Raw genomic sequence first — 64,333 nt, 5'->3', positions numbered from 1 at the left:
TTCTGTCCCTCGTTGGGGGTCTTCAGCGACCAGAGCTCTGTTCTGCTGCCTTCCTTGTGAATATTCCCTTCCTGAGTGATATAGAGAAGGAAAACTGAAAAGTGCCTGTGATGGTGCCGCTCCTTCAGTTGGAAATAGCACAGAGGGAGAGGGAGAGGCAATGGGGGGTGGAGGAGATGTGCAGGGATGAGGTCTGGGGTACTGAGGCAGCGTAGTGTAAATGCAGATGTACCCTGTGAAGTGTAAATTACAGAATGGAATGATCCAGAAGTCCAAAGGACTGCGCCAGGGAAGGGAGGGGAACCTTTACATGACTTCTGTTCCACTGCACTGCTGGTAAATGGCAGCTGAAGAATAAGCGAGGAGGAAATAAATCAGCATAAGTCTCCTGTTAGGTCTGCGCTGAGGTTGGCTGTGGTGTAGAGGGAGAAGAAACAAAGAATCGTTGAGGTTGGAAAAGACCTCTGGGGCCCTTAAGTCCAATCCCAACTCATCCCCACTGCATCGTGTCCCTCAGTGCTGTGCTGAGAGCACATGGAAATGCCCTAAAATCCATCCCAAGGATCTTCTGACCAAGTCTGGATGATGAAGATAAGGAAGAAGGAAGATCTGGCAGTAGATGAATCCATGGGACCACAGATCTAGCTCCAAGACTTGCCTGCAGAGAGGTGTAGCAAGTTCAAGGAATTGTTAAGGCTGGAAAAGACCTCCAGGATCCCCAGGCTCAACCCCAACCCACCCCCAGCATGCCCACTGACCCCATATAACCTGGACAGTGGTACGGTGAGGGAACCAGACATCATGGGTGACTTCAGTGCATCTGCGGACAAGGGAAGAGGCTGAGCAGTGGGACCAGGAGAACCTCATGAGGTTCAGCAAAGCCAACTGCAAGGTCTGCACCTTTGTCGTGGCAACTGCCCCTATCAGGACAAGCTATCAGCACAGTGCATGTGTCAGGCTTGGGAATATGAGAAAGGTATTTTTTCTGGGCAGAAAAAAACCGGATGAGGTTTAACAAAAGCAAGTGTAGAGTCTTGCATATGGGGAGGAATAATTGCATGAACCGGTACAGGTTGGGGGATGAGAGGGACATGGGTGTCCTGGTGGACGACAGGTCGGCCATGAGCCAGCAGTGTGCCCTCGTGGCCAAGAGGGCCAATGGCAGCCTGGGATGCATTAAAAAGAGCGTGGCCAGCAGGTCGAAGGAGGTGGTCCTCCCCCTCTGCTCTGCCCTGCTGAGGCCTCATCTGGAGCACTGCGTCCAGTTCTGGGCTCCCCAGCACAAAACAGACGGGGATCTCTTGGGAAGAGTCCAGCAGAGGGCCACCAAGATGTGAGGGGCCTGGAGCATCTCTGCTATGAGGAAAGGCTGAGTGAGCTGGGTCTGTTCAGCCTGGAGAAAAGAAGGCTGAGAGGGGACCTGATCCAGGTCTATCAGTATCTGAGGTGTAGGGGGCAGAATGGTGAGGATGGACTCTGTTCAGTGGGGAGTGGAGACAGGACAAGGGGAAATGGACAGAAATTGCAGCATAGGAAGTTGTGCAGCAATGTGCGAAGGAACGGCTGTGCAGTGAGGTGAGGAGCACTGGAACAGGCTGCCCAGGGAGGTGGTGGAGTCTCCTGCTCTGGAGATGTTGAAGACCTGCCTGGATGCCGACCTGTGCGACCTGCTGTAGGGAACCTGCTTTGGCAGGGGGTTGGACTCCATGAGCTCTGGAGGTCCCTTTCAAACCCTACGATTCTGTGATTCTGTGATTCTGTATGCAGTGTCCACTCAGGGGTCCCAGGGCAGTTTGGCTGCCAGTCCTCAAAAGAATTTTCCCCTCATCATAGAATCATAGAATGCCTGGGTTGCAGAGGAGCACAGCGCTCATCCAGCTCCAAGCCCTGCTGTGTGCAGGTCGCCAAGCAGCAGCCCAGGCTGCCCAGAGCCACATCCAGCCTGGCCTTGAATGCCTGCAGGGATGGGGCATCCACAGCCTCCTTGGGCAACCCGTTCCAGTGTGTCACCAATTTGTGGTTGTGATTTGTGGTTGGCTAGAAAAACTAGTCAGCTTTCTGTAATGTTTTGCTGTATTTAAAAATCCTTTTAGGTTGCTTTTCCTTAATTGCATAACTTGTGATTATTGCTAGAAGGAAGAGGTTCCCTGGTAACCAGCAATGGGGTGAGAGGCGATGGCCTCGAGTTGCACCAGGGGAGGTTAAGGTCGAGTGTTAGAACTTCCTTCTGTGAAAGAGCAGTCAGACACTGGCACAGCTACCCAGAGAATGCTGGGGTCACTATCCTGGATGAACAGAGCCATGGAGATGTGGCACTGAGAGACACAGTGGGTGGGTTGGCTGTGGGGAACTTAGAGATCTTTTCCAACCTTCACGTTTCTGTTGTTCTTTGACAGGGGCCTGCAACCAGAGCTGCCAGAGGTGACTGCAGCCCAACAGAGGGCAAACCACGCAGCACTACACTTCCCATCACCTCCAGCTTCACCCCGGAGGCTTGTGGACCCAATGCCAGCCACTTCCTCGTGTCATTCTTATTTTTTCCTGTCCTTCTCACGTGCCTCCACATAAGGATGTGTCGTCCGTAGCAACGTGATGTAATCTCGAGCCCAACAGGGCTCAAGTTAAAGCAATGCCCCATCAGCCTGATGCCAGCACGTTTTTCCAGATCTCACAGTAGCTGATGAGGGAATTTACACCCTCAGGGAATTTGCACCTGACAGTCAGTGTGAGGCACAGCCGCTGCTCTTCGTACCTTTGCTCTTTCCTGCTCTTTTGTGTTTTGTTTACAAGGGAGAGCCAAGGCTCAGCATAACAGGAGCTTCAGCCTCTGCAAGCTTCATTTGCCACCAAAACAAAAAAAGGACAATGCCTACATTAAATACCTTTTCAAGGCCTGCCAAACAGGAATGCTTCTTACTAGAACTCTGTACCTCTTTGGAAAGGCAATAAGAGGGACTGTTAAAATTCAGCTGTGTATTTCAAATGCTTCAATTCTTGGCCATTTTGTTTTGTTTTTTCTTTATGTGTTTACTGAGAGCTTCAAGTTATTCTGAAGAGGGATTTTGTGCCATCAGAGCAAGCAGGCTGTAACTTTGTGAGACCTTCATGTAGGAATGTGCCAGCCATGCTCACACTGTGTTATCACTGCTCACCTTCCTGGATGCAATTAACAGCAGGATTTGACCATCATTACTGATACTTAGATAAGAAAATTACCAATCCATCAATTTATCTCTGCTGCTCCCTGAAGAACAAATAAAACAGAAGATAAAAGCTTTCACCTGTTCTTTCTTTCATGGGAATAACTGCAGTGTGAAGGGGTTAAAAGCTCTCTGTGGGATCTCCTAATGCATCCCAAGTCAGTGTGATCTGCCTTCCTATGTGTGCTCAGCTAGCCCCTAAGGAGAGCAGTGAAGAAGCAGCCATAGTGATGCTGATATTGGACCAAGGCACGTTGCTTCTCTCCCAGCAATCCACAGAGGACAGTGTGCCACACACAGAGCAGCATCAAACACTCTGGGGCCTAAAAACTGAGCCAAAAAAACCTGAGCCAAAAAAACCTGAGCCCCATGGCTGGAGAGAAATACAAGGTGAGCAGTGGGACACAGCTTGCTGCAATGGAAGAGAATGGTGAGAGCCTGCAGGCAGACCGTGGCAGTGCTCAGCTGGAAGGGATGACTTCATCCTTGCCAAAATGCATGTATACATGGTTCTGTGTGCTGTGCTGCTGCCCTGAAACTCAGGGCATCCTCGTGGAGCATAACTGCAGCTGTGGAATGGTCAATAACTCTCTTCCCCTCCCCCCCAGAATGAGCACTTTTGTGTAACGTGGACAAAATAACGTAAGTTAATAGACTTGTTCATCGCACACAGCTTCTGTTTGGGATTTGCATTTGTGCAGGGAGGAAGAGCATTCCCTTTGGCACAGCTGAATGCCCCAGGGCTGAGTTTGCAGCATCCTAACCCTGAACAATGGCGTGCAAATTTTGTTCCTGAGCAACGCCTTCGATGTTTTCCTGCAGAAGAATGGCTGAGCTCACAACGATGTCACTGCACATCAGAAGGAAAAACCATCTGCACAGTCGTGATAGCATCCCCAGGGACCTGGCACTGCAGAGCAAACCCTCACCCGTGACAAACAGGATTAGCCCTGCACCGGAGAGCCTCAGCACCGGGTAGGCACGGTGTTTCCATGGCAATTTCATGGCATGCAGTTGGTTCCAGATACCCTGCACAGGGCTTGGGGCTCCCTCCCATGGCGTTCCCATTGGTTTCCTCCCCCCCAGTTCCTGCAGAGGGATGGGTCATGCAGCATGAACCCAGCTGCATTCTGCATGCCCTCGCTCTGCAGCACAGCTTTTGTTTTATTATTTATGGATCACGAACACGCCGTGCCTCTTGGGTTACCTGGTAGTTGCACAGCAGCTCCCATTGCTTTACTTGCCTCTCTCAGAGTACCATATTTCCAGGCAGACATCGCAGCCCTAAAGCCAGGCAGTAGCACCACCCATGCCAGGGGATTGCGTGCTGCTCGGGGAGGTGTCTCTGGAGGTTGAATGCCATCTTTAAGCTGATCTAAAGCAGCCAAAATGCAGGCAGAGCACAGAGAATGGAAGCAGGGAGGACACAGCAGGGGACCACTGATAATAGGAATCGCTGGCTGTCCTGGCTTCATGCTTTGTGTCAGCCTTCGGGAAGCCTGACCCTGAACTCTCCTGCATGGAAATGTGCTCTTTAGTTTGCTGAAGACTTGAATCCCTAAACAACCATAGCTGTACAACTCAGAGCTGCTTGAAAACCCCAAAGCAAGAGCCAGGAGCTGCTCTCCTGCTTCTTGCTGCAAACAAAGCACCCTGAAAACACAGCACAGGTCCAGTTCTGCCTGTGGACACATATCTGAGGCAGCACCCTTGAGCTAGCAAGCGCAGAGAAACTCAGGCTCATCTTGCCCTATCCTGTATAGTGCATTTTAACTCAGGCTCTGCCAACTCAGCCTCAGGTGCAGCAGTTCTCATTGAGAAGCACAGGGCAGGAAAGCCATAGCCAGCATCCCCACTCCTCCTGGTGCCTCCAGCTCTGCTCTGGGACAAGCTCTGTCCCAGCTCTCCACCTCCTTCCTATGATTTCACTGCAGGGAACTTCAGCACGCCAGGGAAGCTGGCTTGGGTCACTGACCCCCCTCATATATCAAAGTTTGTCCTTTCCAAGCCAGAGCTGGTTATTTTTAAGCCTCCCTGCTAGGTATTAATAGCTCAGATGCGTGCTATGCTGAGCAGCTCCTTTGGTACCCAGATGGGAATCGAGCCGAACTGCCCTGACCTATGATCACAGTCCCAATGGCTGGTTTTACAATTGCACTTCTGATAAGTTCACTGCAGCTTATCACCAGCACATACCTACAGCTGCATTGACCCTGGCTCCTCAGCAGGAGGGGGCAAAGGCAAAAAGGAGCAGAGAAAGGGGAAACAGACCTGCAGGGTGCAAAGAGAGCTGGGGCTGCATAGAGAGGGTCCAATATCACCCCAAATCTGGACTCTGCCTTCTGAGGGCTCAGCTGCTAATTAATTGGGCAGCTTTCAGCACCAGTTTGGGATTGCCAGGTCTTTATCTAAAGCATCTGATTGCTTCCAGGTGTGAGAGAGGCTGTGTCTGGAGTGAGATGAACTGTTATTCAACAGAAATGGATGTTTGGGTCACCAAGGGCTTCTGAGCTGAAGGGGAAGCCCACCATCACCTCATCACCCACATCAGCCACAGCTGGGTACCTCACAGGAGGACATCACCTCTTCTATCTTGCTTCAGAGGAAGGTGGGCAGTAATGAATAATTAAAGTCACTGCTTGAAACCACATTTGCTATAGGACTCTGCCTCCTTGTGCTGCAGCATCTGCCCCTGATCTCAGTGTGTTATTGGAACAGCCAAGAGAGAGGCTCTGGAGAAGTTACCCTGGAAAGGAACAGGGGACCCCCATGCTGCAGTGCAGGGGGAGCATATCAGACACACAAGCTGCATTACTGCAAGATCAGCCTCAGCTTCATATGCACACAGTTTTGCCAATTTCTTTCCCAAGGCCCAGGCAAACTGGTTACAGCCGTTGTCTCACCTCTTATTCATTGCTGTGTGCTGAAAAAACAAACAAACAAAACACCACAACCAGGACTGAATCAATTGGCCTCACATGAGCTCTATATTATATCCCTCTGGCTGCATTGTTTAAAATCCTAATGCAGCCAGCTGCAATGTGCATGCTTTGATTTAGTGATTCAGCCAAGGACAGTGCTGCCTTAGCTCTGTGCTCTTAAAACCCAAGATGGGCTGAGCACAAGGAGCAAGGGCATTGGCTGGCTTCAATGAGGAGCTTCTCAGCTGCAGGATGAGCCCCTAATTAGCCCCTGGAAGCAGAATCGAGCCCATTTTGGGGATGTCCCATGTGTCCCCATGTTTCCATACCCCTCCAAGCATCACCTGGAGCTCAGCACAGTGCAGTTGCGTGAGGACACCCACGGAGATATGACCAGCTGCCACCAGATGGCACTGGAACCTTTGTCACCCAGCATGGTGGGGTCTGTCCCCAAGGTGGGGGCACCCGAGTTGCTCTGTTGCACGCAGGCTATGGGCCCTCACTTGAATTTAATGGCAGGGGCAGGTGGGTGAAGGAGCTGCCAACGGTGGACGGTGACCTCTTGCACGAGGGCTTTTTTTCCTTGAAAGATTTCAGATTTAGGGGAAAGCAGTGTTGGTTTTTGGTTTTTTTCTTTTCAATTCTGTCAACACATCTTGTGACACAGCTGTTCTCCCCTCCAGCTGTACACTGTAGCAGCATAAGGGACTCAGGGGTCACCAGCTCTGTCCCAGTATCTCCCAGAAGTGCCAATGGCCATTGGGATGGCCACACCTCCTGGGTTATGGGTGGGATGTTCACCATGCTGCACCCACTGACCCATCCCATCATGGGGAACCCCATCCAGCCCCAGCACAGGGGGTACTAGAGGAGGATCAGTGCCACACAAGGGGAGAAGACCGGAGCACAAACCCACTCAGGGAAGGAGGATGTTCTCTGGCTGTCCCTGCCTACTGTACGTCCCCTGCTTTATTTGCAGAGAGCAGGTTTGTTTGCTTTTCCCAACGTTGTAACTGCAATGCAAACACAACAAACCCTCCTGAGCCCCCTCCCAGGGGTTGTGCATGACAGTGGCATTTGCACCGCTCGCCTGGCATAGAAACCAGAGCTGACCCCAAAACAGAGACCCCCCAGGGCTCCCCCCAGATCTCTGTGTCAGTTTCTATGCCCAGAGCATGGCTGAAAGCAAAGCAAATCCTAAATCTGCTGGGTGAGTCAGTGCCACCATTGTGCCCAGGTTGCCAGCCCTCTCTCTGACATCCCATGTTTTGGGTCAGGGCTTGGTGAATGCTCTAAAGGCAGCCATTCTGGCTGCAATTACAGATATTAATTATGCCATTATGAGAAGATTAAGACATCCCAGGGACCACGATGGACACTGTGGCCAACTCACCGTGTTGTCTCCAGCAGGCAGCCTGATCTCAAGGACAGGAACAAGGGCATTCATCCTCCTGGCCGCTGGCCAAGCCATAACCAAACCCCAACTGAGCTGCTTTCACAGCAGGGACAAAGCAAGCCAAAGAGCCCAGGAGGACCTGAGCATGTCCCCGTCCCATTTGCCACTGGAAAACACATTTGGCAGCTAAGGTACAAAAGGGCAAAGCTACAGCCAGCAGCACCCTGTAGGAAGGAAGCAGGAAAATCTCTGCAACCCCCTGGGTCCAACCAGGCTTGTATGGTTCACCCAACTCTGGCAGAATGGAGATGTCATCCCAGGCCATGGAATGGGGCTACGATGCCCAAACTGTGGCTCTTTGACCGGCCCGGAGCCAGGTGGAGAAAAAGCAGATGCAACTCATCTCAAGAACCACCACCTCCTTTAATTTCCTACCAGTGAAGCTCGGGGCTCAGCCTGGCTCTGCAATCACAGCTTTTAGCCACAGAAAAACCCACGCTAAGCAGTGCAGAGTGTGCTTTGGACGTGATGCTGGTGGTCTGAGCAGGGAATTTTCCTCCTTTACAGCCTGTGCCAGCCTCAGTAAGTCATGAGAACAGTGGGAAAGCAACCATCTCCACCACCCCCACGTCCCCAGCTGTGATGGTTCCGTAGCACCGGGACCTGCCTGCAGGTGACACCGGTGCTCCTGCCTCACACCAGGGCTCGGCACCGGGGGGTTCTTTCCGCAGGAGGCACCGGGCTCAGATCATGGAGACCCTATTCTTGATGTAGACGTGGTACGGATCGCTGCGCTTGTCCACCTTTCGGGATCGGGTGTAGCCCAGGATGAGGCTGCCCACGGTGGCTGCGAAGAGCGTCATGACGAAGAGGATGTACAGGTAGGAATTGTCATCCCGGCTGGCACGGGTGCTGGCATTGTGAGGGGTGCTGGGGCGGAGGATGGCCCCGTGTATGGTTTGGTTCAAGGCATCCAGCATTGCTTGGAGGCTGCGGTGCCACTGCTCCGTCCTGTTGTCCTCCTCCATCTCCTCGCCAAGCCTGTGTGGGGCAGCAGCAGCAGCAGCGTCAGCCCCACGGACGGGGTGCCCCGGGTGATGCTGGGGCTGAGGATGAGCCCCCAAACGGTCTTCAAGGCATGGTTTGATGGAGGAAAAAAACCCCACATCCAGCCCCAACCCCATTGGCAGAGTGCAGAGCCACGGCACCCACCTTGCTGTTCCCTTCATTAAATCCCTTCCTCCCCCTTAAACCCAATTAGGAGCGTTGAATTCTTTTTGAATGAAGGCACTTTAAGAGAATCCGGATGAAGCCGCTTGGTGCTCAGGCACAGATGACTGTCGGACATCCTCTGATGGACAGACAGACGGATGCAACCCCGCCAAGCACTTCCCATATAGAAACAGACCCCAGAGATCCCTCTGTGTTCCCCATCCCGACAACATCAGCTCCAAATGACCCCACTGGGATCAATGTTACCCCTTGGCTAGCATGGGGGGTCCCCCCAGACCCCAACTGATGGGCATCCTAAATAACAGCTCCAGAACTGATTGTGCCACGCACAGACCCCATTCACCCATTCAGAACCCTGGTAAGGGAGGCACTGACCTCACATGCCCCCATGGACCCCCACCAAGGGGTCACTGCCCCAAATCTTCCCAGAATTTCCAACCCTGTGGGCAAGACTGATCCCAAAGCCCCTCAGACCCCCAACCTGCGCCCCTGTGCTCCCCCCAAAATCATTCCTCAAATGCAAAATGCATTCAGCAAGGGAAAAAAAAGGTTCCGGGGGGGGGGAGTGGAGAGGGTTGGGAGAATTCACCCTTGGACCCTCACTCTCTTTCCAAACACCATTAATCAGAGGGAAGCCAGGGGACTTGGAGCAAAAAATCAGCATTTCCCACCTGCAGAGCCCCGCAGCAGTTTGTAGTTTGCTGCAATTTGGGATTGGGGTGGACAAGGTAAGGGGGAAGGGGTCGGTTGCACTCACCGGTTGCCCTCACTGCCTGCACGGCCGCCGGGTTGAACTGGGACTGGAGCATCGCGGCCGCCAACCGGGCTGGGAGTGCCGCAGCCTCCTCCCCTTCCTGGGGCAGAGCCACCTGCCAAAGCCACCCAGCCCCGATGGTGGCTACCAGTGTGTCCCCAAAGCCTGCAGTCCCGTTGTGTGATCTCCTCGGCCAGGATGCAGGAGGTTTTTATGGGGCTGTCCGGGTGGATCCTGCCTTTCCCTTCTCGCACGCTGCCGGTCACACTTTCCTGTCCCTCCTCCGGATGTCCATGCTGTCCCCAAGCCCTGCAGCGGGCACTGAGCCTGCTGGGGACTAAATGGGATATTGCTTCCCATTGGGACCCTCCCTGTCCCAATGCAGCCCCAGCAATATCATTGTGTCACAAACCATCGGGGCCCTGGGATACATGCTGTGACCTTGGAAGAGGTGACGATGCCCAAACCCTGCTGGTACCCCAATCCCTTTCCTCCCTCCTTCCCACCATATCAGCACTATCTTGGTGGCTTTAGCCCCTCTTTGGTGGCTTTTAGTCTCTTATTGGTGGCTTTCAGTCCCTTGCTGGTGGCTTTCAGTCCCCCCCCCAGTGGCCTTTGGTTCTTTTGGTGGCCTTTAGCTCCCCTTTGGCCTCCGTCTGTTGACTTTAGTCCTCTTTTGGTGGCCTTTTATCCCCCTTTGGTGGTCTTTAGCCTCTCTCTGGTGACTTCAGTTGCCTTTTGGTGGCATTTAGTCCCCCTTTGGTGTCCTTCAGACTCTCTTTGGTGGCCTTCAGTCCCCCTCTGATGGTCTTTTGTACTTTTTTGGTAGCCTTTAGCCTCTATGGTGACTTCAGACCCCCCCCCTTTGGTAAATTTTAGTCCCTCTTTGGCGGCTTTTAATCACCCCCCCCCCCCCTTTGGTGGCCTTTAGCCTCTTTGGTAGCCTCTAGTCCCCTTTTGGTGGTCTTTAGTGCCTCTTTGGTGGCCTTCTGTTCCACTCTGATGGCTTCTAGTCCCTCTTTGGTGGTCTTTAGTCCCCCTTTTTCACCTTTATTTCCCCTTCAGTGGCCTTTAGCCTCTCTGGTGGCCTTTAGTCTCCCTTGGTGGCCTTTAATCCCTCTCTGATGGCCTTTAGTCCCTCTTTGGTGGCCTTCAGCCTCTCCTTGGTGGCTTTTAGTCCCTCTTAACTCACTCACAGTTCCAGAGGAACCTAGGGGACAGTGACAGCATTCACAGAGCACACAGCAAAGCACCAGCAGCCAACGTTCCCACCAACTCTCTTTATATAAAACCAACACTGACTTTTGCACAGCAGCAAGGAGATAAGAGCACTTCACCAAGCAACACCTCTCCCTTTTTGCTCAAAGCATTCACTCCAAGGTCAGACTTTTTGAGGAGAGAGGAATTCAAACCACTAAAGTGCTTGCTGAGGACATGACCTGAGTTCTGCAGGTCCACCCCTGGTCCTAACAAGGGCCTTTTTTTCCCCACAGCATCTCAGCAGCGAGACGTGGCATGGTGACAACGTGGCATTGGGGACAGCCTCCAACCATCCCACACCATCTGTGTGCTCCGGCACTGGCGGGATGGGACTCTTTCCATCACCCTGCACCTTCTCAGTCCCTGGGCTCCTCAGAAAACACCACAGTGCAGTCAAAGACCTCCTGGAAGGACTCAAGGAAAGGCTCAAGGATGTCCTCAACGGTGACGTGGCGGCCCAATTCGTGGCTCAGTGAAGTGGCCGTCGTCCCCTCCAGCCCACAGGGCACGATGTGCTCGAACCAGGAGAGGTCAGTGCAGCAATTCAGTGCCAGCCCGTGGGAGGTGATGTGGTTCCCACAGTGCACCCCTAAGGGATGAGGCACCCATCAGCACAGCCCTCCCCAGGGCAGCACCCACCTGCATGTGTCGTCCACCCCCCAAGCGCTGCACCCCTCATGCATCCCTCCAAGCAAACCTCCCTGCACACACAGCACCTTTGTGCACAGCCACATCTGCATGCCCCATCCTGCTGCATTCCTTGTTCCATGCACATGGCAGCCCTGAGCACGCCTCCTTTATGCACCCTCCCCATGGTGTTCCCCCTCCCATGCACCATCCCATCAGTCCATAACCCCCCCCCCTCCATCCCACCCTTGCACATACATCCCAATGCACAAAGCCCCGTGCAAACTCCCCACTGCACACAATCCTCTGCATCCCCACTGCCATGCACATCCCCTCGTGCATGCATCCCAACGCATACCTCCCCCATGCACTCACCCTTGTGTATGCCCCCCCCCCTCCTCTCCCACCATGCACACACATCCCCTGGTGCACAACCCCTCACTCAACTCATCCTCCAACGCAAACTTCTCCCACTGCATCCCCCCTTGTGCACACCTCCCAGTGCACACACCCCTCTGCATTCTCCCCCCCCCACCAATGCATGCACCCTCAGCACACCCCCACATTGCACACACGCTCTTTGCAAACCCCCCCCACCCCAAAACCCTGTGCATGTGCAACCCCCGTGCAAAACTCCTTCTGCACACAATGCTATGCATCCCCCCACCCATGCACACCTCTCAACGCATGCTCCCCCCACCATGCATGCACCCTCAGTGTACCCCCACATTTACAATCCCCCCATGCCCCAAAACCCCATGCATGTGCACCCCCCCCGTGCAAAACTCCTTCTGCACCCTCCCACACAAGACCCCTGGTACACACATCCCTGTGCATCCCTACCCCACTGCACATCTCCTAATGATGCATCCCCCCCAACCACGCATGCACCCTCAGTGCCACCCCACATTGCACACACCCCCTTTGCAATCCCCCCACCTTCCCAAGCCCCATGCGCGCCCATTCCCTGATGCACCACCGTGCAAAACCCTTGCTGCACACACCCCATGCATCTCCCACCTCACCTCACCAAGCATGCACTCTCAGCGCCACCCCACATTGCACACACGCCCTTTGCAACCCCCCCACTTCCCCAAAACCCCTCCAGTCCACTCTCCCTCCCTTCCCCCCCCCCCCACATCGCTCACCGACGGCGCACACTTTGCCTTCCCCCACCCACACTCCGGTGTAAGGCGGCGGTCGCCCGGCGGCACTCATCGCCCCGACCCTCCGGCACAGCCGCACCGCCACGTCCTGCAACCTCTCCACGAAGCCTCGCAGCTGAATTCCCCGCGCCTTCAGATCCAACACGGGGAAAGCCAACAGCTGCCCCGGCCCGTGGAACGTCACGCTGCCGCCCCTCCGCACCGCCGCCAACCCCGCGCCGGCCGCCCGCAGCCGCTCCGCCTCTCTCTCAGTCGGGGCACCTCGCAGCCCCCACGCGTATACGGGCCTTGCGGGTTCGCTCAGCACCACGCATTCGAATGGAGGACGTGGAGGAGGGCCCCGAGCCGCCCGCGCAGCCGCCACGCAGCGCTGCTGAACCCGCAACGCTTCTTCGTAAGGCCGCAAACCCAACGAGACCGCCCGCACGGCCGGAGCCGGCATGGCGGGGGAGGGGGCGTGGCCTGAGGGTATGGGCGTGGTCTGATGAACGTAGGCGTGGTCTGATGGATGTGAGCGTGGCCTGCCGAGTGTGGGCGGGGCTTGGGAAAATGGGGCGTGGCCTGAAGGTTGGGTTATAGACCGGAGGTGGGGCGGGGCCTGAAGGTGTGGGCGTGGCCTGAGGGTGTGGTCTGGTTTGCGATGGTGCTTGGGAAATGGGGCGTGGTCTGTAGGTGGAGGCGTGGCCTGTAGGATGGGAAATGAGAGCTGGGAGTGGGATGTAGGGCTGGAGATGTGGGATAGGGAATAGGGCCTGGGAATGGGATATAGGGGATAGGGGTATGTGAGTTGGGAGTAGGTGTGGGGGCAGGGGACTGAGAATAGGGCCTGGGGTTAGAATAGAGGGCCCACGTGGGTGTAGAAAGGGGATAGGGTTCTTAGAATGGAATATAGGAGAAGGGGTGTGTGGGTAGGGGACAGGTTATAGGGCTTGGGATTAAGATATAGAACCCAGGTATATGTAGGGGACAGGAAATGAGGCTTAGGAATGGGATATAGGGGGAAGGGATCATGTGTGTATGGCTAGGAAACAGATAAGGGGACAGGGAATATGCTCTGGGATTAGGGACAGGGTCTGGTAATGGGATATAGGGGACAGGGGATGGGTGTATGAGAGTAGGGGGCAAGCTTGGGGACAGGGGACTGGGAATAGGGCCTAGGATTAGGATATAGGGCCCTGGTATGTGTAGGAAGGGGTTAGGAAACAAGGCCTGAGAATGGGATATAAGGGGCAGGGGTAGGTGTAGGTGTGTATGGGTAAGGAACAGGAATGGGGACAGGGAGAATGGTCTGGGATTAGGATCTAAGGCCCAGTTGTGTGTGGGGAGGGGGCAGAGTTCTTAGAATGGAATATAGGGGAAGTGGGGTGGGTGTATGTGGGTATGGGGCAGGTAGGATAAAGATATATGGCCCAGGTATATGTTTGTAGGGGGCAGGAAATAAGGCTATAGGGATATAAGGATATAGGGGACTAGGGAACAAATATGGGGCAGGGGATTGGGGACAGGGAATATGGTCTGGGATTAGGATTTAGGGCCCATGTGGGTGTGGGAAAGGGACAGGGCTTGGGAATGGAATGTATGGGACAAGGGTCAAAGTATATGGGGGTTGGGAGCAGGTGTGGGAACAGGAGACTGGGAATAGGGCCCTGATATATGTAGGAAGGGGACAGGAAACGAGACCTAGGAAAGGGATATAGGAGGTAGGGGACAAGTGTATGTGGGTTGGAAGCAGGTGTAGGGACAGGACTGGGAATAGGGCCTGGGATTAGGATATGGGGCCAAGGTGTGTGTATGTAGGGGGCAGGAAACGAGGCCTGAGAATAGGATATAGGGGGCAGGGGACAAGTGTATGTGGGTAGGGAAGAGGCATGGGGACAGTTTATAGGGCCCAGGATTAGGACTCAGCTGTGAGACCCAGGGGATTAGGGATGGGAAACAAGGCCTAGGAACGGGTTATTGGGGTCAGGGGACAAGTGTACATGGGGAGGGGGAATTGGAGGCAAGGAATAGGATCTTGGGGAAAGGACCCAGGTGTATATGGGCAGAGGGAAGTCATGGTGTTAAGAGAGCAGCAATAAGGGACAGGGTGGTTGTGGGGATAGGAATCAGCCTGGGAATGGGGTCTAGGGTGCAAGGGACAGGTATGTGTGGGTATGGGGTAGGCACAGGGCCAGGGGATGAGAGAGCAGGAATAGGGGACAGGCATGAGAACAGAGGACTGGGAGCAGGGGATAGGGCCTGGGATTAGGATATAGGGGCCAAGGCCCAAGTATTTGTGGGAAGAGGACAGACACAAGGAAAGGAGACCAGAAATAGTAGACAAGGACAGGGGACAAGCGTGGGGACAGGGATTCGAGGACAGGAAACGGGGTCTGGAAATAGAATATAGGGAACAGAATTAAGACAGCGGAGAATAAAAGACCAGGAATAGAGAGCAGAAGAAGGCAGAAGCATGGGGGCAGGGTATGGAATTGGGATATTGAATTAGGAACTGAGATTAGAATACAGGGGATGAGGATGATGGACCAGGAATGGAGGACAGGGGATCGAGAATAGGAAGCAGTGCTTGGGAATGGATATAGGGGACAGGTGTGTGTGGGGAGGGGGCAGGGGTAGGAGATAAGGAGAAATGGGGAATGGGAGTGGTGACAGAGAATTGAGGACGGGGTATGGGGCCAGGGATTAGGATATAGGGCCTGGGGTCCACGTAGGTGTGGGTGGGAAACAGGGGAATGAGGTCATGGAATAGGGGACAGAATCTGCATATATGTGGGTAGGGGACTGGCACAGGGACAGAGATAGGGGACTGGGAAGGGGGGACAAGAGCAGGGATGGGATCAAAGACAGGGAGCAGGGTGTGGGAATAGAGTGTAGGAAAAGGGCACAGGTATGTGTGGATAAGGGAAAGGCAGAGGGATAGGAGACATGGAATAAGGGACAGCGACAGGACAGACATGGGGACAGGAGATGAAAGACAGATGACAAAGCTTGGGAATATGATGTTGGGGATGGGACCCAGGTGGATGTCAACAGTGGGCTGGCACTGGTGCAGGAAGCAGGGAACCAGGAACAGGGGACAGGATGGGGTCGACGGCCTGGGAGCAGGATACAGGGGACAGATATTTGTGGGTAGGAGATGGGTACAAGGCATATGGGACATGGGCAGGGGTCGTGAGTGGGAAAAGGAGGTCAAGGACAGGGGTAGGAGTCAAGGCCCAGGTGTATGTGGATGGGAGATGAGCTTGGGGACAGGGGAAATGGGGCTGGGGTTAATGGACGGGGCCCATGTGGATGGGGGACCAGGGGCAGAGCACGTGGACAGGGATAGGGGACAGAGGTGGAGGATGGTGGTGGATGGTGATGGATACGCTGGGGATGTGGAACATGGTCTTAGACTAGATAGGGAGTGGAGTCTGCAGTGGGAGATAGGGAATGAGGGATGGGAGCCAGGGATGGGGAAGTCAGAGATAGGCACAAGGGACAGGGGGAAGGCAGGAGGGATGGGAGTGGGGTGGGGAGCAGGATGTTGGGGTCTGGTTCTGGAGCCCACGGACGGACAGGGACAGGGGCTGAGAATGTGAACGACTGAAAGAGTCCAAAGACAAGGGAGAGCAGTTAGGAGATAGGAGCAGGGCCTGGAGGTGGGGGTTAAGTCACAGGGACAGGAGATTGGGGCATGGGGGTGGCTGATAGAGCCCAAGGCTCCGGGCTGGTGTCCCAAGGTCGCAGATCTTGAGGTTATTGTACAAAAGCTCTCATACATAAAGCTTGCTGTACTGCGCTGCGTTGATGTGCACTGCAATTAATCACACTGTGACTTCAAGAGTGATAACGTGTTCCTGGTGTAACTTTTTATTGCAGACGGAGAAAATAGGTCGGTCTGGTCGGGGTGCAATGAGTCAACCATTAAAGGCAGAGCTGTTCCCAGCTCCCAGCTCAGCGTTCCGCGTTATCGACGAGATTAAGGTATGAAAGTCTTGAGATATGCATTTGATTTTATAGCACAATCAAATGTTAATAAATGTGTTTTTATTGGAAATAGGCTGTGCTGGCCAGCCACCCTTTGTAGTGCCTGGTAATTCGGCTGTCACCTGAGCGCCACGTGGGCTGCAGCTCTTCTCTGCGTGTGTCTGCAGGGAAGGAAAGGCGCTTTCTTTGTTTGCCTACATTCCTGATGAAAAGGGAACGGTTGTTGCAGTGGGTTATAAAACTGATACAGCCTGGGAAACAACACTGTGAATGTCACTGTATCGCTGTGCCAGCTCGTCACAGAGTGTGTTTCCTCCAGCAGCCCCAGTTGTAGAGCTGTCGAGGTTGGAAAGACCTCTAAGGTCATCAAGGCCAACCCCAACCCACCTACACCATAATGACTCATAGAATCATAGAGTCGTTGAGGTTGGAAAGACCTCTAAGGTCATCAAGGCCAACCCAACCCACCCCTACCGCAACAACTCATAGAATCATAGAATGGTTGAGGTTGGAAAGACCTCTAAGGTCATCAAAGCCAATCCCAACCCACCCCTACCACAACAACTCATAGAATCATAGAATGGTTGAGGTTGGAAAAGACCTCTAAGGTCATCAAAGCCAATCCCAACCCACCCCTACCACAACAACTCATAGAATCATAGAATGATTGAGGTTGGAAAAGACCTCTAAGGTCATCAAAGCCAATCCCAACCCACTCCCACCAAAAGGACTCATAAAATCGTAGAAATGGCTGAGGTAGGAAAGACCTCTAAGGTCACCAAGGGTGACCCATCTCCACCACGTCCCCAGGGGCCACATCTATCCTGTTCTTGAACACCTCCAGGGATAGTGAATCCCCTGCCTCCCTCTGCAGCCCATTCCAATGCATTACCACTCTTTCAAAGAATCATTTTTCCCTAACATCCAACCTGACCCTGGTGCAACTTGAAGCCATTACCTCTTGTCCTATCAATGGAGGCTCACAGCCATCAACCCCCACCTGAATTTTGGGTCTCTGCTGGTGCAGCGGGGCCAAGGCCAGCTGGCAGCGCCTGCCCTTGGCAGGAGACGCTTGTATTTTGCACCCACATTGTGTCTGTATTGAGTTATTTCCTTCTTTATGATTAAGCTACAAGCTCTTGCTGGACATCAAAGCCAAGTGCTCTTCCTTTTTGGCGTGCAGCAGCAGTGCCTGCGTAAGATGGGGGGAACTGTGTGCAGTAGGTCTGGGATCCTTGTAAATAAGGCAGCAGAAGTGAACATGGATGAATAAGTAGGGTATTTACTGTCAGTATCCTGCTTTTGAGGCAGGGAGGATATGGAGAAATTTGCATGGGAGGGAGCCACGGATGGTTCACATTCTGTCCTTATTTTTGAGCATTGTTAAGGGTTTTTCCTTCATGATGTGATCATTTACTGTTCTGCATTACCTTTTCCTTTGAGCACTAGCTGAGTTTCTTGAATCCTCACCAACTCCTCTGATTGTAGTAGCAGGCAGGGCCCATTCTTCTGGCAGGAGGCAGCAGGCAGAAGGACATTACCCCCTCGGGGAGCTTTAGGGCTGAGGCAAGCCAGGGTTTAATAGCAGGAAAGGGCTGGGAGGACAAAGGTGTGAGGCAGGTGCCTGCAGGAGGGGGGCTGCTGGGTCAGCATCTTGGCTCTGGTGCCATTGGTGACAAAATTCCTGTTGACTTTGGCAGGACCAGGATGTCATGGAGAGGTGACAAAGGTCCTGGTGTTGTGGGCAGAGCTGGGAGTGGGCTGCTCAGTCTGGGTGCCCCTCACAGCACCAGGTATGGACGTCCCCTCCCTGAGCCTTTGAGCAAAATCCCATCTTTCTTCAAGCAAAGGGTAATTGGCAAACCATCTCCTTTTACAGAGGGCCACGCCAGCACCAGCACTGACTGCTCCCTGTGTTTAGAAATTAGAGGAAGGATTTGAAGTGTGCAAGAGTTTGGCACGTGGAATAGAGCCCAGCTCTGCTATGGGCTAAACAATCTCAGAAGAAAAATCTTGCCCTGAGGAAACTGGAACACTCTAGGTTGTGTTTCTGGGACCTTCACCAAGAGCCTCTTCTCACCCGTTGCACTGGATGAAGCTCAGAGGTCATCTCCTCCATCGCTCTCATCATGGGGGATCAACCACTGCCATCCAGTTGGGTTCCTGGGACCTCAGTGATGGAGAGGTCTTTTGGGTTGGTGTGTAGTGGAAGTACTTCCTTAATCAAGCAGAATGACATCTCTAAGATGATCTGATGATGTCTCTTCATGTCAGATTGAGTTGTGTCTTCTACTCTCTTGCATTTTGTAGCACTGCTTCCTCATGTCAAGCACTGGCACAGGGAGGTGGTGCATTCCCCATCCCTGGAGATGTTCAAGAGCCACGGGGATGTGGCACTGAGGAACACGGTCAGCTGGCACGGTGGGAGTGGATTGAGGTTGGACCTCGTGATCTTAGAGGTCTTCTCCAACCTCAATGATTGTATGATAAAGAGTTGGCTCTGGGAAGCTTTAAGCCATGAGTTCGTTTTTCCTTTATGCCCGTTACAGGTTCCCATATGGTAGCTCAGAAGGGTCAGCCAAATCCTGGCACCACACACCGTTACCAGACTCAGTGATGTGAGCCTGGCCTGACAGTCCTGCGGTTCTCTTAGAAGGATGAGCAGTGTCACTATGGTTTACTCCACAACAAACCTTCCACCAAGGTTGCTGGGAGGGAATCGCTCGGGCAGAGCTCTCCAGTTCATTCAGGCACAATCTTGGTGGATGTGGCCCACAGCCAGAACAGCTCTGACCTCCATTATGTATTCAGTGACTCAAAGAAACGTTCCTGAGGCTGTGACAAAAGAGAAGAAAAACAAGGAAATGTACGTGTGAGGCTGTGCTGCAGGCTGCACGCACCGGGGGTGCATTTAGGAAGTAGTTAAGGAAGCTCCTCGCTGCGCCTGGGGAGCTGGGTCAGAGCTGGGGCGAGTTTCTGTGTCACTTTGGCTTCTCTCCATTGTCCTTTGAGCCATCTCAGGTCAGCGTGGCTTCTCCAAGCTCCCCATGCTGCCAGGAGGTGGGGATTCTGCTCACGAAGCAAAGGTCCGTGCACACACTTCTCTTCTCTCAATGACGTTGGTGAGGTAAATCCTGTCTCTGCTTTGTCCCCAGTAACTGTAGGTCAGCATCCTCTCGGGGCAGCCAGTCCTGCTGGAACCATCCCACCTGGGTTAAGCACTCGTCAGAACATCTCTGATAAGGAGGATCCTCTGGAAGAGCTGAACTGGGAGAGTGGGCTGGCATGCATTTATGTTGGCAGGTCTTTGGAGACCCAGGAAGCGCACCAAGGACTGGGAGAACTCATTGATAGCAGCCCTGCAGTGAAGAACTTGGAGATCCTGGTGGATGAAAAGCTGGATGTGAGCCTGCAGTGTGCTCTTGCAGCCTGGAAGGCCAGTAGCACCCTGGGCTGCATCAATAGAGAGGTGGCAGCAGGCAGGGTGGGTTGTTACACACCTCAGGACCCAGGAGTCAGACCAGCTCCTCATCCGGTGTCACTTAGAAGCTTGGCTCCTTTGTTGCTTTGTTGACTTTAGTTTCCATACCTGCAGGAAGCTGACAACCGTTGGATTTAGCATAACAAAAAAAAGTGGGGCAAGTACATGGCACTGCTTACTGATTGATCTTGAGCTGTTTTACTGAGGCATTATACCAGTAGGGAAGCAGACAAATCGTGCTGCAGTCAGTATCATGCAATAAGAGCCATTGATTCATAGAGTCATTGAGATTGGAGAAGACCTTTAAGATCATCCAATCCAACCTTCAAGCTATCCCCACCATGCCCACTCATAGAATCATTAAGGTTGGAAAAGATCTCTAGGATCATCAAGTCCAATCCTATGGTAGAATAACAGAGCGGGAGGTGAGGAAATGGAAATTTGGGAAGGAATTTAGCTTTGTGATGTGGGAATGATTGTGCTTGCCTTTGTTTATCAAAAGCTCTGAGATTCTGAATGTAAAAAGCTTTACAATCTTGAAAATGCAGTTTAGCAATGCTCAGTGTCTTTTTAACCTCAACAGCATCAGTCTTCAGGCATTAATGAAGTTCCCACCCTTCCTTCTCTGTTCTTCTGTATTAGAGACCTGCTGCTTCTCTCCTGTACGTGGGACAAAGAAGGACCATGGAGGTTTGTAGCACCAAGACTCACATAGGAAGGATTTGGAAAACTCTCTGCTCCTACCTGCTGCTCAAAGCAGGGTCTGCTCTCAGGTTGGGTCAGGTTGTGAAGGGTTTTATCCAGTCATAGAATCGTTAAGGTTGGAGAAGAACCTCCAAGATTTACCAAGCTCAACCCCAACCCACCCCATCGTGCCCATTGACCTCAGTGCCACCTCTCCACGATTCAGGAACACCTCCAGGAATGAATGGTGACTCCACAGCCCCCTGAGCAGCCTTTACCACTGCATGACCTTTGGAGAAGAGGTTTTTCTCTTCTGTCCAACCTGAACCTTCCCTGGTGCAACGTGAGCCTGCTTAAACATAAGTGAGACCAGGACCAGACTTCGTTCCAAAAAAGAAATCCTTCGGTGGAAGAGCTTCAGTAAACTAACTGTAAACCTGAGGGAGGTCTGCAATACCCCAACATACACTGTGCTCTGAAGGTGAAAAGTTTAATACTACAGTTACTAGGTCAGGAAAACATCCCAGATGTAGAAGGCAGGAAACTTAAAGGAGGAAAAAACAGAAGATGAAAAGACACTGAAAAAAAAACACAAATGATGATTAATGTCTTCAGAGCAACGCTGAACATCAGTGTCAAGCCAGGAGCAAAATGACAGAGAAGCAGAATAGCTGCAGTGACACGAAGGAACAGAGAGAAACGGAATGAGAGAGAAAGTTCATGGGACCGCGGGAGGAAGAGGATGTCTGGATTTTATTACCAGCAAAGCAGACGTGATGCCAGCCGAGTAACGTGGTTGTTGTGAGTGCTGGAGGGCTCTGCAGGGGCACATGCGTCACATGAGCTGATTTTAACACTTACTGAGTGTGTAATTTCCTTCCCTGCCCTTTGCCAGGTAAAAAATTGACGCATTCAAGTGAAGATCTGTATCCGCTCAGAGCTCTCATGAAGCTGGGGGATTCAGCCTACAGCAAGGGGCTCTTCTGCTCAGTGCACAGCAGCACATCTCTGGGGCTCTACAATTTGGAGCTGTGTGGGGCTCTGAGCAATGATGCTTTGGGATAATGAGCATCCCTGCCTTAAAACCCATGGAGTAATGGGTTGGTCTTGTAGAATCAAAGAAGGCTTTGAGTGGGGAGGACCCTTAAAGCCCAGTTGGTCCAAATCCCTGCAGTGCACAGGGAGACCCGCAGCTCCATCCTTGTGGTCCTTTTCAACCCAAGCCATTCTGTGATCATCTCTGGGCAACCTGTTCCAGAGCTCCACAGGTCTTCAGCTCATTCCACTCTGGGAGCCATTGCAGTGGGTGATTTCAGAAGTGCAGTGGGATGAAGGAGAATGGCCTCACTTCAGCTACAGTTTGCACAAGATGAAGTGCAATGCAGCTCAGCTCTTTCTATTCCCAGCAAGAGCAGCAGAGCCTGCAGCAAGCAGGAGCTTCCAGCAAGCGTGGTGTGCAGCTGTCTCCTGCTGACCGAGGGAGGGAACTGCATGAGATGAGGTGATGTGACAGCAAATCTGACTGAAAAAAAAAAAATTAATTAATTAAAGACATTGACTAATGATGAGTTTATTAAGCCACGTATGGAAAGAGTGGCAGATATCATTTGTCCTGATTAAAAAAAAAAAAAAAAACAAAAAAAAAAACCATGGATTTTTCTCAAACCATTTTGTCTCACAGAATTGTAGGGGTTGGAAGGGACCTCCAGAGATCATCGAGTCCAACCCCCTGCCAAAGCAGGTTCCCTACAGCAGGTCGCACAGGTCGGCATCCAGGCAGGTCTTGAACCAGACTAGAGCCAGGTGAACTGAAGAAAAAGGAAAATCTACAGAAAGAAATTTGGAGAGCGGAGCTGCCAATTTCAAATGTGATGCTTTGGCAAGAAATAGAAGTAGTGATGCTACAGATAGGGCTCAACAGAGTTCTCAGAGAGACGTCCCATCCCTGGGGACATTTGAGGTGAGGCTGGGCAGGACTCTGAACACCTGATGGAGCTGTGGGTGTCTCTGTGCATTGCAGAGTGGGACTTGATGGCCTTTAAGCGTTCCTTCCAACTCAAAGCACTCCATGATTCAACTTGCTGTGTTTATTAGGAGTATTGATAACAGATGAATGTCATTGAAGGAATGGCTGCTTCGGCGTTGCTGAAGGACACAACTCAAGTCTCTCCGTCTGTATGAAGCAGTAAAAACTACAATGAAGCAGTTTTCTTTATCCTTTGTCAACGTATCTGATATATCCCATATCTGATGGCACTCCAGCAATTTTTGGTAAAAAGAGGAACTCATAAAATTAACAGAAGGTAAGGCAATAGAAGATGATGTAAATTTTGCCAGCAGCTCATGTTTGATGAAGTCGCACTGCATCATACATCAAGCTACGGCAGGGGAGATTCAGGCTGGGCATGAGGAAGTATTACTTGTCAGAAAGGGTGGTCAGGCACTGCAATGGATGCACAGGGAGGTGGTGGAGGCACCGAGCCTGGGGGTGTTCAAGGAAAGGCTGGATGTTGTGTTGAGGGACGTGGTTTAGTGGGAGCTGTTGGGAATAGGTGAACGGTTGGACTGGATGAGCTTTTAGGTCTTTTCCAACCTTGGTGATTCTATGATTCTAAGAACATTTCTATGCACAAAAGCTTGGAAAATGGATAATGTTGTGCAAATCATCATCAAAGCTGTGAATTTCATAATGTCAAGGGACCAAATCTTGGCCAGTTCCAGGAGTTCCTTAAAAGTACAGGTGTTGATGATGGGGTGATCATTTGCTTTTCTGAAGTCAGGTGGGTCATTTATGATGAAGTGCTAAAAAGAAGTCATCATTTACAAAATGACATCAAGTTGTTGATGGGAACAAAAGGAAAACTGGTCCCAAAACTTGAAGATGAAAATTGCTCACAGAGATAGCACTTCTGGTGGATTGGACTGCTTGTTTGAATGAGTTAAACACACATCCTCAAGATGAAAATCAACTTGTTGGGGCTGTGTTTCAGACCATAACAGTGTTCAAAATGAAACTTAAATTCTGGCAAGCTGAAGGCATGGCAAATAATTTTATGCACGTTGAGACATTGGATAAACACAGTCATCATAGAATGACAGAATGGCCTGGGTTGCACAGGAGCACAGCGCTCATCCAGCTCCAAGCCCTGCTGTGTGCAGGTCGCCAAGCAGCAGCCCAGGCTGCCCAGAGCCACATCCAGCCTGGCCTTGAATGCCTGCAGGGATGGGGCATCCAGTCCTGTAAACAGTGAAAAATAAGCAGCCTTGCTTTATGTTTTGATAAACGAATTTGAGAATGGGTTTCAATATCACTGAAAAAGTCATCAATTTTTGATATGTTTGTGAATCCGTTTTGAGTCGGCTTCAATAGATGACCCGTGAATTTCCAAATGGAATGCACAGATGCAGTTGGACAATCTGCACAAGGAAAACGTGGATCACATCTCTACCAGACTTCTAAAAGACCTGTCTTACCAGAGAAGAATATCCCCCTCAACGTGGCCCAGCCAAGCCAATAGCTGGACACCCGCAGGGTATATAACACAGGAGGAGGCAAGGAGCTTTCTTGGCCTGGACACAGAACACTGAGTTGACTTTGCTCCCATATCCCTTCCCTATGACACAGGAGGAGTGCACCATGCTGGATTTGAGAAGATGCTTTTCTATTCTGTTCTTTCTTGGAAGATTTGCATTATTTCCTAGCTGTTGCTCTTGTTTGTCTTCTTTAATTGCACACCTGCTGGGGAAAATGATGTGCAGGGCTGCTAGAAAACACACTGCTCTGCCACAGCTCCTCCTGTGCCCATCCTCCTATTGAGTAAATGTCAGATACTCCATGCTGAGGCACACTAATTGCCTTGAAATAAAAGACGTCAAGAACAAGAGTCCGTTAGGGATCCATCCTGTCCATCTCTTCATGCAGCCCTGAGAACAGGCGCGGAATGAGATGGAATCAGAAATGCCAGCTACCAGTGTGACTCAAACTGGGAAATTCTCATGATGGTTTTGAAGCCATTCATGTCAGTCATCTTTCTTAAGATGTGACAGCTTATGCTTTTTTTGGGTGATGCTGTGTGGAGCCAGGAGCTGGACTCGATGATCCTTATGGGTCCCTTCCAACTCAGGATATTCTGTGATTCTATGATCCTACTTGGTGGGAGACATTATATTCTTTTTCCTGATATATTCCCAGATGCTTTTTTGTCCTATAGTGCTTAAACCTTGTGCTTTTATTTCTTTAGAAGGGCAACAAAGCTGGTGAGGGGTCTGGAACACAGGGCTGATGAGGAGAGGCTGAAGGAGCTGGGAATGTTCAGCCTGGAGAAGAGGAGCTCAGGGGAGACCTCATTGCTCTCTATAACTTCCTGAAGGGAGGCTGCAGGGAGCTGGGGGTCGGCCTCTGCTCTCGTGCCATCAGTGATGGGAGCAGAGGGAATGGCTTCAAGCTACGGCAGGGGAGATTCAGGCAGGACATGAGGAAGTATTACTTTTCAGAAAGGGTGGTCAGGCACTGCAATGGATGCCCAGGGAGGTGGTGGAGGCACCGAGCCTGGGGGTGTCCAAGGAAAGGCTGGATGCTGTGTTGAGGGACGTGGTTTAGTAGGAGCCATTGGGAATAGGTGAACGGTTGGACTGGGTGATCTTTTAGGTCTTTTCCAACCTTGGTGATTCTATGATTCTATGATTCTATGACTCTTCCTACAAAAGTACAAAAAATCCTGGCACAAAAGACAGCACAAATTACAAAAGTCAAAGAACTCTGTTTGTGTGAGTGGTACAACATCTCTCTCCAGGAAGACGTCATACCATGATGCACCATCAAGCATGTGAGTGGGAACCAGCACCTTTAATGTAGGTGTCCCGCAAACGCTGGGTGTCTACAGCTTGGTCTCTGGTGGAGATAACAGCTATCTGACTGACAAAGATAGCAGTCACGCTACGCTGATTGTCAGAGGGGAGATATGTTCCTGTTCCTTTATTTTTCACCCACCCAAAACTTATTTGAGTAATTTCTTAGATCCCTGTCCCTTGTTGGTATTGCTGCCTCGCTTTTTGGAGCGCGTCAAGATTTTTTTTAGCTGTGCTTCTGTATTTTGTATGGTGAAGAAGGAGGCTGAAGGTCTGACTCATCCATTGCACAGGATTCCTAGCAACGAGGCCTTTTTAATTCTACCTTATTTTTAATTCATCTCAGGGTAAGAAAAGAGGAACATCATACTTTATATCTCCTTACGTGTCTGTCTGACAAGCGTTCGTAGGATCATAGAACAGCTTGGGTTGGAAGGGAGCCCAAAAATCTCCATTTCCAACCCCCTGCTGCGGGCTGGGATGCCAACCACTAAACCAGGCACCAGATCAGGTTGTCCAGGGCCCCATCCAACCTGGCTTTGAGCCCCTCCAGGAATGGAGCACCCACACCTCTCTGGGCACCCTGTGCCAGCACTTCACCCCTCTCTCAGTGAGAATTTCCCCCCTGACATCCAAATCTCCCATCTTTTATTTTGGAACTGCTCTCCCTTGCCCTGTTACTATCTGCTCATGAAAAAAAAGTTGATTTCCCCCCTTTCCGCATCCTTATCTCTAAATTGGTGAGATATGTATTCAAGGGCTGGCGAATTCAGTGGATAAGGAATGGGTTGGATGGCCGCAACCAGAGGTTTGTGGTCACTGGCTCTATGTCCAGGTGGAGGTCAGTGATGAATGCTGTCCCCCAGGGATCCATCTTGAGACCAATGTCCTTCAGCATCTTTATCAATGACGTAGATGATGGAAATTTGCTGATGATGCCAAGCTGAGTGGTGCAGTTGACAGAAGAGAAGGATAGGATGACATCTAGAGGACCTGGACACACTCGAAAAATGGGCACACAAGCATCTAATGAGGTTCAACAAGGCCAAGTGCAAGGCATTGGGTCAGGACAATCCCAGATACGTTTACAGACCAGGAGAAGGACTTGGGGAATCTGGTTGATGAAAAACTTATTTTGTAACTGAAAGTCTGTACTTATCTTTAGATGGGATGCTCCTCCTGAGCACTGGACCTTCAGGAGCCTCTGATCAGACTGCTTTGATAAGCTCCAAAAGGAAAAGGATGCCTGCACCTGGGTGAGTTTTGAACAGATTCACTTACCAGTGCTTTGACACTCAGATCTGGAGGCACCCAAGGCTGGACGGGCTCTGAGCGCTGATGGAGCTGTGGGTGTCCCTGTTCATTGAGAGTGGAATGGCTTTTAGAGGTCCCTCCCAACTCAAACCATTCTGTGGTCCTATGATTCAATCTCTGTGTCTTTGCTCACCATTCAGCATTGCTGTTCACTCCAGTTCCCCCTCATATGATATTAATTAGAACACCAACAGAACTCCTTTCACTCAAACTCATTCAGGTGCTTGCCAGCCCCTATATTCAATAAATTTCCAGAGACTCTGCCCATTCTTTGTCATTTTTTTGGAAAGCTTTTGCAAACCAACCATTATGACGAGTCCTTGGGCTGGGTTCCTGCTGGTGCTGGAGGCTTTGGCTGTGGGCAGCTGTAAGTACGAGACATTTTGTTATGAACAAGCAGTGTCTGAAAGAATCTTTTATGGTGCTTTGAGGGGAAAAAAAAAAAAGAACTCTGACAGTCAGGATACTTGGGCTTTGCACCTGGGAGCACTGAAAGATTCTTGGACAAAACACATAACCTCTCTGTGGCTCATCATCATTTTGAAATGGGGCTCAAACACATCGACTTCTTGGAAGAGGAACTTGGGTTTGTCAGAGGGCACTGAGAATCCAATGTGAAAGAGCATGATCAGATCTTCTAATGGAATACTCCCAAAGTATGTTCAGATCCAATTAGCATCGATACGCCCTGCCTTAAGCAAGTGCAAATGGAGATGTCTGAAATCCGAGACAGTTGCACTTGATTCATTATCTGAGCACTGAGGAAAAACAGACCCCATGGGCGAATACGAAAGGAGGTGACCTGGAAAGGGTCACAGAAGTGCTCCTGGAAACACTTCAAAAATCTCCAGTTAGGGAAGAGGAATCCCAGAGACCTTCAACATCTGTCAGTTTGCTGCATTATGGTGAGATTGTTTTTCCCGTTTGTTTTTCTTTCATATTAATTTTGTGTGCTTCACCTGTGAACGATCATTACCATCGGGGCAAAGAGATGAGGTATGTTGTAGTCTTTAGCCCCTTGTTCAAGTCTGTGGGCTGTCCTGTAGTGACTGCTGCTCCAGGAGGGCACCCAGCTCTGCTTCAGTGGATGAAGAGATGCGGGAAGGATCCCTCAGCTCCCATGCCAGCCAGTCCTTGCTCTTCCCAAGACCAGTGTAGCATTCAGTGGGTTAATGATGCCTCTTCCAAGTGTTCCTAGTCTGCCTTTTTTATTAAAAACTAAAAAGAGCGAGAAGGAAAGACAGAGAGGATAAATGCATAAACACCAGGACCTTGGGCACCCGAAGGGAGATCACTCCTCAGCACTACAGCAAGTGTTGTCATCTCTGCTTTCAAACCCTCTGAGACAACCTCCCTCCTCCTCCCTTTCAGCACTGGGTACCAATAAACGAACACGTTGAAGTTACGGCTCGCTTGTACCCGAATCTCATCGCACCGTCCCTGCTTGCGGAGCTGGGCTGATATCACCCTGCTAGGACCTGAGGGAGGGGCGGGGCCAGCAGACCGGAAGGCGGGGTCCACAAATCGGAAGGCGGGGCCATCAGAGAGGAGGGGCGGGGCCAGCACACCGGAAGACGGAGTCCACAGACCGGAAGGCGGGGTAAGCTCAGTTTTCGTGAAGTGCCGCCGCCATCTTTTTGTCCCCGCGCGGCTCCCGTCGCGCCCCGTTCGTTGCTATGGCGGCGGCGCGGTGGCCTTGGCACTGAGGTGCGCGGGAACTCTGTGGGGCCCTTCCCGCCCCCTGGCCCGCCCCATTCCGGCCGCCATGGAGGACGAGCTGTACCTCGAAAACATCGATGAGTTCGTCACCGATCAGAACCGCATTGTGAGTGCCGACGGAGCGCGGAGACCGAACCGGGGTTGTCGAGGAGGAGAAAGCCACAGCGGGGCCTCCCCGCCCTTCCTTTCCTCCCTTCAGCAGCACTGCACGAGGGAGCGGTGTCTGTGTGTCCCTCAGGGGGTGGGTTTGGGCCCCAAACCCCGCGGGCTGTGAGGGCTGCAGGGCCAGGCCTGGGCTGGCAGCCCTTGAAGGGCCCCCTTCTTTTATCGCTACGAGCAGCTCCAACCCAGCTCGTTTCAGAAAGCACCAACCCTGCGAGCAGCTGCGTCCCGTTGGCGGTTGGGTGGTGAGGCGGGGGTTCTGTGCTCACCTGCACTCTTGGACACGCATGGGCGGCCTTTGGGCAGCAACAGGAACTGTGAGGGCCTCCCCTTCCCCCCCTGTCCCGATGCTGCTGAATCAGAGCTGCTCACCCACAGACTGAACGTTGCCTCTTCGTGTGGCTGTGGGGTGTGAAGGTGGGGCTGATGGCTGATCCCATCTTTCCCAGCGGAGTTGATGAGGGTTTATCACTCAAACTGGATCAAAAATGCCTTTTTTTTGGGGGGGGGGTCAGGATTTTCCTCCGTTGTGTTCTGTGTTTGATTTAGTGCCTCTAAAGAGGATGGATGTTGGTGTTGTTTATACTGCAGAACGGTTTGGGTTGGAAGAGACCTTAAAGCCTCTCACAGCCCCACCCCCCTCCATGGGCAGTGACACCTCCCACAGCCCAGGTACCCACAGCCCCATCATGGCCTTGGGCACTGCCAGGAATGGCCACCCCAGTCCTTTGGGCAGCAGTGCCAGAGCCTCAGCACTCTCTTAGGGAAAAATTCTTCTTGACATTTAATTTAAAACCATGCCCCTTTGTCCTAACGCTGTCAGCCCGTGCCAGAATCCAGTCCCCCTTGTGCTTATAAGCTCCTCTCAAATACCAGAAGGTTGTAATGAGGGGTCTCCCCTCAGTCTTCTCTGGGCTGAACATCCCCATCTCCCTCAGCCTGTCTTCATAGGACGGGTACTGTATCCTCACGGCCCTCATCTGCACCTACTCCAAAAGCTCCATGTCTTTCCTGAGGTGGGGGCAAAGCATCTCTCCCTGAATTCCTTTTGCTCCCTAATAGCTGAGCCCACAGTGTAGGGACAGCAGTATTTTATTTTACCCAAGGCATAAAATTCAGATGTGAACGAAGCAGTGTTTTTTCCTTGAAATATTGAGGCAATCACAGAACGGTTTGAGTTGGAAAAGACCATTAAAAACCATCCAGTCCCACTGCCTGGTGTGGGGACACCCACAGTTCCATCAGGTGCTCAGAGCCCTGTCCAGCCTGACCTCGAATGGGGCATCCTCACCTCTCTGTGCAACCCATGCCAGTGCTTCACCACCCTTATTGTAAAAAATCATTCATCTTGCATCCACTTTCTCTTCTTTTAGTTTGAAACCGTTTCCCCTTGTCCTATCACACCAGATCCTGCTAATGAGTCTGTCCCCTTCTTTCTTACAGCCCCTTTAGACATTGGAAGGCTGCTCTCAGCTCTCACCAGAGCCTTCTCTTCCCCAGGCTGTGCCGTCCCAGCCCTCTCAGCCTGTACTCCTGACCACTATTTGGGCTTCTGCTTGATCAGAGAAAAGTGAAATTATTATCAGTAGCATCTTGAAGCCCTGTTACTTTTGTGAAGATTGGGATGCACAGTAACCATGTGCCTGTTTTTTCCTTCTGTGTAAAATCTTTGTTTTGAAACTGAACCGGTGAAATCATTGCAGCTCTCGGGCCACAAGAGGAGTCGTATTAACATGAACTGCCTGTGTCATTATCATTTATTTCCATAAGCTGCTAGATTAATGACAATTTAATCGTTGTGGTTGAAGCAGGAGAGAGACCTTAGCCTGAGGTGTTAAAAAAGGCAGAGTGGGAGGGGAAGCAGGTTTGGGGATGCGGCTCATCTTAATGGTGCAGTTACGTGCCTGTCATCTCCTGAGATCTGGCACACAGTGCTGTCAGGCTGCAGATGCAGCCAGGGATCCACCTGTTCCTTCTGACAGCATCATCTGATCAGTCCTCAGTAAATGGGAGGGCAATGGCTGCTTCTCACAGCCAGGGATTGTGCTGTTCCTGATGTGAAGTTGAGCGCTGTGGGCGTTCTCATAGAATCACTCAGGTTGGAAATGACTTCTCAGATCCTCGAGCCCAGTTGAGGGGGTTTAGAATGGCTTCAGTTACGTAGTAGCATTTCCAAAAGGCATTCATGCAAACACACCTTTTGGGGTCAGAAATTTGTCCGTATCTTGGGAATTGAATCCCTTCGGTGTGGCACGGTGTCGAAGGTGTGGGGGTGACAATGCACTCTTACTTCTGCCAGGTTTTCCTGTGTTGTTTCTTTCTGGGGGAAGGGGGCCATAAAGCGTTTGACTTCCCCACGAGAGAATGTGTGGTTTAACAGCCTGAGGTTTTCTTAAACTTCCTGATTTTTAATCTTTTGCAGGTGACATACAAATGGCTGAGCTATACTTTAGGAGTCCACGTCAACCAGGCTAAACAGTGAGTATCAACACAGCCTGCACGCCTCTGCTTTTGTGGCAGAGGATTGTTAATTGCTGTTTTCAGGTTGTGGTTAACATACTAAAATGCTCCCTCTGGGCACATGTGAAAATTCAGCATGCTGTCTCAGGTGCAGTTGGTTATGTTATTTAACACACCTTCACCCAGAGGGTGGTGAGGTACTGGCACAGGTTGCCCAAGGAGGCTGTGGATGCCCCATCCCTGCAGGCATTCAAGGCCAGGCTGGATGTGGCTCTGGGCAGCCTGGGCTGCTGGTTGGTGACCTGCACACAGCAGGGCTTGGAGCTGGATGAGCGCTGTGCTCCTTTGCAATCCAGGCCATGCTGTGGTTCACTGCTCCTCCCTTAGGCAAGTCTTGCCTTGACTTGGATGGGTGTCATGCTTTCAATTAAGCAGTGCTTAGTGCTCTGTTATGAACCTGAATACTTGGGCCAGGACAGATGTTTTAGCACTGTTATTACTCCAGGAATGTGTGTGACTCCTTTCATCCTGAAGCACAAAACTGAGTGTTGCCTGCATTTGCTGCCAGCCCCACCAACAGAGCTGTGCCTCTGTGAGCCTGCATTGCACATCCCAAGTCAGGATACATCTGTGGGTACTGCTGGGAGCAGAGTCAGGAAAAAGGAAAAAAGCTCTGATGGTAACTGCAGCTCTCATGTGCACCTAATGCTCATCCACTCTGTTTGCCCTGCAGCACAGCACACGCATTGTGTTGAATACCTGCTTATCTGGCTCCTTGGGATGATGATTATGAGTATCCTCTCAAGGATTCTGAGGTTGTTTATACACAGCAAGGTCAAGTTAAGCATAAGATTATGTAAGCATGTCTAGTCCCATATTGTAAATACTTTCTGTCCTTGTTCCCAGCTGTCGTTGGGACCTGAAGACACGTTTGCTGTGTACTGAGCCCATCTTCACCTGTCTTGTCCAAAGTACTCAAATAGCAGCGTGGGCATCTAATGTGCTGAAAACCTTGATCTCTTTGCTCTGTGAACATTTGAGCAATTAAATGATGAAAAGTGTTTCAGTGATGGTGTAGACCTGACTGGAGAGCTTTGCTGGGAATACTTCTGGTCGTGCAGTAAACTAGAAAGAGCCAGAGAACTTAGTGCTGTGGAGGAGGTGGCCCAGGTGCTGTGGAAACACCTTCTCCTTCCTTTGAGAGCAATGTGGAGGTGGAGAACTGACAACTTTGTGCTTAAAGCTCTCCAAGGAACTTGAAAAGCACCTGATGGCAACAGTGAATTGTTTGAGTGAGTTTGGCCAGTGTGGTCATTGCCATCTTCAAGTATCTCTGTCATGGGATGCTCACCATGAATCACTGGGATGCTCACTATGATGGCATGGGCAGAAACTGCAAACTCAGTTCCTTTCTGTAGTCACAGTTTCCTCATGTTTCTGATCACAGTGTCAGTGGTTGTAGCTGGGGACTGTACAGAAGCACCTGGCAATGTCCTTGTGTGCAAAACCCCCAGTTCTTTGGTCAGGAGTTTCACTGTGGGGTTGTAACAGCATTTCTGAAGGGGAAAACTTCACAACAAAGCAGCCCAAGGATCTGAAACAATCTGCAGCCAGCCATTCAAGCACTGAGAGCTTGAGTTGGTTTCTCCTTTGCTGAATGTTGGGCTGTGAGATCCTTGGAGGCAGAGGAGGAAGGCAGATCAACAGGGTTAAATTAATCCCAGTGTTGATGTAAAAGTGTTTTCACATCAGGCAGGCTTTGCTCTTTTGATGGAAGCTGCACTGTGTGCTCTTTGCTTTCGGGGTGATTGACACTGGTTTCTTTGTGCAGGATGCTGTATGATTATGTGGAGAGGAAACGAAAGGAGAACTCAGGAGCTCAGCTTCACGTCACCTACCTGGTAGCAGGAAACCTCATCCAGAATGGACATACAGTGAGTTTTCTTTCTCCAGGGTTTCTATAAACTGTTTGTTCTCATCTTCTCCCTTGTTTTGTAACCTTTGGGTCAGAAGCTCAACTTGTTCTGTTTGTTCCAGCACCAAGCACAAGATGCTGGCTCTTCTGTACCTGTACAGTTATTCAGGGTTAGGGTTATTTCTCAATCTCATCATTACTTTTGGACAGCAAATTTTATTAAAAAGAATATATATATAGCCTGGAGGGGCCCTTGTGAGAGCAGTTAATGTGTTCACCAGGATCTGCTGTGGAGTAGAAGTGTGTGAAATAGCACTGGAGAGAGCTTGGAATTCACTTCCAGTTGTCCTGTAGTTAATGTATGAAGTGTATTAACTTCTGCATGAATGCATAACTGTGTGTTTCTCTTTACTGCTCGTCAGGTTTTCAGAAATGCCATCTGAAAGTTGGCACCTCAGGGCTTGTTGAAAGAAAAGAAGCAAATTGGTCACCTGCTCCCCTTTGCTCCCAGAAGAGTTGAATGGGCCAAGCTCTGAAGGCCTTTGACACCACTAAGTGTCTGTGTGTATCTTCTGAATACTCAAATATTTTCTGAAACACAAACCCTGGTCTTTGTTTAGAGGTTTTGTCATCCCTATAGCCTGAGTTTAATGGGCTTTCATGGAATCATGGAATGGTTTGGGTTGGAAGGAGCCTCTAAGATCACCTGTTTCCAACCCCCTGCTGCAGGCAGGGATGCCTCCCTCTCAACCAGGTTGCTCACAGTCCCATCCATTTCTTTGGCTTCTTTTGGAAATAATAAGGCAGCAGTTCTTGGCTCCCTAGAATCAGCAAGAATTTTATCCACACATCATTTTTAATACATCAGGGCAAATTTAAAGGTCATGCAAGTAAGTGAATTCTGGCATAGGGTACGTAGGATATAGGGAGATGTGTGTTTAACTCAGTAGTATCTTTAAAACAAGAAAGATCTGCAAAGGGCAGTGCATAAAGATCACTTATTTTCCCCTTCCCTATTTTATTTTTTTTTAAAATTATCATGGTTTTGAGCACTGCCATCCCAGTGGCTGCTGAGAGATGACCTGCAGCCACAGTGGGTCATTGGGACAGAAGTGAATGGCACACAAAAGGTGCTGGGTGCTCCCCAGCCTGAATGCTTAAGGACTGGCCAGAGAAGGCAGGACAGGAGCTCGCACCTGGAGATGTGCAGGCATCAGAGCTGCTTGTGGGCAGGATCTGGCACAGCTGCTGGGAGGAAATGGATGAGTGCTTCAGGTCCTGCCCCTGCTGGTGAGCCTGCACTCCTGCCTGCTGTCAGTAGGTGTAGCCACGAGGCTGTGGATGCAGTTGCAGGGCTACAGCCCCAGATCTGTCACTGATATTTCTCGCTTTCAGCGCTGCACGCTGTTTGCTTACAGCCCCAGTGTGGCACAGAGACTCTCGATCTTTCTTTACCTTTTCAGGTTAGTTATGCTTTCTTGCCTCTTGTTCATTTTCTGGATGGTGTGTTGGTATGTGCCAGACACAAAAGTAATGGATGGATTTTGTCCAGCCTGTCTGTTTGGATACTGCCTGTACTAACTGCAGCCTGTTGAATGTCACAGAGCAGGTGTGATACTTGAAGCCTGGAAAGAATACATGCTGTAGGAGTGCATTTCTGGGAGCACTCATTTCTGGCTGTTTAATTAATGCTGAGTTTCTCATTGTGGCTTGCTTCTCTGGTGCCACATCTTTGCTAAATATTGCAACTTTGAGTTTGCAGGCATTGTAGAGATACATGGGCCAGTGCATCAGCTTTGGAGCAGTTGGTCAACAGCTGCATCTCTTTGCTTTTCTCAGCTGTGCTGCATTGTTTTGTTCTCATTTTCTTCTGCATCTCATCTCCTGATGTCAGGAATGGAGGACTGAGCATTTCTTCTGAGTTCTGAAATAGTGTATGAGAAAAATGGGAAGCTGTAGCTTTAGAAATCAGTGGCTGATGACCATTTAAAGGTAGTGGCACAGTCCTGGGCAGCTGTAAAGCTGCACCTCTAACCTGCAGGCTTTCTCATTCAGTAGAGAAATGAAGATATTGATCTTATGTAAAACAAATATTACAAATATTTTCAAATCTTAAGATTGCAATTTGTTTTTGTTGGTTTTTTTTCTTACAGTGCCACAAGGTTGCAGTAGTGAGAGAGGATAAGCTGGAAGGTAAGTGGATTGTAAGGTGATGAATCATAGAATCATAGAAAGGCCTGGGTTGCAAAGAAGCTCAATGCTCATCCAGCTCCAAGCCCTGCTGTGTGCAGGTCACCAACCAGCAGCCCAGGCTGCCCAGAGCCACATCCAGCCTGGCCTTGAATGCCTGCAGGGATGGGGCATCCACAACCTCCTTGGGCAACCTGTTCCAAAATGCTTTTCTGCTTTGAAAGAACAACAAAGTGAGCAGAGCTCAGCACTTGGCATCTGTGCATGAAGTGCCTGGTCAGGCTGTGTGCAGTTCAGGTGTGTACTTCTTGTACCAGTTTGTTTCTCAGAATTTTGACCATCTGAGCCAACAGCTCAGTAACTTTGCAGCCTTGGGACTGAGGTCTGATTTCCCCGCTGCACATTTTAGTCAACAGGGATTCTGTTCAGTCTTTTTGCAGGTCTGATCCTGCTAATGAGCACTGATGACAACAGAAACACAGCTGCAAAGTGACATTGTCGCTTTCAAGTAACGTCTTTGGTGTTTGAGAACAAGCTGTGGTGTTTGTGACCTTTACCATCAGTATGAATGGCCTGACTTGTGTTATTTTTCTTTGAAATGTGAGGTAGATTTCTAGTGAAGTTGTCTTCATCAGGGTGTTGTCAAGCAGTGCAGCTACTATCCGTCAGGTCTGCTGAATTATGTGTGCTGTGTACTGGTGGGAAGAGCAGAGTTGTTCATGCTTTTTGTATTCAAAGCCAGCCAAAGGTCTGACTTACATTTGGAAGAGGCTGAGCTTTGCGATGGGAGCAGGGCTGTTCAGACTAGGACTGGCCCCAAGAAATGATTACTGAGTGTATTTTTGCAGTGCCTCGAAGCTCCGTCTCAAACCAGGGCGGCGTGGAAAGAGCGATAGAAGCAGAGAACAAAGAATTGCTTAAAATAAAAAAGAAAGCAGCTCTGGTCTCAAGGCTGCGGTCTAAATAGAGCCAAAGAGACAAAACATTGATTTCAGTGGATTAATGGAGGAAACCCTGCAGTTTTAGTTGGTATCTTTAATGGCAGGGAGCAGCTGCAGCAGCATAAGGGTATCACCATCCTTTTCTTGCCGAATTTTAGGTGGACGTGTAGATATTCTGGATTCCAGATGCTGGGTTTTGTGAAGGCAAACGCTGAGATTTGTATGAAGAGGTGGAGCTCTTGCAGCAGGCCCAGAGGAGGGCATTGAGATGAGCAGAGGGCTGGAGCAGCTCTGCTGTGAGGAAAGGCTGAGGGAACTGGGCTTGTTGAGCTTGGAGAAGAGAAGGCTGCAGGGAGACCTCATGGTGGCCTTCAGTGCTTGAAGGGAGCGGATGAACAGGAGGGGGAACGGCTGTGTGTGAGAGTGGGTGGTGACAGGACAAGGGGAATGGCTTGAAAGTGAGACAGGGGAGGTTTGGGTTGGATGTGAGGAGGAAGTTTTGGAGGCAGAGGGTGGTGAGGCACTGGCACAGGTTGCCCAAGGAGGCTGTGGATGCCCCATCCCTGCAGGCATTCAAGGCCAGGCTGGATGTGGCTCTGGGCAGCCTGGGCTGCTGGTTGACGACCTGCACACAGCAGGGCTTGGAGCTGGATGAGCGCTGTGCTCCTCTATGGCCATTCTATGAATTCAGGTAGAGCTGTCCCCTGGTTCTTTAATGGCTGTGCTAACAGAGGTCTCTTCTTTCTCCCCACCCAGCAATAAAGTCTAAACTGACCACGGTTACCAGCATCCATGTGTACAGCATTCAGAAAGCCCTGCTCAAAGACAGCGGGCCGCTCTACAACACGGACTACGATATCATCAAAACCAACCTGCACAACTGCAGCAAGTGAGTTGCTCCTTGGTTTTACTTCTTATGCTGCCTGAGTCCAGACTGATGAAACGTTGTTACCCAGTGCACTTCAGCAGAAGGCAGTGGTTACCAAATATGCCTGGATTTTTAGAAAGCTAGAGAAGAGCCATGCCAAACCAGTCCCCAGACAGCACGTTGATGATTGCTTTATAAACGGAGCTATTTCCAGCTTACAGTTGCTTCACTTACTCTGTTATTCCAGCAGAGTTCCAGTACCTTTCTTGTCAGATGGCTAGAAACATTTTTCTCATTTCCTGGCCACACTTAATCATCCCCGATTTTATCCAGTTCTCTGTCACACAGGAAGGGTAAATTGAAACAGTACAAAAGCACAAGTGATTTGTTCAGCAAAGCAGTAACCTGAGCTTGCCTTCTGTTTTATGGGTCTGTGCCTTTGCTCTTTGGTCTCTTCCACCTCTCTGGAGAGGGCCCAGAGGAGGGCCACTAAGGTGGTCAGAGGGCTGGAGCACCTCTCCTATGAGAAAAGGTTGAGGGAACTGGGCTTGTTGAGCTTGGAGAAGAGAAGGCTCAGGGAGATCTTGTGACCTTTCACTACATGTGAACAGGAGGGGGAACAGCTGTTTACGAGAGTGGATGGTGATAGGACAAGGGGAATGGCTTTACAGTGAGACAGGAGAGGTTTAGGTTGGGTATTAGGAGGGAGTTTTTGAGCCAGAGGGTGGTGAGGCACTGGCACAGGTTGCCCAAGGAGGCTGTGGATGCCCCATCCCTGCAGGCATTCAAGGCCAGGCTGGATGTGGCTCTGGGCAGCCTGGGCTGCTGCTTGGTGACCTGCACACAGCAGGGCTTGGAGCTGGAGGAGCACTGTGCTCCTGTGCAACCCAGGCCGTTCTGTCATTCTATGATTTTCTCACACTGTTGTGAGCATTTTGAAGGCAGTTCCATTTCTACTCTTGTATTCCATACTCTTTCTACAACTTAGTGTTGTAGAAGCTAGAAGGAGCATCCACCCTCCTTCTAACACACAGTGCCCATGGTGCTGCACGTAGCAACTGCAGCAAGATGAAGCTGTCAGAGTGGAAATGCATCTGAATGAAAGATCAGAGACGCCAGGCACTACACAGAGGGAAAGAACGAGGCTGAAGTTCTTCTGAATTCTAAGGCAACCTTCTACTAATCCAACCACAAACAACGCTTGTTCACACTTCCATACGGGGAATGAGTTCCTGCAAACCATCTTAGAATCCCTAGCATGGCCTGGGTTGCAAAGGAGCACAGCGCTCATCCAGCTCCAAGCCCTGCTGTGTGCAGGTCGCCAAGCAGCAGCCCAGGCTGCCCAGAGCCACATCCAGCCTGGCCTTGAATGCCTGCAGGGATGGGGCATCCACAGCCTCCTTGGGCAACCTGTGCCAGTGCCTCACCACCCTCTGGGTGAAGAATAAGATCTTAGAAACTGCATTTGAGATGTGAATGTCAGTGCCATAGGAGGCAGTGGAAAGCCCAGCTTCAGGGGAGAGGTATGGCGTTTTTCTGGCTGCCTTCACCTTGTTCTGCTGTTTACTGTGGGCTAGCCCCACATGGGGGTGCCTGTGTCTTAGAGATGCTTGCCTTTCAGATTTGTACATGCAGCAGATTTAGACAGTGCAGGTTCTGAAATCTGCTTTCTGCAGCCTAGGTTTAATTCTCCTCCTGGCTTTGGAGCAGAAATTCCCAAACAAACTGAGAAAAACGCAGCTTCTTCATCTGTGTGCTGGCTGAACGAAATTCAGACCAGCCCTGTTCCCTCTCCCTTGGACTTGTCCACTACATGAGCAGTCTGTTACAGCTGGGATGAGATCCCCACAGTCCCTGCGAGCACAGAGCTCTGACTATGTGCATGTTTATAGCAAACAGAACCCACTGGCTTCTTATTTCCTTCTCAGTCCATATATCTCATAAGCTCTGGGGCCAGGATCTATATATTCTCCTCTGTATTTGTATGGGACCTCTTATGCTGCGAAGGCAGTGGAGGTGACTTGGTGCCCTCATGTAAATAGCTGGATTTAATGTATGTTGCTAATGTCAGCTTTCCAAGCGGAAGCAGCTCCTTGCTTGCAGAGCACAGTCCAAACATTGCTTGTTTTTTCAGTGATTATTGAGTGAATTTTGGATGGAGCCCACGAGCTATAGTCACACAGCAGCATTAAGGCAAGGTAACTTCCCAGAGGTGCGTGAGGTTGAGATGTGCTTTGCTGCACACTCAATACAGCCATTGATGATCACGTGTCGTTTGTAATCTGGTGAGTTCTGGTGTTGCCCACGAGTGTTTATGGAGTAGCAGTGAGCTGAAAAGAGGCTGAAAGTAGAAAGGAAAGGGGGAATATTTTCCCTCGATGTCGTCTTTCCTTCCTTTAAAGGTTTGGATGTCGAGAGATGGCTGCTGCAACCTCAAAGTGCCATACAGATATTTGCTGATGCGTTTCAGTTTGTGATGGGAGTCAAAGTGGACTGCTAATGCTGAGGCAATTAATTGGCAGAGAACTGCTTGCTTTCTTACGCAAATAAAAACACGCTGTGTCATTCCATGGATGGGGAGGCGTGAGCCCGTGCTCTTTTGTGGCATTGCTGTAGGAAATCTGGAAAGCCTCGCCTGTGATTCGCACAGTGGGGAGCAGAACTGGGTTATTTTTGGGTACAGCTATTCCTGACTGTCAGTGACTTGTGTTGTAACTGTGAGCACGTCGTTCAATTCTTGTATCTCAGCCTCCCTCAGACAATCACGTTTCAGACTGCTGCAAGCTGAGATGCATCTCCGTCTGCAAGAGATTGCATGGAAATGCCTTTATATAGCGAAGTCCCTCGATGTCTTGGGAGCCACCTCAGCAGTTGGGTTGCAGTTGTGATCTCCTTACCTGCTTGCTGCAGCTGTAATGGACTCTTGTCAAAGCATCTGAAAGTTGTAAAGCTCATCAGATAGCAAAGCTATGTCTGCTGCAAGCCTGAGGGAGTGCAACCAGTTTAGGAATAGAATGCAGTTGACTCCATCCCCACCCTGGGTGTGAAGATGGGCTCCCTCCTCCCCCATAAAATCTGAACTTGTTTTGCATCTGAATGCTCTGGCTCCTGCTGACAGGTCCAGCTGATCTTTTCAGTAGAGGTCTCCCTCTTTTTTTTTCCTCAGTGCCAGCCCTGGCACAAATTAAATTGCTCTTCCCTTAACAGGAGAATGCGGAACAGGAGAAGCAATGCGCTGCCTGGGAGGGAGCTGAGGTGGACACCCCAGAGGAGGTGGACACCCCAGAGGTTAACTCAATTTCTCACTCCTTCACACAGGTTCAGTGCCATTCGCTGTGCTGATGCAGTCCCCAGGGCTCCAGCTGAAGTTGCTCAAGCACGGACGTTGGCACGGGCTGCTTCCCAGACACCGAGTGACACAAGCACTGTCAGCACACCACCACTCAATGGCCACGGTCCTACAGCTGCTAAGCAGAGCTCGCAGCCCCCCAAGGGGATCATGGGGATGTTTGCAGCCAAAGCTGCTTCCAAAGCCCAGGATACAAATAAAGAACCCAAAGCTAAGGAGGCTCCAAGTGTAAGTGACGTCAGACCCTTTGGGTTAACGGCTTTAATGAACTGCTCTTCTAGCTTTGCTCTTCATGTTGGTTGTTAAGAAAAGTTTCTTTGCTGAAGGAGTGGTAAGGTATTGGGATGGGCTGCCCAGGGAGGTGTGGAGTCACTGCCCTTGGAGGTGTTTGAGAAGAGGGTAGATGTGGCACCTGGGGACGTTATCACATCATAGAATCGTATCACAGAATGGCCTGGGTTGTAAAGGAGCTCAATGCTCATCCAGCTCCATCCTGCTGTGTGCAGGTCGCCAAGCAGCAGCCCAGGCTGCCCAGAGCCACATCCAGCCTGGCCTTGAATGCCTGCAGGGATGGGGCATCCACAGCCTCCTTGGGCAACCTGTGCCAGTGCCTCACCACCCTCTGCCTCCAAAACTTCCTCCTCACATCCAACCCAAACCTCCCCTGTCTCTCTTTAAAGCCATTCCCCTTGTCCTATCACCACCCACCCTCACACACAGCCATTTCCCCTCTTGTTTATCCGCTCCCTTCAAATATTGCAAGGCCACCATGAGGAATGGGCACAGTGAGGATGGGTTGTGTTTGGTGATTTTAGAACTCTTTTCCAACCTTAATGATGCTATGAATTTAGCTAACCTTAACCAGCCACTCTGCAGCCTCATCCTCTGCTTCCAGTGCTAAGCTTGCTGCCTGCTGGGCAGCTCAGGTGCTTCTGTAGGTGTTTAACTGTGTCACAGTCACAGAAGATGCCTTCTGTCATCAAGTCCCCTCTGAGGGAAGTATATGTGCCACACTCTTGACCTGCCCACTGAAGTGTATTTGCCATCACTTTGACACTTTGACGTTCCTCTTTGAGCCAGATCTTCAACTAGTGTAAACCAGCATAGCTGCATCATTGAGGCAATTGTTCCATTGTCTTCAGTTATGCCAATATATACACCAGTTGAGGATCTCGTGCTCTCTATTGTGCTTAAAAGGATTTGTTTTGAGCAATATGTGAAATGTGAGAAGCCCAGGTCTTAAAAGTATCAAGGTGTTTAAACTTGGTCTGCGAGGGAAGCTTCAGAGCCTGACCTGTGCAAGACTAGAATGTTTATCTTCCCAGCTGCTGCTTTTTTCCAGCACAGGATTATGTTTTAATTCTAATTAGCACAAGTCTTTTTAAAGCAGTGTGGCCTCCAAGTGGGTATTAAAATGGTAATGTTCTCTGTGCGTGGTTTGGCTTTTTTTTTATATAACAATGGAGTACATTTTGGTTCATTTTTGTGATTTAGAACTGATGAAACGTGCTTGTCTGAATGTTTAGGAAAGTTTAGCGTCTGGTTGTTTTACGTGAAAATAAATGGGATTAGGAGACCAAGCTCTCCTAGGTGTGTGTGTTTGTGTGTGTGATTTTTCTTTTTGCTAGTGGCTATAGGAATGGAATGGAGCAATGATAGTTCTTTGCAGACTGCTCAGCAGTGCAGCATTTGTGCCAGAGGAGCTGGAGAAAGTCTTCATGCTTTGGCCAATCTGTGTTCTTTCCTCTGACGGTTACCATGAATTGAGGCACTGATATTTTGCAAAAAAAAAAGAACAGTTCTTTGCTGGGAACAGACCCAAATCCCAACCACTTGTTTCAGTAACACTGTGAGCCATCAGATGGAATGTGACCTAGGTTAGCTCTGAAGGCCCAGCCTACAGAGTGCCGAGGGACTCTCAACCTTTTGATCCATTTATTATCTACTCTTCTCAAATTCTCCTACACAGGTGTTGAAAGCTGAGATGCTGACCAGGCAGCAAGTTATACGTGTTAATTCTGTTTGTCCAGAAGCAGTGCTGTGCATTTTGAGGGCTGTGTTTCGTGAATAATTCCTGTGGTTACTCCTCTGTTTGCTTCCAGGTGTCTGCAGCGAGCAGTAAGCCATCAGCAAAGGCCAACATCATGAACAACTTCTTTGGAAAAGCTGCCATGAGTAAGTGCTCGATGCCAGGTGTCAGTTGTGGTTAGGTACCAACCCTCTGTAGTCAAAAAATATATAAATGAAAGTCCTGAGGGATATTGGAAATCAATTTATTTTATTTTTTTTAGCTAAGCAGTAATTAGAAGTAATTAGTGATGGCAGGTGCCTGGCTGTGCAGCTGTGTTGGGGAGGTATGAATAGTGAAAAGGGAGCAGAGCTGCTCACCCCCTGTTCGCCCCACCCTGGTGGCATGAGGCTTGTTGGATGTCCTTGATATCCTTCATTTTTCTTCAGGTTCTCCACATCATGCTTGGAGAAGAGAAGGCTGCAGGGAGACCTCATGGTGGCCTTGCAATATTTGAAGGGAGCAGATAAACAGGAGGGGGAACGGCTGTGTGTGAGGGTGGGTGGTGACAGGACAAGGGGAATGGCTTGAAAGTGAGACAGGGGAGGTTTGGGTTGGATGTGAGGAGGAAGTTTTGGAGGCAGAGGGTGGTGAGGCAGTGGCACAGGTTGCCCAAGGAGGCTGTGGATGCCCCATCCCTGCAGGCATTCAAGGCCAGGCTGGATGTGGCTCTGGGCAGCCTGGGCTGCTGCTTGGCGACCTGCACACAGCAGGGCTTGGAGCTGGATGAGCATTGAGCTCCTTTGCAACCCAGGCCTTTCTATCATTCTTCTGCTCTTTTGAACTCAGAGGGGTTAATTTTTTTGGCATGCAGCTCTTAAGGCAAAAATTAAAGTTGTAAGTGGAATGTTTCAGACAACAAGCTTGCTGGGTAGAGATCAATTAAGATGACGTATTTGTGCAGACTAACCCAGGAAGGATTTTTAGCTGATTTGAAGTGAGCACTGTTGGCTGAACGATCAGCTATTGGCAGAGTGTTTGCCAAAACCTGTTGCACTGAGCACGTTAATGATGCTCACTTTTCATCACAAATCACTGAGGAGCCTCTAGTTAAGATTTAGGGTTAATTCCTATCCTGCAGACTGCACAGAGCTGCTAATCAGCATAGAAAAATGAGAGATGGTCTTTGCCTTTGAGCAGGGGGTTAGATGGCCTCTGGAGGCTCCTTCCAACTGAAGCTGCCCATGGCTAAAGAAAGCATGCCAAAGCTTTTGATTAGATGTTGGAAAAGCACTACAGAATGTTCTTCAAAGATGCTCTTCCAATCAAAAATCCCAGGGGATTAGAAGAAGAGTTGCTGGGAAGGAGTAAATGGCAAAGGTTGCTGTCTAGCAAGCAGCTGTTAAAATCTGCAGGGTACAGTCAATGAGCACAGCTTGCAGTGCTGATGGACATCTTGGAGCTCCTGTTTTGGTGTAGCAGATTGCACACAGTGCTTTCAGCCTGAGACTCCCAAGTCCAAGGGCACTTACTGCAATTAACTTCATTACATTCTTACGTCTTTGAAGGGCCCTGGACCAAAAGCTCACGTTCTAAAAACTCAGGAAATTGAAATTGCGTGGTGAAGATAAGGCAGGATAAATTTGTGGATGTATTTCAGTCACTTCCAGTGGGGGTAGGTCCTCTCCTGAGCCCCCAGCAAACTGGGCAGAACTGGAAATGATTACGTGTATAGAAAAAATAGGGTGATTCCAGAGGTAAGACTTAATCCCCATGTGTCAGTGTGCCTTTTCTGGCTTCAAAGACTTCACCATTGCCAGAAAGCCCTGAGTTAGCAATAGTTGTGTCCTCCAGCCCTGTGCTATCAATGATAAAGAAGATAGCTGTCACTCAGGCTCCTCCTTTGGAGCTTTTTCCCTCATTCAGTCAGGCAGCCAGCCCATCTTCTGAGCACTGAGAAAGATGTTGGCGTTCTGAGCCCTCAGCAGCCTCTGCTCTTCTTGATCTCATTGTTAGATGCTTTTCCCATCCATTTCCTTGGAGCAGGTTGCCCAAGGAGGCTGTGGATGCCCCATCCCTGCAGGCATTCAAGGCCAGGCTGGATGTGGCTCTGGGCAGCCTGGGCTGCTGGTTGGTGACCTGCACACAGCAGGGGGTTGGAACTGGGTGAGCATTGAGCTCCTTTGCAACCCAGGCCATTCTATCATTCTGTGATCTCCTGCTAGGGATGATGCAGGCTTCTAAATGGCCTCTGCATGTGCCTACACTTATCTGACTAACCTGATAGGTAATGCTGTTAAGTTAGCCTGACTTTTTTACTTGCTATCCATTCCCACCTTGCTGGTGCTAGGTTAAGCCTTTTGCAGTAGAATTGCCTGTGTTCGTGGTGCTGCATAGGCCAAAGAGACTGATTCTTGATGAGATTGGAGCTGAGAAAGAGACAAACTGCTACACTGGAACCCACACTCAGTATTTTTAGTAATGTTACACAGGCTGGAGGCTGCACGCACTTCTCCTTGCTTTTCATCAATCCTGATTTCTCTTTTTCTGGGCTCTTCTTGCTCAATTAAAGCTCCAATTTAAGAGGAGTGAACTGACAGTAAAGATGGATGTGGTGTTTTGTCAGGGGGGATGTGTAGAAGAGGGATGGGCTCCCAATCCTTTGTGGTGTCTTATGGCCCTAATGACCATACCAGCTTCTGCCACTGCCTTCCAGCCTTCTTTGCAGTGTTTATGAACTGCTGCAGCACCTTTGGCTTTGGCACCTTTGATGCTGTGCCATCAGGAACAGTAGAAGCAAATCAGCTGCGGACCCAAGCATGTCCTTGTATTACTCAGCTTGGTCCATCCAGATCCCTTAAAACTTTTATGCATCATCTGCAGTGCTGTCTGTATTGCTGGTGCACTGTTTTGCTTAACCCACTCCTTTATGAGTTGTCATACGTACATTCTTTACTTTTTAAATGCTTTATTCACAGGTAAACTCAAAGTCAACTCAGTGCCTGAGCAGCCAAAGGAGGAAAAAGAAGCTGTCAAGACTTCAGTTCCTGCAACAGAACCAGAGTCATCCCCTAACACCATGGTAGAGAAACCTGGGAGGAAAACAGAGCCTGCTAAAATTCAACAAAAGGACAAAAAGAGGTGGGCCACTCTAGTCAGGGTGGTGTGATTTCTCAACCTGTTTGTTGATGGCCTTATGTTGAGCTGGCTGGATGTACAGCATTGGCTTGCCTCCTCTTCCCAGCTACTAACCAGCATTAAACGTGTCTAAATTTCTCTCTCTTAGAATCCTTTCTTAATAGGTCTTTTCCATTTAGTGCTGTGGATGCCTCAGGGCCATCTGTGCCTTTGCAAATGGGAAGGGACACGGTCCAGGTACTGTCCAGTGGGAGGGGATGGTGTTCCATGAGACAGCCTCATGCTGTGAGCAGGCTGAACACGGACCCCACAGGCAATCTGTGGGGGCTGGCAGGAGCACCTGTGTTGCAGGGAAGGCAGTATATTCCCAAGCTTATATGTACACAGCTCCCAGCACACAAAGTTCTGCTTGTTGATTCCCATAGCAAATGTACTGCTGCTTTCAATGCCGCTGGTTTACTTTGGGCTGAAGCTCCAAGTAAATTTTAAGTTCAACCCTTTGTGTTTAATCCAACCCAAACTGACAGGGACAAAAAATCATTACAGTCTGATGGCTCTCTGGTGGCCTATGAGTAATTAATTGGTGGTCTCAATCTGTTGCTAACTAAATAGGTGAGTGCACCACCCAGCCCACCATGGCAGTTGGTGCTAACTGGTCTTCTTATTGATAGTCCTATTCAGTCCAGGGGCCTGGAAACGGCGTGTTGGCAGCGTGGTGTTGGGAAGGCCACTTGGGCCATACCAGCTCCATGAGGATACGTGGGCCTTTAGCCTCCAGGCTTGTTAGTCTGACGTGTCTCGCCAACATTAAAAAGAAAGAAGCTATTTTATTTTTCCAGTAGTCTTTAAAAATGGCTCCAGGATTCTGAGACACTACCTCATAGTCAGTCAGTGGCGAGCAGTCTGTCAAAAGAGCTTCTGAGCGATGCTGTTGGGGACATGAGTGTTTGGGAGCCTGAGCTATAGAGACAAGATCAGAAATGCCTGCTTGCCAGCTTGCTGTGGCCAAGCTAGGTGAGGCACTGGGCAAAACACTGAGCTTCAGAGGGGCTGAAGAAGTCCTCCTTGTTTTAGAGAACGGAATATGGGTAAGGTTGAGAGGCTTAAAAATGCCCTTGCACCTCTGTCTGATGGTATGGGTGAGTATACTTCATCATGTGAGGCTCACATGTTTTTAGGAGGTAGCAGAGGTATTTGATCTCCTTGCTGGCAGCTCTTCTATCAGCAACGTATGCAGTGCATGCAGCATTCTCATGTGCACACACAAGGGATGGTGTGTTTTCATTCCTTACTTTAATTTTTCTTTGTGGCAGTAAAATGAAGAGGATGGACAAGTCTGACAACGAGGAGGAAAGAGAGCCCGAAAATCAAAAGAAGAAGAGGAAGAGAATCAAACAACTGGAATCTGACAGCAGTGATGAGGAAGGTAAGAGATGCAAAAACAAGCAGCCATGTGGGGCCAGGGGCCTGGCTCCAGCACTGCTCCTATCTAAGGCTGTTGGGTCAACGATTGAAGGGTTGAGAGAGGACTGACAACCGTGCAAATGGCTGCAGTTGGAGCTTTCTGGTTTTCTAATGCTGTGAGCGTTTTGGCATTCCGTTGGGGTGCCTCAGTCATTCAGTCTTTGTTTTAGCTTAGCTCAGATCTGGCTGTCTCATCACCAAGTGTGCTGCCCGTCATGCTGATGTGTGCAAGGGAGGTTCTGGGAAGATACTGTGCCTTCCAGAACTGCAGGACTGGTCATAACCAGTTTAGTTAGTAAGCAATTGCAAAGTGACCTTCCCTCTCCCGGGGTCATTTTTAGCATCTTTATTCTGTCTGTTTATAGAAATGGTTTGGAAGACAGCATTGAAAGCAAGATTTCCAAAAAACTAAATAGAGAAGCTGGAGGCAAAACAGCTGAGCCATATCCGATGCGACTCTGCGTCTCCTCGGTGGCTGTTGGCTTTGGTAGGAGTTGGGTGCCCAGAACGTCACAAATTTTGGGCTTATAATGAGGAACAGCAGAGGCAGATTCCAAAGAATTTGGATAATTGAGGTGACAAATGCCGTTCAATATAGATAACTGGAAAATAAGTTGGGGACTGAGCTAGGGAATACGTGCTAAGTGGAACAGTCATCCAACAAACTGATCAGGAAAAGAATTCGGAGATCATTATGGGCAAATAATTGAAACCAACAGTGCAGTGTACAGCTCCAGTAAAAAAAAAAAAGGTGAAACGGCTCATAGGTTGTGTTAGGAGAGAGCTGGGACTGCAGAACTGGAGCTGTTTGCTTATTTGCTATGGAGAAGCAACCGTAAGATGAAGAGAATCTGTAACACAAGAATGAAGCTGGATATCTTAGAGGTCTCTGTGCTACCTTAGGCCTGTTTTCATCATTTCTCTTTTACCCAGCATAATTTCAAGTGATCTCTGTCATCAGGCATCCATTGCTTCCACTGAAACTATGCCACAGGATGATAAATCTCTCAGGAAGCCATTCGTCATGATCAGCCTTAATTTCATCACATTCCTGTGTGCAGCTCCTTGTTTAGCCCTAAAAAAAAAATACATATATATGTATGCCCACACTCCCTGGTATTTATTTCTTTAAATGTTTGTAAGCTCTTATCTGGTCTTTCCATTTGCTCATCACACAGCTTACTGACAAGCTGTGTTGTTGTGCTCTGCAGAGGAAGATTGGAATTGCCACTTGATGTGCTGCTCCGTGCTGGGCTGGAATCTCTCAGCTCACCAATCGTCTGCTAGTGAGGGCAGGCAGAAAGGAATCCTTTGCTTCAGGGATGGATGGAAAGGTTGTTCTTAGGAGCATGGAAAGCTTGTTGTTGGATCTGCTTTTAGCTTTTGTGAGTTAGGGAACCTTGGCCTCACGTGTTCGTGATGGAGTTCTGACACAGCAAGTTTGGGAAGTGACCTCACGGTCTGTTTTCCAAATCTCCTTCTGTTATAACTCTTTAATATTGTGGGGCAGACACTCATAAATGGAGGATTGCCTTCCCTAGGGCTCTGTGAACTGCTTGCTGCATACCCACTGCTTTTCATAGAATCACAGAATGGCCGGGGTTGGAAGGGACATCAAAGATCATGAAGGTGCGGCCCCCAAACTGCAGGCAGGGCCATCAACCTCTGCATTTCGTAGCAGCCCAGGCTGCCCAGGGCCCCATCCAACCTGGCCTCCAACACCTCCAGGGATGGACGGGGCATCACAGCCTCTCTGGGCAGCTGTTCCAGCCCCTCACCACTCTCTCTCTAAACAACTTCCCCCTGACATCCAACCTCCAGCTGCCCTCGCTCAACTCCCAACCATTTCCCCTTGTCCTGCTGCCATCTCCCCTTGCACAGAGCTGACTCCCCTCCTGTCTGCAGGCTCCCTTGAGGCACTGCAGGCTGCACTGAGGTCACCCCGCAGCTTCTCTTCTCCATGCTCAACAAGCCCAGCTCCCTCAGCCTGTCTTTGTAGGGAGGTGCTGCAGCCCTCTGCTCATCTTTGTGGCTCCTCTGCACCCTCTCCAACAGCTCCCTGTCTTTCTTGTGCTGGGGGCTCCAGCCCTGGACGCAGTGCTGCAGATGGGGCCTCACAAGAGCAGAGCAGAGGGGGACAATCACCTCCCTGTCCCTGCTGGCCACCCCTCTGCTGATGGAGCCCAGGATCCCATTTGCTTTCTGAGCTGCAGGAGCACTGCTTGCTCACGTTCACTTTTTCATCCTTCGGGACCCCCAGGTCCTTCTCTGCAGGGCTGCTCTCAAGCACTGCTCCTTCCAGTCTGTATGGATGCCTGGGATTCCTCCGGCCCAAATGCCAAACCTGGCACTTTGCTGTGTTGAACCTCATTAGATTTTCCCAGGCCCACCTTTTGAGTCTGTAGAGTCATTTGAGTTGGAAGGGACCTCTAAAGGTCAGGTTGAGAACCCAGTTAACTTACTGACCTTGCTCTCTGTAGCTTTAGTCCTTAAAAGAAAGGTTACCTACCCACTACTGAGTGGGGAGGATTGGTTTTTGTTTTTCTCGTATCTAACCTGCTGGAGATGGATGCAGGAAATCGGATTTTCTTGTCGCTGCTGATGCTCTTCCTGCATCATAGTCCTCTGTTCTTTCCATCATGTAGAGAAACAGATTTGCATTATGTGTTGTAAACTTCTGCAGATGACAGTGTGTACAAATCTGTATGTTCTACAGATCAGCTTTGTACTGTTCCCTTTTTCAAAAGGGAAAGATTGGAAATCAGAGAGTTCCTGTCTTCTCCCTTTTTTATAGAGTCATAAAATCATTTGAGTTGGAAGGGAACCCCTAAAGGCCATCAGATCCCACTCCCTGCTGTGCACAGGGACACCCACAGCTCCATCAGTGCTCTCAGCCCTATCCCCTGACCTTGGGCATCTACACCTCCCTGGGCAACCTGTGCAGTGCCTCACTGCTCTTATTTTCCTCAAATCCAGTCTAAATCTCCCCTGTTTTTGTTTGAAAGCATTTCTTTGAAATAGATGGAAACCAAAGGGATGTAAAAATGAAAGCTAGATAAAACTTTATTTTTTGAGTCATAGAATCGTGGAATGACTTGGCTTGGAAGGGACCTCAAGGTCATGAAGCTCCAGCCCTCCCTGCTTCAACCTCCACGTTTCATAGCAGCCCAGGCTGCTCAGGGCCCCATCCAACCTGGCCTTGAACACCTCCAGGGATGGGACAGTGTAAATGAACGTGCAGCAGCCAGATTTATAGTGTATTTACCCTTGGAAAGGTTGGAAATGGGTTTCTACAGAGACCAGTGGCAGTTTTTATCAGCATCATCAGTGAGTAGAATGGGGTCTGGAGTGACAACGTTCTGTGCCACATCCCCATGGGAGCAGGGGAGAGGTGCCATATGCTGCACAGCAGTTGGGAACTGCTGCCAGGCTGGCACAGCTCAGCCACCACCTGCGTAATTCACCCACAGATGATCAAGGGGTAAGTTTTAAATGGGTGAGATGGGAAGCCAAACCACCAGAGGAGCTATCAGTGGCTCCTGGCTCAGCTTCCACTGTTTCCACTAATGAGCCAAACCATTTCCATTGGGTTGGAGCACCTCTCTATGGAGACAGGCTGAGGGAGCTGGGGTTGTTCAGCCTAGAGAAGGGGGAGGGCTGTGGGGAGACCTTGCTTTAGCCTTCCAGAGCCTGAAGGGAGCTGATAGATAGGAGGGAGAGAGACTTTTTACACAGGCAGATGGAGATAGGGCAAGGAGAAATGACTGTAATTTAAAAGAAGGGGATTTAGGTCAGATATGAGGAGGAAATTCTGCACTCAGAGAGCAGAGAGGCCCTGGCACTGCTGCCCAGGGAGGCTGGAGATGCCTGAGGCTGTGGGTTGGGGCCCTGGGCAGCCTGAGCTGGTGGGGGGCATCCAGCCTACAACAGGGATTGGGGATGGGAAGGCTTTGAGGTCCCTTCCAAACCAACCATTCTATGATGCTATGATTTCAAGGGTAGTGGGGAGCCCAAAATAAGCTCTTCTTCCACAAGTGTCAGCACATTGTAGCAAGCTGAAAATACAGAGAGGGCCACGAGGCACAATCATCTCCATTTAAAATAATTTTTCATTAAAAGTTACATTGGTTTGAGGGTGCCTTAGTCACTGCAGGTTGTTTTGCTTCCAGTGCCAGAATAAACTACACAAGTGTGTCCACAGAGGACAGGAGGTTTGGCAGCTCCAGCTATACCAACACCAGCGCAGTTTCATAGTGTTGACAAGTGTTTTACAGCCACTTTGGAGGGTGATTTCAGTGGCACTGTAACCTACAAACTCTATCAGTTTCAGAGAGCTGCAGCAAAAGCATTAAAGCTTCTCACAGTTTTTCCAGGCAGGGTCAGTGCAAACCAAACAAAGCCAGGATTTACATCTTTTGGTACATCCAGTTGCCCAACGTGTATCCATTTCACGCAGCTGTTGCTGGTGAGTAAACTGTGGGCAGCAGCAAGAGGTTGACTCAGGAGTTATCACATGTCAGAGGGCTTTGCTGGCTGCGAGAGGATAACAAAGCAACAGAGCCACAGCTCGATGGTGGTCTGAAGCACTGCCGTGGGAAGGAGGTGCTTTCTGCCTGCCAAAGCCTGGGGTAAGTCATTCAGAGGAGGCTGGGGAATCACCCAAATTTCCCCCAAGCAAAAGCAGTTGAGGTTAACCCCCCAAAAACCCCTCGGGCAGAGGTTGACAGCTTCTCACAGGCTGCCTTTTCAGCCCTCCTATCATCCACACTCCTTACAAATATTTTGCAGTGGATGCAGCCAGCTCGGGTAGCCTGCAGAGTTCGGTGCTGTGCAACTTGTGGGCTTTTCAGCCTGCAGCTGCCGTGAGGCTGGGAGGAATATTGAGGATTTTGAGTCCTTGCTGCCGTCCCCCAGCAGTGAGCACCTCCAAGCAGGTCCCTTGTTTGGTTTTACCTTAGCACGGCTGCCAGACCCGGTGCTTTGGAGCAAGGTGAAATCCCGAGTCATGTTATCCCACTCTGTTTGCATTTCTGTGCCTCGCTTACTGCAGTAGTTAGGAGGCTGAGTCCTCGTTTGAAGAATGTAATTTATTATTGAGCCTTGGCAGCCAACCACCGTTTCGCTTGAGCCCTTCTTAACCTATGAAGGTCAGCTGGCCGCACGCCTGGCACAGTCGTAACTCTTCACACTGACCTAATCACTTGGGACAGCTACGGATCCAAAATTCGTGTTACGACGACAGCGTGAAGGCAGCACTGCAGCCAGCAGGGCTGGGAGGAGAAGCCAAGCAGCGCTCTGTCCTCGCAGCCAGCCGCAGCCTTGTTATTGTTAAGCAATAGGTCAGATGAGGAGTTTCTTCCCCCACATTCCTTGCTCTCCCCCGCAGTTGAGGGCTTGCATGGCAGTATTTCGTAGGTGGACTTGGAGAGGATTCGTTGAAGTCATTTCAATTAGTCACAGTGCTGCTCCTGTCCCCCCCCCCCCCCCTCGTCCTTGCCTTGATTTTGTTAAGCTGTCGCAGCTCTGTGCTTCTGCCAGCCCCATAGAAGTGACCTCGACCTTCTTGTACCTGCTGGTCTCGCCCCTGTCTCGTGTTGGTGAGACCCTCCAGCGTTGGTTTTCATAGAATCATAGAATCACCAAGGTTGGAAAAGACCTAAAAGATCATCCAGTCCAACCGTTCACCTATTCCCAATAGCTCCTACTAAACCATGTCCCTCAATACAACATCCAGTCTTTCCTTGAACACCCCCAGGGTCGGTGACTCCACCACCTCCCTGGGCATCCATTCCAGTGCCTGACCACCCTTTCCGAAAAGTAATACTTCCTCATGTCCAGCCTGAATCTCCCCTGCCGTAGCTTGAAGCCATACAAAGCACCATACAAAGCTGGGGAGGTGGCCCTGACCATGTGGGGCAGTGCAAGCCTTGGAGGGATTCCAGCATCTCAGTCACTGCATCCATCTGCTGCACAAAGATGAATGCAGTGACAGATGGGAGAATGGACCTCGCTTTTTGGAATGGTTTGGATTTTGTTTTTGTTTTTTTTTCCCTGTGGTGTTCCTTCAAATCTTGTGGGGTGGGCAGTATCATGTTTAATTCTTGCATGAATTGAATTAAGGGGGGGTTTAAAATGAGACAGGGGAGGTTTGGGTTGGATGTGAGGAGGAAGTTTTGGAGGCAGAGGGTGGTGAGGCACTGGCACAGGTTGCCCAAGGAGGCTGTGGATGCCCCATCCCTGCAGGCATTCAAGGCCAGGCTGGATGTGGCTCTGGGCAGCCTGGGCTGCTGGTTGGTGACCTGCACACAGCAGGGCTTGGAGCTGGGTGAGCACTGTGCTCCTTTGCAACCCAGGCCATTCTGTGATTCTATGTAGGCAATTTCAAGCTAATAGGGTTGATCATTTGGGATTTGAAATGCCATTTCTGAAGCAATTACTCTTTTGCCACTCAGGCAGAGGCAGAGAAAGAGAAGTCATGCAGTGATTTGAGAATACGTAGCCTTAGCCCCGACTCTTTCAATTCCTGTACAGGTTGCAGTCCCTTTTCTTTCTGAACAGGTGAAATACATGCCTGAAACATTCTGATTTCGGCTTGGAAAACCGAAATCCAAGCTTTGCTCAGTGAGGCTGAGTGTGGTTTTCCAAAAACACCAAACGTGCTTCTCCCATCCTGTCCCATCCTTGACCATGCTTTCTTCAGGAGCCCCAGCACGTGGCACCTTGGTGCAGGGTGAGCAGTCGGGTTAGAGATGGCTTCTTGGAACGTGTTGTCTTCAGATCTGAGTTAGAAGTTGTAAATCTCAAGTTAAATTCAAGTTGTAAGCAATTACTCGGAGTTAAATTAGGTGGCATGACATGAGACAGTGGTAGAGGCAAGGGGACGTTGCACCTGATTGCTGCTAAGGTGTTTGTGTATTCTTCTTGGCAGGTGTCCCAGCATCTCCCACACTCCAGGAAGAGAAAGCTCCATCTCCACCACCTCTGGTACCTGCTCTGAAGGCTGAGCTGGAGCCAGCATCCGCTGAGGTGAGCTCACATCATGGTGATGAACTTCTGCTTTCATTTGACACGATGGGGATTGCTCAGCCACTTTCCAATGCCAAGGGGATGGTTCTGTTCATCTGCCACGTCCATCACATGATCCACCTTGAAAGAATCCATCGTGTTCACTGCTTCATTCATTGTCCAGAGCACAACTTTACTTAAACTCTGCTTTTTTTCTGCTGATATAGCACAGTTCTCTTCCCTTTTATCCTCCTAATGGCTCTATGAATTGTTGCTCGCGTTTTACACTCTCCCCTCTGAATCTTGGCCTCTGGAGTCGAGGCAGGGCCAGAATGAAACTAGAGAACCTCAGTGTTCAACTTTGTATCGCTGCTGCGTAAGAGAGGTGGGCTCTAGTTGGCACAAAGTCAACCCCTGAGCTGAAAAAGCACGTGTAGCTTTACTGAAAGCACAGCTGTTCGTCACAGCATGCATCCTGGTATCATGCACACCTTGTTATTTCCTCGTTCTTCAGAGGTATAATGAAACAACCCCACACAGAGCTAAACACGTTTCAGAATGTCGTGTGCCCTGCAAGAGGAATGCGCCCCTTGTGCTGGCAGACAGAAGAAGCTGCTGTCTCATTTCAATTGTTTGGTTTCTCCTGGTGGGACGGGGAGAACAGTGGCATTAGCAAGACTTAAACTGGCCTGTCCTGAGGAGGGAAGGGAATTCACAAAACGTTCTCTATCAGTTTGGTCAGAGAGACTCCTGGGGTGGATGCTTTCGTGCCCTGAGGCCATGCACAGGGCTTTAACTCTTGATGCCTCACTATCTTGTGATGTCCTTCAGGCTTCAACTGGGGGAAAGAAGAGGAAACGGAAGCGTGTGCTGAAATCCAAAATGTTTGTTGATGAAGAGGAAGGCTGCATGGGTAAGAGTGGCTGTCTCCCACGCTTCTGCAGGTCCAACTTTTACTGCACTTGTACTGAAGATTTTTATGGGTCAGCCTCTTGTGGGCTTAGGAGGAGGTTCATAATATGACAGCATCGCTTTGTCATTCTGCTTTCCACCTCGTGCTCCCAGGTTGAGGTAGCTGCCCTTTCTGTGAAGGCCTGGGTGGAGGCTTCAGAGTTGTTGTTGAAAGCCAGAAGCTTCGAATTGATCTACACTGCTTCCTCCTGTGACCTGGAGAAAGTTGTGTAACACCACTGTGCTCCTTTCCTTCTCTGTATCCTGGCACTGAAGCAGAGCTGCAGGAGTTCAGAATCCTTTTTCTCCTTCAAGGTTTTAAAACTTGAAGAGGGCAAAATGTGGTGGTTTTCTTTTTTTCTTTTGTAGTGATGTTGTCAGCTAAATCATACGATGTGCCTGGCATTCTTCATCTTAATAGATGTCAAGGGAGCTCAGGCAATTCTAGAAGACCTGTGGCTGTTGCACAGGTTTGTTTTTGTGCACAGATACAGCCTTGCTTGGCCCAGCTTTAGAGCTGCATGCACACGAGTCAACCTGTGTGTTTGCACCTATCTGTGTGGTTGTGCCTTATGTTTCCTATTGGATTTGTGCATCTCCTTTAAAGAAACAAGGCTGGCACTCAGCAACTATCTGTGCTGGTAACTGAAATCTCAAGCCCTGGATTTTTGTCAAGGTATTGGACTTGCACAGGTGTTGCTGACTGATTTGGCTTGTTGTGTTATGGGGTGTTTTTGTGCTCCCATCCCAAATAGAATCATTAAAATGCCTGGGAGGAAAATGGATCAAAAAAGCATGAGCAGGGGACTCGAGTTCAAGAAATCTGCATCCAGAGCTCGCACTAATGAGGGCTCTGGGTTCAGCTTCCAGCAAAGAGTGCTGCTTTCTCTTCAGCCTTTTCCAAATGTACCAGGGTTGGGAAGTCTGCCCACTTTCCCTTCTCCCCATTCCCAAGAGGTTTTGTAGTCTCCTGTGAAACTCAGACTTGGGGATTTATGGTTCCTATCCACTGCCATTGTGTATGGAAAGGGAAATGGAAGCCACTGTTGTGGCTTTGGGAGGCAGTGCACCTGGGAAGGCAGGAGGGATCGAGCCAGGATACTGAGAGTGGGGAGGAAGGAGGTGTTTTTCTCCACACTGAGAGCCAACCAGTTCATTGCACAGGACTTGCAGTCTGATTATGGTCCAGCTTATCCCACTCCTCACCCACCTTTTCCTTGCACAAAACTAACCATCTGAGGGCTAAATAACCTGCTGATCTCCCAGGCTGATGTAAGTTGTTGGTATTCTTTGAAAGACAGCTTTTCTTTTTCCCTCCTTGATGTCCACAAGGACAGTGGTGCAGAGACATTAAATCCCAATGTTGGAGTTAGGCTGTCCTTTCTATTTCTCCACGCTTTGAAGTGGCCATTTTCACAATAGCTGCAATAGCGAGGAATTGGTGTCAAAAAGCAAAACTAATTTAGGGATTAGTCCTGAGGGAAATTGAGCAAGTCTCTGTGGAGCTGGGCTTAAGGCATGTTACCGTGCATCAACAGGGACGCAGCCAAGTGCATGCTGTAGCAAAGGGGCATTGCTGAGGTTTAAGCTTATGCACCTCCACCTCACGCTTTCTAAAGCTTGAAGGACACACGTGGATTTCAGTATTGGAATAAATGTGTCTCCACTGTAAGCAAATTGGTTGTATGGCACTGGTTTAAGTTAAAGCTCGCACGCATAACTGGATACTTGCACTCCATAACTTGAGTTACAGTGATGCAGCACATCTGGCTGAGCTGAGCATCAACAATCCATTGGCATGGCCTGCCACGAGCACGGAATTCTTACATCCATTTGCAATCTCACTAGAAGAACCAACGCAAACTGTTATTTCGTAATGGGAGGGGATTAAGCACGTGCTTTGTTACCAACAATTACCGACAGGGTGACAGTGCTGTAAGTCTTTCAAGCTCAGGAACTGGCCAGCAATCTGCTAACGCTGCTCCCTCAGAGGTCAGTTCCCTCTGCAGGAAGTCAGCGTGGATTTATGGTCCCTGTCTGAGCATCTGCTCTCTGCAGAGCAGGATTTCATACCGTTCCTCTTCGCAGGGCGGTTACGTAGAAATCCTGGTGTGGTTTGATGCATTAACACAACGGGGAGCTAATTTCCCAGAAGAATGGCAGTTAGGACGTGTGTTTAAAAGAATACAGTTGCTAAAAAGAAATAGTTTACTAGAAGAATACCAGAGCACTGCTGGGAAGGCTGATAGAACAACGTTTACTAGTATCTAATGATGGCTTTGGTCGGTGCAATGGACTCGGTTTCATTTCAGTGAGTGCTGCTTTATATCCCTTAGCTTTCCACCATGGGATGCTGACTGTAACAAGCCAGCAATCCCATTCAGTAACAGTCCTTGATTTTGGTGATAGGTTCAGTTTTGTGATCTTTTTAAGGCATTTCTTTATTTTTTTTTGCCCTGTTTGCCCTCCTGCGTTGAGGAAGCTGCCAATGGAGTTCTGTGCCCCTCTTCTCTGTGTTGGCTTTGCTTTTTTTGGCCATCTGATGCACACCAGTGGCCCTTGAATCTTGAAGATTCATGGTGATTCTTGAATAATTTGGAACAGGAGCTGTCTTTCCAGGAGCCCTTCCCAATGGGAGGCTGCTCGTGTTTAAGGTGTGCATATGGCCTGCAGGGGAACATCCCTGGGGATGTCAGCTCATTTTGAAAGAGCTGGACAGTGTTCAAGCTCCCAGCTCATCCATCTACTGTCTGCTGCTTAGGAAAGAAGGAAGTCAGTTTGACTCTGTGGAGGCAGTTTAACCCAGTGTATACAAAACCAGCCTGAATGTACCGTATAACCTTGAGGGTTGGACTTAATTCCCATTGGAATGCTTGAACCACAATGCTCGTTTCCAGAAGTGCAGTGGGAAGGCTGCAGGGGGGATGTTGCTGCTCTTCAACATGCATGCTTAACCAGCACCATCTGTTCTTCTCTCTTAACTAGTGACTGAGAAGGTTTACGAGAGTGAATCCTGTACAGACAGCGAGGATGACTTCGCCAAGACCAAGCCACCAGCTGCCCCCAAGCAACCTGCACTGCCTGTGAAGAAGGAACCAAAGGAAGAGAGGAAGAACCAGAAGAAAGGGGCAGCCACAGCCAGCAGGGCCAACAAACAGGTCTCCATCATGGGCTTCTTTCAGAAGAAATGAACTGACTCTTTCCCCCGCTCCCTTTGGCAGCTTGAGAGTGTTGTTCTCTTTGCGTGGCTCTCTGAAAGCTGCTGCACAGGAGGAGGACAACATGCAATCTTCCATTACGTAAGATATCTTGCTTACTGTGTAAGTAAGCCCTTTGGACTACATTTTGTATTGGGAAGAAGTTTTATCTGTTCCTGCAATAACTTCAGTCTTCGCTATTAAGCTGTGTGAAAATCACCACCTGGATGCGACATCTGGACTGAACTCTTGAAAGACTGTTCATCTATTTACATGACATTTTATTTTCTTTTTTTTTTTAAGATGGCCTTTTAGCAGCTTGGTGTTAAAGGCCCATTCCACAAGTGGTAGAATGGACTCCACTGGGAGTCAAGTTCTGGCATCATCTTTTTTTTTTTCCCTTTTGTTTTCCCCCTCCCTCCCTGTTTTTACACTCTCAGCTCTCCACATTGATCCAAACGTTCACGTTGGTGAGAAGCTGCAATGTAGCAGGTCTTCAGGCACACACACAGATATTGAACATCTGCTTCAGCTTGAACTGAATGAAACAAACTTAATTTTCCCCGTGAGGCTGGTAAATAGTTTTTGCTCTGCCTTTCGTAACCTTCTTTTGGACAAAGCGGCGCATATAAAATTCTCTTACCCTTTTCTTCCTTGAGCATATCCTCTGTAAATTGCTCAGAAGCCTAATTATAGAGCCGGGCACTGGTGGTGCTCTGTCTCTGCAAAAACATCTTAAAGGCTTCCCACACAATTGGCTCTGGTGGAACTGGGGGAAGGCTGTGCTCTTATTGGGAAAGCAGCGGTATCTGTAACCTTGAAAGTTAACGAGTCAAAGGGGGGAGAAGGGTGTTCAGAGGGCTCTCCTGGTAGACCAAGGTCAGGTGTCCTTGTCTGTGAGGAGCTGCACGCAGCTTTGTGTTTTTGTTGGGCCTGCTTTGCTGCTGAAGTGTTTTACAGGCACAAACCAGACACCATCGAGTTGTTTTCTAGGACATCTCGTCAGCTGCCTCTGGAGGAAGTGTTGCAGCAAATGGTTCTGAGAAACCAGTTATTGGAGGTGAAGAAAGCACTGCAGACCCGTTGATTAGAAATAACTCCTCCATTTGGATGCCTTCTGTCATTTGGTGCTAAGATTTATATCGTAAAAGAGGTTTTCCAGAGGATGGGTGCTCAGCATTTCTGGAATTTGGCTTGTGAGGTCTCAGGTGGGCGACTGATGTGGTCAGCAGTTGTTTCTGGGTGTTGTTAGGCTGGTGTTTATATTGCTGTGTACTTACATAGTGGTATACGGAGGTGTTTGAGGTGGCACAGAGGTCTGAAGAGTGTAAACCAAAGGGGAGATGTCTTTAGGCAGACAGCTGTAGGTATTCTGAGCTCTGGATAGCAAGAGGACCAACTCGTCGATTATAATGGCAGTCATTCTGGCTGAGTGATCAAGCTGGTGGCTCACAAAATGGGAATGCACACCTAATAGTTACACTTGGATCAGCCCAAGCAGCTTGGACCCTCAGCAGATGGGAGAGGATCTCCTTAAACAGCCCTTGTGCCCGTGGCTGATCCTGGCTGGATGGGTTTGGCTGCTTAATGGATGGATCACTGCAAGTGGAGGATTGAGGGTAACCTCACACTCCAGCATCCTCATCATGCAGCTCTGGACTCTCTGAACTGGAAGCTTACAGGAAAAATAAGGGTAAGAGGCAGGAAGGCAGGCAGAACTGGCACCAGCACCCAACCAGAGCCAACTGCACAGCTGGAGGAGGTGGGGTGCTTTCAAGGTATGTTTTAGGGATGTGTGCAGCAGAGATCCATGGGGAGAAGTCATGAAGGACCTCATTTGGGATGGAGGCCACCACTTAGTGTGTTGCTTTTCTTGGTGGAGTCAGGGGTATATTTTGAAAAGTAAGAAGTCACAAAACGTTAAGTACAGATTTTTCTTGTATTTTTTTTATTCATTAAAAGATGTGCTCCATCCTGATTTTTTCAGAGGTTGCTTGACCACACAGAGGAGCCTACATGCAGTAGGTGAAGAGTTCTTCCATCCGATAAACTCATCATTGTAGGTCACCCAGGTGGAAAACACCTCAAGCTACTGAGGTCTGCGTTGAACTCAGACCTCTGGGCTGTCTCCTCAGGTCTTATTTCCATGACCAGTTCTGCAGGGATGTGGTGTGCTCGCACCTCACCTGCTCTGCACCAGAACAGTGGTCCTCTCGCTGGAGCTCGCTGCTCCACCCCAACCCCATATAACCAGCTCAACGTCATACACCACTTCCTCAGGAAAATGACTTAATGTCTGCAGCAGGACATAGGCGAACTTCAGGCTTCCAAAATCATGATCTCATGTTCCCCCTCCTGTGCACTGCACAGCTCTGCCAGCCCCCGGGGGCCTCGGGTCCCTGCATGCCCCTTGGGTGAGGCTGGAGCGTTCCTGCATGCTGCATGGAGTGCAGGAGCAAGCAAGGGGAGTGGGTTAAAGGTTAAAGGAAGATTCTCTCTCTGTGGATGCGGGGATCCGGCTGTAGGAGACCTGCCTTTTGACACAGCCCCCGGTCCCTTCCCTCCTGGATAGGTTTTTAATCTCATGAGATGAATTTTTACATCTCTGTCTCCACCTCTGTGGGCTGCTGTCCCCTGCAATGGAGGTGCAAGGGGAGAAGAGGGGAAATCTCTGCATCTGCCTTCCAACCGTTTCTGCACCCTCAGGAGGACAGAGCCTTCAACAGGCACGGGGAGGTGTTGGTTAATGTCATCTGCTAAGCAGCACATTTCCAATGGCTTTCTGTTGGATGTTAAGGCAGAGGGAGCTTCATCCTTGTTTTACTGGTGGGGAAAGCAGCTGGAGAAGTTGCACCATCCAATGTCAGGCATAAAACCATTGGTACCCCAAGCTCCTCTTGGCCAAGGTGGTGTTGAACCAGCAGCTGCACGTGCCCTGCCTCAAAACACTGCTGCTGAGGATGAGAATTCCTTATCCTTTTTGCAAAAGGAGTTGGGATGCCGATTTAAAGCTTCCCGTGCTGCAAGGAGGCAGAGCCTGCTTGGAAAACCTGGCTGCCCTTTATCTGGTTAAACACTGCATGCTGCAGGGATAATGGGAGCCGAGGGCACAGCCCACAACCATCAGGGCGAAGGCGAGCAGCGCTGCTCCGCCGACTTGTTTTGTTCTCCCAGCACAGCCGCAGCTCCAGAGCAGGGAACACAGGGCCTTAAAAGGAAACAAAACTCTGCCTGGAGGAGCTGAGCAGTGGTGGAGGGGAGAGCAGGCGTGTGCCAGCGCCGGGCCATGCGTCAGCACCTTGCCTGGGGAAGGTCCCTTGCTGCTGGACCATGCAGTGCTGCTAGCTTTCCCCTTCTGCTTTTCAAGCTGAAGGGATAAGGACCTGAGGACACCTGCATCCTTCATACTACGCTTTAAGCACTTAGAGCATCCTTCCTGGCTCCCACGGAGGCTTTGCAGCACATCATCCTGCAGAGTCCTCTGCAGAGTCCTACCTGCTGTGATGGATGCCGACACCTGTCTCCTCTCTTTGGTTGTTTTAAGGATTGTTGTGGGAGGTTCTGTTGGTGTGCATGCCATCTAGCTGCCAGGTCCACCCATCCCCCATGGCAGGGAGATGCTCTGGGGACTCTGAACCAGAGAAATGCTTTGGATTGGGATCATGGAATGATGGAATCCGGACATTAAGACTCAGTGGTCTTTGGTAACTTCCAAACTGCTCCTTTGCCAACAGCATCCCAGAGAGGGTGGGGAAGTCTCAAACCCGAAACTGATCCATGTGAGACCAGAGCCACAGTTCTAATTCTGGAGCTGGATGTCACATCAAAGCAGGCCCTGTTTTGGGGCATCTCTTGGGCAAGGGAATCTTGACTGTGCCCCAGTGCTGGTGCTGAGCGCCCAGGGTCCCTCAGGGTTGAGTATCCGCCCACAGTGCTGAGCCTGTTTCCTTGATGCAGAGCTTCCCTTTGGGTTCAGAGCATTAGCCCTGCAACCCTCAAGGCTGAACATCCCAGCTTGACACTGGGCATCCCCTTGGGTGCTGAGCATTTCCCAGTCTCAATGCTGCTCCCTTCTTGGGTTCTGATCATCCCACTGCAATGCTGAGCGCCCTCCATAAGGGCTGAGCATCCCTAGACGCAGTGCTCAGCGCCTTGCTTGGACACTGAGCATCTCACCTTGATTCTGAACTTCCTTTGGGATTGTGTATCTCCTTGGGTGCTGAGCATCCCCTAGCCTCAGTGCTCAGCACCTTGCTTGGATGTTGACCATCTCACCTTGATGCTGAGCATCCCACCTGATGGTGACCATCCCACCTTGAGTCTGAGCATCCTCTCTTGAGGCCAAGCACCACTTAGGCGATGAGCATCTCCAGCCCCAGTGCTCAGCACCTTGTCTGGATGCTGAGCATCCCATCTTGATTCTGAATTTCTTCCCTTCGATAAAACACTCACCTAGGTGCTGAGCTCTTGGATCTCAGCATCCCCTTGGGTGCTGAGCATCCCCCAGCCTCACCTTGCTTGGGTGTTGACCATCCCACCTTGTTGTTGAGCGCCTTCCCTTGGGGCTGAGCATCCACCTTCATACTGAGCATCCCACCTTATGGCGACCATCCCACCTTGAGCCTGAGCATCCTCTCTTGGGTCTCGGCATCCCCCAGCCTCAGTGCTCAGCACCTTGCTTGGACGTTGACCATCCCACCGTGATGCTGAGCATCTTCCCTGGGGACAGAGCACCCACTTAGTGCCGAGCATCCTTCCTGAGAGCTGAGCATCCCAATCAGTGCTGAGCACCCCGCTGGCACTGAACCCTGCAGCCCTTTGGTGGATGTGACAGCGGCCGCATCCACGGCACCCGGTGGCCCGCGATGTCCCATCTCTGAGAGCTGTCCTGACACTTGTTTACTCCCGACATCCCGCTGCACAGCTTCACCCCAGCTCTTCCTGGGCTGGTGGCTGAAAAGTGGCTATTTTTAACCTGTTAAAAATAGAAAGTCTCAGAGCACGGCGGCTCCTGTTTTTCCATTCCCTCCTCATTTTGTCGCACAGCGAAGGAGCCGGGCTGCGCCGGGGGCGCTGGGAACCCGTAAACAGGCACCAGCAAAACGGGGAGGGGGGGGGGGGAAATAGAGAAAAAACCTCAATAAAACGGCCGTCCACCTTTTGCACGGAGCCTTATTTGGTATTTTCATGAAAAGTTATATCTTTGCACTGTAAAAAGTGCCACTTATTACTCATGCTTTACTAGGTAAGCGTATTTTCCTTGGCAGCGAGTGCGTTTGGGGTGGGTTTTCTTTTTTTTTTTCTTCACTTCTCTGCTCCCGTACAAACCATTTCGAAGGGCTCATTAGTCTCTCTCCATCAGAACTGGCACTTTCTGCTGCTGTCTGGAGGACCGGCTCTATTAAACCCAAGACAGAACCTCTGTTTGTTCGACAAATGTGAGCCCTGACTGCACGGGGCCGTAAAAACGCGGTGTCCCCATACGGCGAACACAGGGCTGCCTTTCAGCGTGGCCCCATTAAAGTGCCACTCAGACGTGGCCCAAAGTCTGCCTTGTTCCCAGCTTGGTCATTGGCATTGGGTAAAAAATTACATTTTTCCCCTTTTGCTTCTTAATTTTGAGGAGAAAATGAGGATTGGCCTGGGTGGAGAGGTTTGGGAAGATGACTGCAGGAGGCACAGGGGACAAAATGCCAACCATCAGTGTGTCCCCAGCCCCGTAGCTGTGTCTTCGTTGTCACTCTGTGCCCATGGCCATCACTCCATCCCGTCACCCTGTCCCCATGTCACTAATGGATAGATGTCATCCCAACCTATGGTCACTACGACGCATGGATGTCACTTTGTCCCCGTGTCACTGACATATGGATGTCACCCCATCCTCCGGTCATCACAATGTGTGGATGTCACCCCGTCCCCAACATATGGATGTCACTCTATCCTACAGTCATTACTATTGATGGACGTCACCCCATCCCCAACATATGGATGTCACTCTATCCTACAGTCATTACTACTGATGGATGTCACCCCGTCCCCAACATACGGATGTCACCCCATCCTACAGTCACTATGATGCATGGATGTCACCCCATCCTACAGTCACTATGATG

At 50.1% G+C, this 64,333-nt stretch overlaps 3 protein-coding genes and 1 long non-coding RNA gene across 7 annotated transcripts; 2 read left to right on the top strand and 2 right to left on the bottom strand.

Moving 5' to 3' along the window:
* Window positions 1-7,921: 7,921 nt before the first annotated feature.
* On the bottom strand, window positions 7,922-9,902 carry KCNE3 (potassium voltage-gated channel subfamily E regulatory subunit 3). 2 transcript variants are annotated; one of them, XM_052699409.1, is made up of 2 exons: window positions 9,508-9,902; window positions 7,922-8,558 (listed from the first exon to the last, which is right to left on the bottom strand). In XM_052699409.1, exon 2 carries the CDS (start codon window positions 8,543-8,545, stop codon window positions 8,261-8,263), a length of 285 nt encoding a protein of 94 aa, XP_052555369.1. In that variant the 5' UTR covers window positions 8,546-8,558; window positions 9,508-9,902; the 3' UTR covers window positions 7,922-8,260. The 2 variants fall into 2 exon arrangements, with proteins under 2 accessions (XP_052555369.1, XP_052555368.1); XM_052699408.1 differs by having other exon boundaries at window positions 7,922-8,868; window positions 9,508-9,555.
* An 862-nt stretch (window positions 9,903-10,764) lies between these two features.
* LIPT2 (lipoyl(octanoyl) transferase 2) lies at window positions 10,765-13,019 on the bottom strand. Its single transcript, XM_052699395.1, has 2 exons — window positions 12,540-13,019; window positions 10,765-11,353 (listed from the first exon to the last, which is right to left on the bottom strand). Exons 1-2 carry the CDS (start codon window positions 12,997-12,999, stop codon window positions 11,121-11,123), a joined length of 693 nt encoding a protein of 230 aa, XP_052555355.1. The 5' UTR covers window positions 13,000-13,019; the 3' UTR covers window positions 10,765-11,120.
* A 2,847-nt stretch (window positions 13,020-15,866) lies between these two features.
* LOC128088675 (uncharacterized) lies at window positions 15,867-24,931 on the top strand. 2 transcript variants are annotated; one of them, XR_008210342.1, is made up of 5 exons: window positions 15,867-16,523; window positions 18,227-18,319; window positions 18,406-18,934; window positions 19,076-20,159; window positions 20,650-24,931. It is a non-coding gene; the product is annotated as an uncharacterized LOC128088675 (long non-coding RNA). The 2 variants fall into 2 exon arrangements; XR_008210341.1 differs by having other exon boundaries at window positions 19,076-24,931.
* Window positions 24,932-28,464: 3,533 nt separating this feature from the next.
* POLD3 (DNA polymerase delta 3, accessory subunit) lies at window positions 28,465-60,198 on the top strand. Of its 2 annotated transcripts, none has more exons than XM_052699327.1 (12): window positions 28,465-28,678; window positions 31,157-31,212; window positions 33,026-33,128; window positions 35,263-35,302; window positions 36,997-37,129; window positions 40,427-40,685; window positions 42,560-42,632; window positions 45,444-45,606; window positions 46,917-47,029; window positions 53,996-54,093; window positions 54,904-54,985; window positions 55,393-55,801. In XM_052699327.1, the coding sequence occupies exons 1-12, from the start codon at window positions 28,619-28,621 to the stop codon at window positions 55,536-55,538; spliced, it is 1,326 nt and encodes a 441-aa protein (XP_052555287.1). In that variant the 5' UTR covers window positions 28,465-28,618; the 3' UTR covers window positions 55,539-55,801. The 2 variants fall into 2 exon arrangements, with proteins under 2 accessions (XP_052555287.1, XP_052555286.1); XM_052699326.1 differs by lacking the exon at window positions 55,393-55,801 and adding an exon at window positions 58,009-60,198 and having other exon boundaries at window positions 28,467-28,678.
* The last annotated feature ends 4,135 nt before the right edge of the window (window positions 60,199-64,333 follow it).

Source organism: Tympanuchus pallidicinctus, unplaced genomic scaffold (genome assembly GCF_026119805.1).
Source record: "Tympanuchus pallidicinctus isolate F22 unplaced genomic scaffold, pur_lepc_1.0 scaffold36, whole genome shotgun sequence".
Classification (NCBI taxonomy): Eukaryota; Metazoa; Chordata; class Aves; order Galliformes; family Phasianidae; genus Tympanuchus; species Tympanuchus pallidicinctus.
The sequence above is the reverse complement of the archived record's forward strand: the minus strand, read 5'-3'. Positions and strand labels throughout refer to the sequence as shown.

Excerpts from the sequence above, each read along its gene's own strand:
- POLD3 (XM_052699326.1), top strand. The coding sequence starts at position 28,619 with ATGGAGGACGAGCTGTACCTCGAAAACATCGATGAGTTCGTCACCGAT. Across the intron at positions 28,679-31,156 it reads TCACCGATCAGAACCGCATT|GTGACATACAAATGGCTGAG; the intron begins GTGAGTGCCGAC and ends AATCTTTTGCAG. Across the intron at positions 31,213-33,025 it reads CACGTCAACCAGGCTAAACA|GATGCTGTATGATTATGTGG; the intron begins GTGAGTATCAAC and ends TTCTTTGTGCAG.
- KCNE3 (XM_052699408.1), bottom strand. The coding sequence starts at position 8,746 with ATGAAGGGAACAGCAAGGTGGGTGCCGTGGCTCTGCACTCTGCCAATG.
- LIPT2 (XM_052699395.1), bottom strand. The coding sequence starts at position 12,999 with ATGCCGGCTCCGGCCGTGCGGGCGGTCTCGTTGGGTTTGCGGCCTTAC. Across the intron at positions 11,354-12,539 it reads AGGCAAAGTGTGCGCCGTCG|GGGTGCACTGTGGGAACCAC; the intron begins GTGAGCGATGTG and ends CTCATCCCTTAG.